We start from the raw sequence: 70203 nt of genomic DNA on the forward strand, positions 1-70203 counted from the left end.
TGCCTCTTCCCCATTTTATATCCCACTTCCAGCTCTGAGATTGTGCACAGAACATGACCAGGAAACCCGTCATCCCTCCACTGCACTGCTGATGGGAAATACAGATTAACAAATGCCTGTCCTCCTACCGAAAATGTTGGTACTCCGACTGCAACACGGCAGATAAGACCGTTTTCTGCAGAACCGTTTGAATAACAAGAATAAATTGAAGAAAATTCAATCTTGATGAAACAAAGATGGTCGTGTGCTCATCAAGCTGCAGTTTAGAAACTTAGAAATAATCTGAGCTGCAACAGACAGGATGTGGTGAATGTGTCGCGCGTTCATGTTTATTATGTACAATGATTTTGAGGCCTTCTTGACTCACACGAAGCACCATCTCACTGACGACGGCTATGTTCTCCAAATACAGTAAACTATAAAGACACGAAATATAAAATCAACCAAATGTTCACATGAAGCCATACACGACCACTTTGGTTTTCTGTGTAAAATTTCAGCGTGAGTTTGAGGGAAATTGCCAGCGTTTGCTGTGAGGGGCCTAAAAAGAGAATTTGGGTTTGTTATAATTGGGCCTGTTTTTGTTTTCATTGCAACTCATAAAACAATTGACACTCTATTGTTTCCTCATCATGAAAGACAAACGATGAGCAAAGGAAAAACTTGAGCATAACTGGGCAGCGATTGAAAAAAAGAGAAAAAAGAGGACTAATATCTGGCACTACTGGTGATGTACCAATATTAATGGCTCATCCCTTAATTAAGGTTAGAGGGTCAGAAAGTCAGGAGGCAGTTGGAATTGGATTTATTCACTTAATTATTTATTATCTTTTTGAATTAATCAAACAACAAAGCGACAGAATGTGACTAGACACTCGCGAACTCAGGGACAAACATAGCAACTAACCATCTAAATAAGACCCAACCGAAGAGAACAGGGGACAAAGAATGACGCTAAAACAAAACTAAAATAGAAACTAATTACACACTGAAAAACGTGTGAGAGAATATGAGGACAGGGAAAGCGCTGATTGGGTAAGAAACAATAGGAACTGAGGCTGTCGCTGACAAGGACTGATTAACAATGCACAGCTGAGCATAAGAACAGAAAGGAAGTATGTCACAATAAGGCACAGGAGGGAACAGCATTTCAAAATAAAACAGGAAGAAGCGAACTCAAACTAGAAAAAAAAACAATTTGACAGCAAGAAAGTTAAACACCAAAAGTCATAAACTAAAAATCCACAACCCCAACAGAAAAATAGATTATACATATTACATCATTTACATGGAACACGAGCAGCTGTGCCCGTTGGGCTGTTTTATATTAGACCCGTACCTAAGTACTCTCTGTAGCAACCTCAAAAGATTTATAGCCATCCTAATCTTCCTGAAGCAGCGACTCTGCAGCCTCGGTGTAGCAACAAGGGTCAGCAATGTTGTACTGGAAGAGGAGATCTGCTGTACTCAGAGCTGAATACCTTCCTGTCAGTCTCTCCCTGGTAACATGGCACTAACCAGGGCTTTTTACACACACACACACACACACACACACACACACACACACACACACACACACACATGCCGGGGTATCAACATTCTTCACATAGCAAATACACAGAGGCTAAACAAGGGAGCCAGAGGCCCCAAGAGGAGCAACACATGGTTTTGCTGCAGAAATACTTCATAAGCTGGCACGAAATGAGCAGCAGTGCATTGCATGATGGGGACTGGACGCGTTTTAAAGCTGCCTTCTCGTGATAAGCCTTTTATTGGCCCTGAATGACAACGTTAATAACAAAACTTATTGGTTTGCTCGTACACATTTGAGCAGAGATTGGATGTTTCTCTACTCGGGGTCATTAGCCAACCCTGAGTGTCCTGCTCTGGACCTGAAATCACTGGCCCATGTTGTTTGTGAGGGGATGAGGAGAGCAACAACATGGAGAGATGACAGCAGTGCAGGGAGAGAACAAGGCCATTATCACAGTACAACAATGAAATTGAATGTGTTTGATTTGATGGTACAGTGACCCTATAGAATCCCTTTTCCTTTATTTGTTTTATACTTTATAACTGTAACTGTCCTTCATGCACCCTATCCAAGTCTGTTGTCAATTAAGACCTGATGAGGTGTTGACATCCATTTCGGTGTTATCTTTTGATATAAAGGTACATAAACAAAGAAGAATACCCTACTTTTGGTTTTTATTTTCATGCTTTTAAAGTTTTAGCAGACGTTATCAATGCTATCAAGTCTTTGTTGTTGTTGTTGTTGTTGTTGTTTAGAAAGCTGTCAGAATTCTGGAGGTTATTTACAAAAAACAAACATAGTTTTGTTTTTTTTCTGCCTAAATTGGTTAAAGCAAATGTAATGCTACCAGGAACCCACATTACACAGAGTGCATCACTGATACTGTCATAATAAACATATACACACAAAAATACTACTGTACGTGATGAAATCTGGTTTTATTCCAATTTTGATGTCAACGACAGTGTACGTATGTCACTGAAAATGTTCATTGAGATACCACGAAATCCTCACATAAGCTCATGCAGGTTTTTCTCTTGATGATCAATAAAGTTATCTTATTTCCCCAAACTCTCAGCCTGAAATATGAAATAAATCAGGCTTCAAAAAGCCAAACGAGTTTGTTCCATCCATCCATCATCTTCTTCTGTCACAAAAGAATAAGTGGACAAAGGTGCCCGAGGTCCTCCATGATCTGTGAGGATCTGGGAATGCTGGGAACAGGAGTCTGAGTCTTACTCTGACCCTCTCTACTTCTTTTTTGTTTACCCTTTTTCCTGTCTTTAATTCTTAAAAGATTTCTGTCTAAAAAAGTATAACAGCAACAATGTGTTTTTGTAGAAAGTCTGTGCGCAGGCGCTGTGTATCTCTATATAGTCTCCTTCTTTCCATGCATAGGAAGTTTATTTTTTGATTACGCCGCTCATATGATCTATGCTTCTCAAAGCTACTAAATGAATCAAACAAAAAAAAGAATGAGTGACTAAAGAGAGGGCAGGAGGGGAGGAATAACTGGCAGGTGACCACCAACCAATCTGCAGAAGAAGTGTAAACTACGAGCGAGGGCCAAGCACGAGTACACAGCAGGCCAGCAGAGAGGTTCAGGACTTCACAAGGAGAAGCCGCTCTGTGCTGCACAAACGGAAGGTAACCAAGCCTCGTGTGTGCTGCGCTGCTGCGGACAGACGGGAACAGGCTTCTATTCAGATATGAGAAAAGCTTTACAGGTTTCAAGTGACATCTATTGTGAGGGCTCCATGTTGCTGCGCAATTTGATATCCCCTCAGAATATTTACAGCAATAAATAAATTAATTAATTTAAAAAAGGCCGTCATGTTTACTGCATTATAAATATAAATAACACAAGGAGCACCGTGAGGATATTTTGTGTTACTCAGACTCATTCCGACCGTCTTGCTGTTGGAAATAAATAAATAAATAAAATCTGTCTTATTTATGGAGATTTCAACTGTAAATTCCCTGCCTTCTGTCCAAACCTCACACCTCACAGATTTACTGCTTCTTAAGTCTCTGTCGCTGCCTGGCTGGATGTTTAATCTGAGAGGATGCAAGAGAATGTTGAGACAAGCTCCTTTCCTGGCTGGCCGAAGGTAAATTTATCAATTTAATAATGTTAGTTGTAAGACCAATACAACACAGTGTTAGAGAGTAATTTAATTCAGTAAATGAAATGCTGCAGTGATTCAGTCTGTTATTTTTGCAGTCAGGGTAGTTGGAAAAGAATTATTGTTGTTTGTTATTATGAGCAGTCATGTTTTACACCTCAGTATCTGACAGCCGTGGAGGAATATTTCCCTTGCATGACTCTCTGCTAATTTCTCCTGATGATGATCATGTTTTGTTCACTTCAGCAGGCCATATGGGAACATGAGGGGGAGGATCGGTTGAACTCAGGAGGGTTTGGATGAGCTGGGAGCGCCTGCAGTCGTGAAACCTTCCTGTCCAATGCTGAGCCACGTCCATGTAGGTGCTCTGGCATTCACTCTCTCTGTTTGGCACTTCTTTGAGGGAAGCTACATGAATGAATTACATTCAATACATAAAGAGGTGTTTTGGCCTGTAAGAGCTTTCCACATACAAACAAATACGTCCATTTGCAGGAAAAAGTGTGACTTAATCAGGATTGCGGAGTTGAATGATGTGGCTGACAGTGATTGGTCCGCCCCCGTGGTGTGTCCACAGAGCTATAGCATTTGTCTTTTGATTAGTGATGCTGGAAACAATCCAGACATTTAACTGTGTCGTATTTAGCCAACATTTAGTTCTCTGGGCTGATCTCCTATAGCTGCATAATCTCCTTAGTGGTGTCCTGTGTCCGGGCATCTCTGGTATCCATCAACTAGGCCAAAACCTCAGTCGAAACAAAAAAAAGTGGAGTGTGTGAACCTGCAGTGAACAGCTGAACTATTTCAATACCTATTATTCTTTCAAACATGCGCGGATGGGGGAGCTTCCTATTGCTACTGCATCTGGATGTTGGACCCTCAGAGATGCCAGATAGTTATTTTCATATTTAACTCCTGTGGTGAAAATTTCAGCCTGATCAGCTTCAGTATTTATCCGTATAATAATGGCGGTATTGAGGGCATCGCAGCGGGGGCTACTCCTCCATGCAGGTGACTGGGAGGTCATCACTGTGCACGACCCTGGCAGACCCTTTCTCCAAAGAAATCTCATCAGTAATTCAGAAAAACATGGCTGTAATTCTAAGTTGTTACAAAAATGCATCTCCTGTCTCAGACTTGGTTTTCTCTCAGGTGTAATGGTTATCAAATATTAAGGTGTTTGTATTACCAATATTACGTTCTGCTTGACAGAGGATTATAAAACACATGTCAGATACACAAAAAAAAATGGGCACATAAAAACACAAGCAGAAGCCATAAAAAGAGATTTAAGTCATTTGGTTGGATGGGATTAAAAATAGTCAACGCGAACCTAGCTCTGCCGAAGGCCACTAAATCTGTTTGAACTTGTGGCACTCACTGAGGATGACACTTTATCTTACCAACCACTACAGTTTCAGCAGTACCGAGCTTTATTTACTGTAGTTGTTGATGTCCTTGTTTACCCCTGAGCCAACCTTGTTTGTTATTTGCAATGAGAGGAACCTCTGTGGCAATATATAGGATTACTAGACTGGAATAACCAGATGCCTTTACAAGAGCTATAAGATTACTAGGCTGGAATATCTAATCCCTGCTACTTGACATGCACTTTGAAATCCTGTCACCCCTAATGGATGAGCATATGGGCTTTTCAGATAGAATTACTTAGATCATGTGCACTAATTGAGTAGTGCAAAGCTTTTGTTACTCTGTCATTTCTAAACCAGCCGGGGACAAATTTGGTCATATATATTTGGCAATTATACGTGGAAAGCAAAAGTTCTGCCTCAGTAATTCTCTCAGTCAGGCATCAAGTAGAGCTCAGAAGGTGTTTACACCGGTGCAGAGTCAGTATGGTTCACACACAAGCGTCTGACGGAGAAACTGCTCTGTCAACACAGTCTGTTAACAGGTAAGGTGACAGTGTCATCGGGGAAGGGAGGCAGGGAGGCGAGGAGTGATGCATGATGGATCGAGGGCTGCGTGGAAAGGACAGACAGAGGGACGCTGTGCTCCTCGGTCAGGACTCTGCAGTACCTGAAGTCCACCTCCTTCTTATCTTACCTCCCCTTTCTAAATAGTTTTGCAGGGGAGCGAATGCTCTTGTCTGTCTCTCTTAAGTGTCACTTTATGGTCCTCAATGACACGTCCAGGACATTGCAGGATCGCACGAGAAAAACAGACTTGTGTGTCGATGTTGGGTCGGCTGAGTGATGCTTGCACGAGTCGGCATCCCTGCGCCCCTTTGGGCTTTGTCGTATGTGCACCCCTGTATGTCTCACACACACAAACATGTGAAGTTTATATCATGGGTGCACATGTGTAATGTTCCCATAAGGACACATAATGAGATTCCCAGAGGTGACACCGTGTGATGATGTACAGCAAAGCGTTGACTGTAAATTCTCCAAAATGTTTTCTATGACCTTGAAGCAATGTGCCCGAGGCTGCAGTGGTGCTGCTCACGCCGCAATGTTACAGGAGACCAGCAGACAGCCAACTCCTGGCTGCAGCAGAATGAGGGTGAGATGAGGGAATATTTTGTGACCGTAGGAAACAGGTTCTCTGTCAGGTAACACAATATTCCACCTATGTTGCCAAATTGGCCGCCCTTCTGAAAGAGTAAAAGATTAACTTTGATTAAAGTTTTTGCTCCTAAAGAGACTTTAGCAGAGCTAAAAAGGGAAACAGCTGTTCTGTAATTTAAATTTAACCTTTTCATTCGGTCTGTCCCATTTCTCTTTGCTACTTCATTAATATGGCAAACCTCAGACACTGGCAGGTTGCTTGACTTGGAAGGGGAAGTAAAAAACACACACACTTAGCAGCAGGAATTTCTTGGAAAAGGTTTTCCAAGAAGAGAGAGGGACACTCTCAACCCTATTAACCCTTGTAAAAATCTATAATTGTAGCCTCCAGGGGAGGTGTGCTGGAATAAATGAGCCCTGTGAAAAATTCAAATACTTATAAATGCAATTGATTCGAGTGCACTCCCTCATTGTTGTTTTTCCAGAGCAAACCTGGCATTTGTGTAATGGATTTGTGTCACAGCGCTGGAGATTTCAGGGTAGATTTGTAAAGCATTTGTGACAGTTTAAATATCACCAGACTTTTATAGAAAACTGACGCGTTACTAAATATCAGTTCATGTCAGCATTCACCAGTGAGGATGTAAACATGAAAGAGCTGACAGATGTGCTGCTCCAGGTATCGAGAGCTTTGACAGGTATTGTAAGGGGGGGGGGGGAGGGCTATAGAGAATAATCCCCAAGGTGAGGGTGGATTGGATGATCCTGCATCTGGATGCTTACTCTGCAGGAAAGGGGGAAGATTTGGTCCCCACTCTCCCTTCGCCACGTCAAGCAGCAACTGGCTCGTGCAGAGTCAATCTCCTATCACAGAGCTACCTTTACGTCATGTCATCCCGCTAACGGAGGAGGGGGGGCGGGGGGTGGAGAACAAAGCCAGGTGACCCCCACATTTAAAATACAATATTGTCAGTAGCCTGCATGTGTGTGTGTTTTCTCTGTGTGTGCACGTGTAAGCTTGTGAGTGTGTGTGTGTGTGTGTGTGTGGGGGGGGGGGGGTACGGCTGGCATCTCTGGTTTCGTATAGGGTATTAAATTACCCAATGGGAGCTTTAATAGAGCTAGAGACACTCTTGATTGTGAGTCTGGATGAAGGAGAGGGTGAAGGAAGGAAGGGGGGAGAAGAACGGAGCTGCCAGGCAGGGTAGAGAGGGCACGACAACTTCTGCAGAGCCGGGGACACGGGTGAGTTGCGCTCCGCACAGCTGGATTTAAGCTTTACACTTTTTTCTTTTTTTTTCTTTTTTTTAAATTTTACAAACAGTTAATCAGCCCGCGTTCGATGTTCTGCTCTGATCACGTCACTGGATTTATTGTGTCTTTCAATGTCAGCTCAGAGAGAGAAAGGGCAATTCAGATTTAAACAGCAAAAGATTATTAAATGTTGAGAATTGGCTTTCAGAAACAATTAAAAGTGTCTCCGGCTTCAACTGCCCTTTCTCTTGGACTCAGTAACCTCTCTTTGCTGACATGGCGCAATCAATACACCTATTTTTTGCATAAGCCCGATCATGTTGTCCTTACGTAAGATGATTGAATTCTATATCCTTGACAGTTACGTGCATGCTAAAATGCAAGTGGACGTGCAGCCAGATGAGATGCTGAGTGTGCAGGGCCCCAAGTGTCAAGTGGACACAGAGGTTGCAGCTTTAAAGTGCATCTTTTCGGTTTTACCAATTGGCGCCTTGTAAATATAGTGATGGGCGGTTAATTAGAGATTAAAAATGTGACGCTGATTGACTTCCCTGAACTGGACAAACCACAATAGACAATCCATAATATTCTAAAGAAGAATAGATATGTTCAGATGACTTTCTGATTTAATTCAGACACTTTGCATGAGACAATGAAGCATGTTTTTATAGCACATGATCAGCAATAATACCATCCATACCTCTTGTAAGCACTTTCACAGCCGAACTTGCCGAGTTTGTGTTTTCCTTTGCATCACGGGGGGTGGGGGGGGGGGGGTGAGAAAAACACCACTACAAGCAACGTATCAGATGGCAGGTTCTTTGCTGATGCTAACAAGGAGCTCTTTATCATCAATTAAACAGAACATAATACAACTTTGTCCCCCTCCCTCTCTTTTATAGATTAAACAGACGCCTGAATGGTAAAGAGGAGTCTAGCATCTTCAGCGTGGCGCTGGCTGTCTTGTTGCCTCCGTCTCCTGCACTCAGAGCTGTGGTGACTGACAAACGGTGATGGAGGTGCCGCTTGTGAATTTCGATAATATGGATGATGTCGGTATCAACCTGGGTGACCCGAATGACTCTGGGTACCCGACCTCACCCCCCTCAGAGGCCCCCGATCATAATCTTTTAAACCACCATCTGACATCCCCTCATCAGTCACCACACAGAGGACGACACAGGCATCAGTCGGGTCAGGAGGGGCTGTCAGCCTCCACTCCCCCGACCACCAAGGCTCATTCAAGCAGCGGCAGCTTGATTTCTAATCTAAAGCTCCTGATCAACAGCGAGTCTCCCACCGACAGCGTCTTCAGTAAAATGGCGAAGGATTGCTATGAGAATGAAGATTTGTTTGAAAAGCAATGCATGGAAGAAAAAGATGAGAAAGTTGTCATTAATGTTTCAGGCCTGATGTTTGAGACCCAGCTGAGCACCCTGAATAGGTTTCCCGACACACTGCTCGGTGACCCCATGAAGAGGATAAGCTACTTTGACCCGATGAAAAACGAGTACTTCTTCGACCGCAACCGCCCATCTTTTGATGGTATTCTGTATTACTATCAGTCAGGGGGGAGAATCCGCAGACCGGCCAATGTTCCCTTAGATGTTTTTGCTAATGAGATTGTTTTCTATGAGTTGGGTCATGAAGCGATGGAGCAGTTCCGTGAGGACGAAGGTTTTATCAAAGAGCCAGAAGTCCTTCTGCCCACAAATGAACTCCAGCGACAATTCTGGCTCCTGTTTGAATACCCAGAGAGCTCAAGCGCAGCCAAATCCGTAGCTCTGGTTTCTGTCTTTGTCATTGTTATTTCCATCTTCATCTTTTGCCTGGAGACTCTGCCAGAGTTCAGGGAGGACACTGACGTTTTGCCCGGTGTAACCCAAATCATAAATGGGACCCGAGATGTTTCTGCACCGCATCCCGCCACAAAAGACATTGTGGCGTATGTCACAGACCCCTTTTTCATTGTGGAGACTATTTGCATCATCTGGTTCTGCTTTGAGGTCTGTGTCCGTTTTGTGGTGTGCCCCAGCAAAAGTGATTTCTTCAATAACATCATGAATATCATTGACATTGTCTCTATCATCCCATATTTTGTAACCCTGGGAACAGAACTAGCTACGACCCCCGATGATGACATGAACTCTAGTCAGAACATGTCTCTGGCGATCCTCAGAATCATCCGTCTGGTGAGAGTTTTCAGAATTTTCAAACTGTCCCGACACTCCAAAGGGCTCCAGATCTTGGGGCAGACTTTAAAAGCCAGTATGAGGGAACTTGGGCTCCTCATATTCTTCCTTTTTATTGGAGTCATCTTATTCTCAAGTGCCATCTACTTTGCAGAAGTGGATGAGCCCCAGACACAGTTTGTTAGCATCCCTGACGGCTTCTGGTGGGCAGTGGTGACGATGACCACTGTGGGATACGGAGACATGTGTCCCATCACGATGGGAGGCAAAATGGTCGGCACTCTCTGTGCCATTGCTGGTGTCCTGACCATTGCTTTGCCAGTCCCTGTCATTGTCTCCAACTTTAACTATTTTTACCACCGCGAGACTGAGCAGGAGGAGAAACAGATGATGGATGCTGCAGCAGAGGCTGCTCAGAAGTTGTCAGCTGCAAACAAGTATGGAAGCACACCTTCGCTGAACAAAAGTAACGGCACCTGGCAGAATGAGAAAAATGGCATGCCCTGATAGCCATGCTATAGCACATGGACAGATCAAACATATCCAGTCGTGAGAGAAGTAGGTGATGTTTTCCAGGGTGATCGCGCAGAAAATACAAGATGATGTGACCACAACCTTTTCACGCGTACTGTGAGTAGGTGACAAGATGTGCAGTTAAAATGACATGGCTGCAGTGATAATGTGAAGCACTTAGGATACTCCCTGGTTCAATAATGTCACGTTGGGCCAGAGCTAACAAAATTAACCTAACAATTTTGTTTTCCAAACCTTAGCCAAGTGTTTGGTTGGGTTTTTTTTTTGTGGTTTGTTTTTGTTCGTAAACCTCACTCTGCAGTGGGAGGCACGTGTTCAAGTCCTGGTTACAGCAATGTATTTTGCAACATTAACTGCGCCAACATTTTGTTTTCCTTTCGTTTTTGTGCCTACACCTAAATAGACCATCATGAATCAGGATTCTCCAACGGTGAACATCATTTAAAGAAGCAAAAAAAGAAAAGAAAGAAGTTAGCTCAACTTCAAAATAAAGTAACCACTGCCTCGAGGACCGTGTTGTTGCGCCAAGGAATTTGCGTGTCCCTCGTGACCAAGGTTTCCTAATTAATCTTCAATTGGCATTGTTTTCACGGTGCTGGCAACCATCACCGCCGTGCATTGTTAAGAGTTTGTGGTCATTCTAAGCATTTCTATGAGATCAGGTTGCAGTTTTTCCCGCTATTTTGTACTTAAAAAAAAAACACAAAAAAAAAAACAACAAGGCAGCATTTGTGCACATTATTACAGTATTAGTAGGCACCGTGTGGTGAGAGGGCCTCTGCACAAGATGTCTGCTTTTGAATGTGTCAAAGTGCAATAAACACAACTCAGCAGCTCTTAAGTCAGTAAAGGAGAACTGATAGACCAAACAGAAAAACCTGGAAAATTGTGACATCAAAGTTGCGAATATGAACCAACTGCCCTTGACTTGATCCCTCCGAAGACAAAAGATAATCTTTGCATTTAAACAGGAAATACAATAAGAGTTCAGGTTACATCACCGCAACCGTTACACTTTGTCATATTCAGTGAAATCTAGAGCGATGGGACTTTCAAGGACGTGCGCGTGTGTCCAGTGTAAGACGAGGACAGCAGCGCTGTCTCATCAGCAAATCCATAGTTATGAACCCAGCAGCACTTCCACACAACACTGTGAAATAACAACAGAACGATAAATAACCTCAAAAAATGAAAAACGCTGACTTTAATCAAATTCATTTAAAATTAATCAATCTTAATTTCATCAGAGATTCAACCAAATGTGTATTAATCTAAATAAAAGCTGTTAATGACATCTAATGGATTAGAAACAAATATTTATTCTTCAAGATATGTACATTAGGTAAACTACAAATTAAAAAAAAAAAAACTCATTCACACCTGCCCTCAAACTTGTAGATAAGACACAAAATATAGATAAAATCAAGTTTGATGTTATATAACTTACAATAGTACATGCAGTAGCCGCATGCAGCAGTTTGGGTTTCCGAAAACGACAGGTTCTTTTTTTTTTTTTTCCCAACATGGTTTCAATTTTTTTTTTTCGTGTTTTTAAATTTCGCAGCAGATTTAGCTTTATGTGTAATCACCATCTAACATGTGAATTTACCCTTTAAAAACCATATCAATGAATTGCACTGAATGTTGTGTTTTTCCACGTCATAGAAGCACCTTTGAAGCGGCAGATGTTGGCGGGGAAAACGTATTTATGGGAGTGTACAAAGACGAGAGAGGGCAGATATATATATTTGTGATCCGACTGAGAGAAGGGAGTCAAAGAGAACTTTGCACTCTTGCATTTGAACATTTTTGCCTTTCTTCCATCATCTGTATTGCATGGCATAGTGAGCCCCAATGAGGTGAAACACCTCAGTACGTGAAACTTTGACATATTTATTGAAGCTAAATACAGTATGGAATTTTCATCATATAATGATTATAATTGTATTCCTTGTGATAGGCAATAAACTAATTTGAAATGATGATGACATGTAATGAAAATGCAAGAATTGGAACTATTTATATATATTTATGTGCATGCAACATTTCAGTCGAGAGAATGAACAGTATGTGAGATTATTATATATATTATATATGCACATATCAATACAGCTTGCGTAGAAATGGCGATTGAGGTAGTCAATCAATGCCTTTCTAATAACCCTACAATATGCAATAATGATGATACGTGGGTGCAAAACAAACATGTATTTTTTAAACTTGGAAAGAGCAATAACGAATTAATCTAAACGAAATGCAATAATAAGATGCAGAGTTAGTGACGTGGGTACTTGGCACTTTACCATGTTATGAGGCACTTGAGCACTGTTACTGTATGTAGACGGTGTCGTAAGTCATGATGTTTTATTTGTCCTGTAAGGAGTGCCTTTCATTAAACATGTATTCAAACTGTGTCAAGCCTCCCATTGTTGAACATGTTTGCATTCCCGGGATAGATGCTACGTGTCACGCCACCACTCGAGGTTAATTTCAAGTTTTTCCTCAGCAGTGACACTGAATTTTCACGGTATATTTTCAGGTCTGAACACACATCATCACCTCATGTTCGCAGTTATTAAGGTTTTCTCACTGCCGGTTCTTGCCGCTGACATCTCCCTCGCGCTGCCTCTCTCGGTCCAAACGTTCCCACCTGTGATTCCTGAATATGCGGCTTCACGGGACAGAAAAAGACTCCTACATGTGGTGTTATGCTGTTGTGACGCTGATGGCAGACCTCTCTGCTGTACTGAAACAAACAAATGAAATTAGCAGCTTAAATAGAAATAGATGGAAGGATCAGAAGGGAGCATTAAAGAAAGGGCAAAAGATACTGAGTAGAGGTTTTTGTTGTTGTTGTTGTCTATCAGAAAAAACTTAAAAAGAAAAAGTTGTGTTGCCTATCTATTCTCTACGAGTATTCTCCAGATGAGGAAATTCTAGTGCTGTGTACTTGACAATGCCTTTGACTGAGATCACTTCAAAAGCAAAGGCACCAAATTAAAAATGCAGACCAAATGAATCATTTAGGAGATTATCTATCTTGGCCTCCAAGGCTAAAAGCTAGCAGTTTCACTTGATGCCTGAGTGTTCCATCCTGTCAAGAGGTCGATGCAGAAGTTTGATCGCTTGTTTATATCCTACTTGGAATTTTTTTTTGGGGGGGGGGGGGGGTTCTGCCTCTATTATTAAGCATTGGCTGCTTATCATACCAACTTTTTTTGTGTTTGTATTCTTGTCATTGAGCAGATAGGTTAGCACGCTGCCCTTCTGATTGAGCAATGATATCCACCAAGATGAGCCATGACAGCATTTTAGCAGACAGGTGCAGGCTCTCACAAGGTCAAAGCCAAAGTGAGGCTGTCATTTATAATTCATCGGGTGTTCCACGAAGAGATCACATCCATCCTGCCTTTGATAACGCTTCACCCCAAGAAATCCATTGAAAAGACCAGCAGATGGGCCGATGAGTGTGACACAGCAGTCTGTGCAACAACCCTTTATGGATCTAAAAATATCACGCTTGCATGACTCTTCTCTTTACAAGTGACAAGCTGCGTCCCGCTGCTTTAAGGGAAACAATGGACGGGTCTCACACGAAAGCTCAGACATTCAGTCTCATATCAGTGGATTGGGTTACTGTTTTGTCAGCAGACACGTTATGAGCCAATTTCAGAGCTGCACACACAGCAGGCTGCCTCCTTTTCAGAGGGCAAAGTCACTTGGACCTGGGAAGCTTGTGTTTGAGTTAAATCCTTTCAAAGTCTCCCGTTTCTTCCTCAGGATGCAGGACGGAGCACACGGAGGCGTCGACTTGTTTCCCCGCTGCAGTGACCTCGCCATCACTTTTTTGATCAAAGTCTAAGCAGCTTTAGATTGCAGCAGGTGTATTAAAGTTCAGCCGTAAAACAAAAAGCCAAGTAGATTCAATAAAAGGAAGGCAGCGCTACTACTTTTCGACGGCATATTCCTGGCATTCTGCTCTCCCTGCACTGACGAGGAGGAGGTGGACCAACCCTGAATCTTACTGGAGTGATGGAGGCATCCCGGCAGTTGGAACAGGTTTGGGAAACATGAACATTTTTAGATTCCTGGGTTTTCATCCCTGCTGGGAAAAAACCTGACGTAATCCCACATATTTAGTAGCAAACGGTCTTAAATTGCCACACATGAATTAACTTGAGTGTATGACAGAGAAAGGGCGTGTTCGCGGAAAACAAACTGACGACAGTTTAAGGATGAGACTGCAGCACATCTTTGGCTTTGCTGACCAGATGGGTAGGCAAAAACAGACACATACACAATCTGCGACATCAGAATTGAATTCTTTTTTTTTAGTTAATTGTCTGGTTATTTTGACTAAAACAGGAAATAATGACCTGAAAACATTCTGCTTTCAGAAATTATTTGATTCCACTGGCAAATACGGAGTACCAGAAGCCTGATGCGGCTCATTCCTCTGTGCGTTTATCAGAAATCACATCATCGAGCCACATTATTGCACTTTCCTGTCCATGTTCACAGTCACTGTAGTTTATTTTGATTTCATCCCTCATACACGGTCTTGCTTCCATAAATAATCACAAGAGAATCCTACCCAGAAATGAAAACAGACTCTAGAAATGCATAGAACAGTCCTGTTTGAGTAGCATCGGCTACATCAAAAAATACGGATGGTTTCACATTTGTTGTCAGACGATGCAAAACTATGTTCCACATTCATGATTCTCTATCCTCCTTTTCAGTGAGGTCACAAGAAGCTCACGTGGCCCTGACTGAGTTTAAGAGGGAAGGACAGAACATTTTTATCAAATAAGCCATTATATAACATATATGATGCTGAATCAATGAAGCATTTATGGTAAAGAGCCTTGAAATGACATCTGTATGATTTGGTGCGACATTAAATTAACTGAAAATTAAAAAAAAAAAAAAAAAGAATATACTGAATGCAGAGGTGATTAAAAGCTGTGGCTGTTCATGGTGCAATTATATTCTCCAGCGTGTGTCTGAATCAGCACTGTAACTTCTGTTAACTGCGACCCGCGTGCACTAATTCCCATCAATCATTCTGAGATTGGAAAGTGCCGTCCGAAGACAGAGAGTGCGAGTTAGCGATTCACGGGGATGAAGATTTATGACAGGTAAGTGCACAGTGACTGCTCCGCCACACCGCGCGAGCCCCTGAGGTCAATGGCCAGACCTTGCGGGACGAAACCTGAGACTCACATTTGTCCTGCTTAACACCCATGAAAAATGAAGAAGGTCACCCGGTGCCACCCAGAGAACCAGACGGAGGAGGATGGCGCGTTGCCTTCAGATGACCACAGGCTGCTTTTTACACCTGGGACAGCCAGGAAAGGTTTACAGTGGTGATGCATGATTGTGTGATGTTTACGAGTCAATAAACGGTAGCCTGATACAAAAGGAGATGATGATATTAACCTGGTCGCTCTACTGCACATTAGCTGCGACTGAAACTGACGCATGCCACAAAAATCTTTGTTATTCTGAAACTGCAGTTCTTGATCGTCTCTTTTATCTTGCTTTACGACAAAAAAAACAAAACAAAAAAAAACTCAAAAAACACTATTGGACCTCTTATCAGATTACACACAAAATACATGCAACTGCTCTGAATCGTGTTGTTTAGAAACCTCAGATTGAGCAGGACATCATGAACAAGGCGTTCCTATAATTTACAAAAATTCAAATACTGAAGTGAATCTGTCTGACACAGAAAACGGCCCAGGGTGCGACGCCACACCGTGTTACTGGACTGTCGTCATTAGTCGGTAAGTAACGGTTACAGTTGAAGCATGGTGGAGTTAATCTATGGGAGTCTATGGATGATGTTACATCACCAACGGGACCCATTTGATCATTTATGACCACAGGAGGGAATGTGTTTAACTGATGTGTAGGAGCAGAGGAAACGGAATGATTCAGAATGTTCGCGCGACACCTGCTGGCATCTTTGAGGTACTACACACGGGTGCCAATCAAAGGTTTGACCACACTTGGAAATGGTTTGATTAAAAAAAACAACAACAACAAACAAACTACTGTTTAAATGCTTCAAATGTGTTTTTGACAACAGTAAAACTGTCTATATAAAGTCTTTTTTTATCTTTATAATCCAGTTTGTTTTATTTGTTTCTTTATGATTAGATTTTTTTTTCTCTAAAAGTTAAGGAAAAAAGTGAAAGATGGGTCCAAAAGTTTGATGCATGCAAAACCTTCCCTTCAAATATCAATACTATACCTCGACTGTATCGAGAGGCTTTGACGTAAAAGTCTGAATGAATTACTTGGACTTCCTGTCTGAATATTTGAACGAATGAAACCAGGCATTTGCACTCAAGGTAAATGACGTCGTCTTTTCAACGTCTACCAGCAGGAACACAAAACTTGCGTGAAGTGAAATCATTTAAAAATCCTAAATTATAGAAAAATGCATCATCATTATGGTGGTGAGACAATTAGGACATGTTTTCTGGTCACAGGAAGTTTCATACTAAAGAAATTACTGTGTGGTGAAGTCTCCCCAGACAACGTGAGACCAACAGAACTAAGCTACTGTATGGAAGAAAAAACACAAAAACAGTTGCACCAGTAGCTTTGCTTTACCCACCAGTTTCAGGTAAAGTCTCAGGTTCCCAGTAACCAATAGGAAACAAAAGATTACTCAAGAAGTCAGACGGCCTGCTGACAAAATTCAACCTGCGTGTTTTGTTCATGATGGCCAACCACGACGATAGGGAGATCTGTTTGTGTGTGTGTCCCTCCTTCATTACCTGGACAGATGCTCCAGTAAATGTGCTGGCCGAGTCTACCGGTGGTTGATGGTTGTACTGGGACACCTCCTGGTGTGAATAATTTCCTGGGAAGACGGAACAACGAGGGTGTTTATTAAAAGAATAGCCCAGGCGAGACTTTCTGAGCCACCCTTCCTGGGAATCTTTGACATTTTCTCTTCAGACGGCATCGGTCCAGCTTGTGTTTTGAAAGAGAAACTGGAGATAAAGGAGGAGGCCGTTGCAAAGCCCGAGAGGGTGATGTCATCAGAGCTCAGCCAGTTTCTCAGCCTGCTTCCTTGAGTTAATGATTAAAAAAGTACTGTGTTGAGGTCTGCTTGTGGTACACGAATAAAGTACTTACTTTAAATACTCAGGTACACCTGCATCAGATACTCCGATTCTAGCTGAGAACTAGCGTGAGAGGACTTTTACTTTCGCCGGTGGGTCCTACTTCATCTGTATATCTACAATTTCTCAACCTTGTACTTCTTCTGCTTCTACTCTAATCGCACCACATGACTGCGTTACTTGCTTCCTGTAAAGCGAAGCCACACACCTGGAGGAAAACAACCTGACGTCTTTTTTTCCACAGGTAAAGCAGCAACGCAGGTGGTATTTCCCGCCTTCCTCCCACTCCGCCTGCGCTGACGATGACGTCGGGATGGCCGCAGGTAAGGAAGTGGAGCAGCGACGTGTCCCAACATGGGTGTGGAATGCGAGTCACGTAGATTGAGCGCTTTGGAGAGTCCCCAAACCCCTCCTTGAAAGAGGCGAGTTTTGACGCTGCTGCGGCATCGACAGTCACTCAGTTGACTACCTGAGTTTGACGTCCACAGCCGCCTGCTGCTGACAGGTGAGTCCACCGATAACTGGCGACACGGGAGACGGCGACTGTGTGCGTGGCGTCTATCACCGCTTCTGAAGACAGGTGTTTGCTGGTATCCGTCTCTTAGACTGGCGCCCAGTAGGAAAGCTGCTAAATGAACCACGGGTTCTTGCGCTCAGGACAGCCTGGTGTAACTCAGCGCTTCTGCCTCTCTCTTGTTAAACATTTAACTGTTTTATTCTGTTTTTTCGGCTTCTAGACTTTATTTTTTTCAGTCAAAACATGATGCGATGACGTCAGTGAGTTAAAGGCCCCCCCCCATTGCCAAACACTGGCCGGCGACCCACAGGGGTAGCGCAAGAGATTGTATTTGGGTCGTCAAGTTTTTGTTGAGCCTTAAAGTTGTTGATGTGAAAACCAGACTGCAGTTAATGTCTCGTTTATAAAGAGGCTGAAATGGGTTTATAGTCTGCTGATGAAAGGAAGTGGATGGATGGATAGATAGATAGATAGATGATAGATAGATAGCCTATCTATCTATCTATCAACTCCATCTAAATGCATTTATTTAATCTAACCTCATTTATAAGGCAGTTCCATCCATCCATTTTCTATACTGCCTATCTGTTAAGCATAGCAAGCAAGGTCACTGGGGGGGAGTCTATCAGGTGGGGTTCACCCTGGATGGGTCGCCAGTCCGTCACAGGTGCATCAGGAGCAATTAGGGGCTCAGTATCTTGCTCTAGGATACCTCGACATGGTCACTGGGGGAAGTGAGGATGGAACCAGCGACCCTTCGGTTGCCAGACAGCCAGTCTACCTCTGAGCCATGCCACCCACTTATAAAGCAGTTACGTTTTATTTACATGCAACATGTCTGTACAGCTATCCATGATTTATGGATAAAAAAATTATGAAATGGGTTGTTATTATTTGACATTTTGGATACAGTTTCATAATGGTGGGTCGTACAAAAAAGGACATTAGCAAGGACTCCTTTAGAAACATGCAAAAATGCAGGAAAAAGAATGTGTATATATCTATCAAACCAAATAAGAAATCATGATGTGTAAATAAAGGAACTGGAATTAGCCGAAGTTGAGGCCCTCAAGTTGCCTTCTTTTAAAAATTGAAAAGCTGCCCCTCACAGTTGTTTTAATTATTGATTTATCTGCGTGTTTTTCTTGATTAATCGCACCTTCTGACACAAAAGATATAGTGAAATAATGCAAAAAAGCTCAAACTGATGGCATGGAATTGTTTGTTTGTCTAGTTAACGTCACATTAGACAGCCAAAGCCTGAAAAAATGAGAAGATACACATGTTTTTGGAACTTTGCCCTTAACAAAATATTTAATCACAAGACTGGAAATGCCGGTCTCAGTGCTACAGGCTAATGTTGTATGTGTCTGATGTTCTTGTGTTCCTCTTCTTGTAGCCACTTGCCATGGAAACAGAGACAGAAAAGCGAAAGCCCTGTAATGGCCAGCTGATTTCTGTGGCTCACAAAGATACGATACGTCTGTTGGAGGTTTACGTCAAGCGAAGCCTGAGCCTGAATGATGGGACCCTGGGAGACAGGAGGGCTCCGAGGAAAGAAAAGTGGGTGACGATCCCAAGAAAGCATAGAAGACATTCCAGTGACCCTTCTCTTCACCTGGCTGAGATATTAAACGATGGGGAAATCGGGACGTTCACTGCAACTGAAGAAAGAAACCATCCAGATATTGTACCTGAGGAACCCGAGAAAGTGACGAAGAAATCCAAGAAGAGCAAAAAGCCCTCCTTGTGGAAAAGTTTTCTGGGTTTATTCTCTCGGAAGGGTAACGAGGACAAAGATGAAGAGCAGGAGAATCCCTCAGAGGTGCCCAACGCTGCTCCAGAAGAAGATAAGTCTGACTTGATGAGCCCCTGCCTGCCTGTCACAGCTCCCATCGCTGTTCAAAAGAGGAAGTCCGTGAGAAGAAAGTCTTTAAAAAGAAGATTAACTAAAAGACGGCGATCTCTGATTAAACTAAACAGGCAAGACTCTGGTAAAGAATTCAACCCATCTGACATCACGGGAGTTGAAGGTTCGTTGGAGGACAGGATGAAGCAATGACGCAAATGTTCGAATGTTTAGTCTCGCCGTGGGCTGTTTATGCAGAGCGCACATTTATTAAACATGGGTTGTTGTTTTGCAGCTGTTGTGAGCGTGGAACCAACGTACTCTTACTATGAGAAAGTGTCAGAGGAACTGGAGAAAATCCTCCACGAGGTCAAAGTAAAAGAGGAAGTGGAATCACTCACAGATGGTAAGAAACGGTTTCTCATAGTCAAGATGTGTTGCATTAATAAGTACACTGCAGTGTTGACGTGTTCGTGTTATTGGCTACACATTTAGTAGGAAAGGCAAACGCTCATTAGACATTATTCATGCCTAATTGCTGTGCATTATTTCACTCAAACAGTAAACTACGTTTGTTTTAGTTTGCGATGGTACTGCTTTGATGGTCACTGGGTTGGATGCAGTATGATTCTGATGCCTCTGCTTTGTTGTATTACAGAAGAAGTAATCAACAGGATCATTGCTCTGACAAAGGAGCAGGGTGATGCCATAGATGACAAGGTCAGTGTCATCTGAAACTCGGTGTTGCATTCAACATCTACAGGATAAATGCTGTCTTTTTTTTTGCCGCATTTACAAGAGCATGCATTCGGTTAATTACAAATACATTCGGCTCAAGATTACAGTACGGAACAACACACACAAGTTTGTGGTGAGGTTTTTCAGCAGCTGCAGTCGAAATCAAAAAGCAAATTAATGGATCATAAAAGGATTATAAAGTCAAGCTATTCCAGTTCCAAACTCCACCAGTCATGCGCAGGATCATCCATCCGTGATCGTCATCGCGTCAGAGTTTCTATGGTGCAGTATCGCTCCCTCCGCCTGCCCTCTTTTCCCCTCTTCATCAGTTACATATTCCTTATGTCTTAGTATTTATGGAAGCAGGGTGTGCAACCATGCTCATAATACCTCTCAGTAGAGAGGGCATGGGAGGAAAGGTTTCCATGAGCTGTAAATAGTCATGAGTTCTGCTTTGCATCATACAACGTGTCATGTGACTCCTCCACTGGAGCCTCTGTTGATCTGCTGCTATTTACAGAGGGTTTCAACCTCCGCTAAAGTAGCAATGTGATCACTGGCTTTAGTTTCACTTTTGGCAAGATAACAATTCAAGTTAAGGACCGACAAACTCCTCATCAGCTTCCTTGAGTCCACATGAAATGGGAGAGTGCAGAACGTTTAGACTTCTAGGGATCATCTTGATCATGTTCTGGATCTGAGACCTCGAAGAAATATTTTCAATATAATGGCTGGTATTTCCGTAAAATATTTGCTCTTTTTTTAAGCAAAATGTGTATTTATTATTATTATTATTATTATTATTATTATTATTATTATTATTATTATTAGGGCCTGAGCCAGAAGGTACTTCTTTATTGTTATTATTTAGAGCATAAAGTATAAAAGCTCCAGAAGATCCTTGGGATCGTGATTTGGTTTGGTGATCCAGAAGAGTCATTATTGCTTGTTGGGAAGAAAGTTTATGAATGAATTTTGATGATACTATTGCCACCAAATCGGGTCACTTTAATCATGTTTATAAGAGTAATCTGTAATAAGTAATCTGATGGCCCCACCCCATGTGGTATTCATGGCCTGTGGAGTTTTGCTGAGAGCTCATAATAGGACTTTTCATGTCAGAAGGACGACATCACAAGTTCCATTTGAAGGCAGCCAAAGTTCAAATTCTGTATCCTTGATGCGTCTTCGGCAGCGGAATGCACTCTTTCTACTCTCACCTGAGCACAGATTACAAAGAACATCATCCTGAAGATGAATTTAATGAGCAGCAATGCTTACAGATGCATAAATTGATGTAAGAACAATCTACAAATGTATCATAACCTTTTTATAACAGTTTGTTTTTGGGATATTCTCTCTGAATGTTGAGGAGCGGAGACATCACGTCCTGCTGCTGCTGCTGTTGTTGTTCATATCCCCCGTCTTCTTGTCTCCTCCAGATGAAAGATATCCCCGCCTTGAATAACTTCTTCCAGCGGATGTCCTACTCTTCCTTCCAGAAGTTGGCTGATGCGTATCTAGAGACAGAGGCCTCGCCGATCCGTACCACCCCGACTGTCCTACCGACAGCCCCCGAGCTGGTCAAGCTAGCCTTTACACTGGACTTCACAGCCAGGATCGTCGGGCTCTCCAGACAGAATATCGGTCATATTACCTGCCTTGGCAACCGTTATCTACAAGACCGGTTTGAATACAAGCAGGTGAGTAAGACCTGCAGAACAGGGGTCAAGCAGAAGGGAATGACTTATATTTCAAGTACTGTGTGATTGTGCAACGCATTGACAAGCAGAAGTGAAAAACAAGCGTTCAAATCTCTTCTGTTGTGTTTTGCAGGCATGTACAGACCATCCATGGTCCGACAGTGATGACTGACACAAAGGCAGTACAAACCACTACTGCAAGTGAAACCTTTTTCAAAGTTTTCTCTCTATCACATGCGGATGTGTCGCAACTCGACTTCCTCTTTACAAGAATGTCTTTTTGAAGACACAAGCGCCAATCAAACCCAGCTTTGAAAGCTTTAAAAAAAAGCACGGAGAAATTCTTGCTTTTATAAATTTCCAGTTCTACGAGTTTGTGGCCGACTTGCGTCAAACACTGTGTCGTAACAGTGTTTGACACAAACACACTTCAGTAGGAGTTAAATTTGAAATGTTGATTTAACACGTTTCAATTGGAAGATCTGAATAAGAGAGACCTTTGCAACAACTGTCTTTTTTAGAATTATTTCATCGCAATTGCTGTTGCTTGTTCAACTGGTGATGCTAACGTAATGTTTTTTTAATTTTATAAAATGTAACAGTCACTTTGCTACATTATGAACAGTTTTTAATTGTTGATGTAAATAAGCTGTAGGCGACAACTATGTGCAATATTTTTTTTACATTTCTAGGATTTAAAAATTAAGCAAATATATTTAAGATAAGCTGAAATGTGACATTTTCTGTGGATGCTGGCATTCATGTAATAAGATCAAATAAAATATTCAGATTTAATATGCAAACTTGTCATGTGATTTCAAGAAACCCACCTTTCCTCTTCAACAAATAGACCGCGTGTGATTTCCATCGAGAACAGTCAGCTTGCGGCTAATGCTAGAGTAGCTCGGAGTTATGTCACAGCTAATGCCGATGCTGACGCTATTTACTGCAATTCAATAGGTGTTCTCATCTACAAACTGCAATAAGTTGGAAGTGGAAAGAGGGGTGAACGCTCAAGACTCTGCCACATCTCTGTAGTCTCACTTCACACCTCTTGGCCTGTACAAACAACATCCTCCTGCATTCTGAACATTTTTAAACATCATCGTTCCTGCAGAAATGAAATTAACACATCATGGGAATATCTGCTGCGAGTGCATGAAGAGAGAGAAATGTCAGATCAGTCGGAACAAGTTCTTATTGGCACAAATGCCGAAAAGGAAATATTAAAAACAAAAACAAGTGTTACATCATTAGCAGCTTTGAGGTGGAGGCTGGTGGAAACTTTCCTAGGTAGGGCTGTGCCCCTTCTTGTACGTCCCAGCCAACCTCCTGGTATTAATCATCACCAAAATACGTGACTAGGAAACAAAGCGTTAAATGATGCCATGAGAAACGCCATCTTTTTGTTTCACCTGTCCTTTCGAATTCAGTAGAATATTGATGATGTAATAGAAATGTCGTGTTATTAACCCGCCCCTATGGGCCTTAACGGGGTGGTAAGGACCAGAAGTACACAAGTGCGGCTTGGCTGAACGGTGGGAGTCAAGTGTTCTGAGGTGTAGCTCAGCCAGAGAGAAGAGGTAATAAAGGGACTTAAAAACTTGATGCACACTGACGGGGAGCAAGAAGGTTGCTCAAGCCTTTATTTCACAACTTTTGATGATTGATGGCAATAGATGATATTGCCTGTTGCGGGCTCAATATGAGGACAGTGATGGGGCAGATCTTTATGTCCGGCTTTTGTAATAAGCAGATGTCTGCGCTGTTGCACAGAACCTGGTTGCCGAAGTGAGAGAACATAAAGGAACAACAGATTTTTGGTGACTGTCAAACATATTTTATTATGAAAAATATGTACATGTTATGCCATATAAGATTATCATCTCAAGAATAAAGACAGTGGTACTATAGTGCCCTCCATTGGTGAAGCGCTTCTGCATGTTGCAGGACACAAGGAACATTGTAAGGAAAACAACTGCAGCAGGGTCCCAGCCAGGAGTCCTGTTAGGATACTACTGCACCTTGACAGGGGCCCTCAAAGCATATTAGTCACTGATGAGGGACAATAAAAATGTTTTCATGAAGCCCAAAATTTCTAGCAACACCCTGTTTCAGCAAATATGCTGGCAGGTAACACTGATAGAATGTGACAGCCTGTCAATTGCATGGTTGAAGCGTGTAGTGATGGGTCTCACCTGTAGAACAGGTTCCCCCGCCGGCAGGAGACCTTTCCAACAAAGAAGGAGTGCCTTACTATCCTGCCAGCACTGCTGGGTTCACAGGGGATCTGTGTGCATCCTGCACGGCGCTCCACAATGTACCTGCTCACACGCAGAGGGAAGAGGACGCAGAGGCAACTGCAGGAAATGATCCCGCTCAGTGATCAGAGTAGGCCGGGGAGGACTGACCGGTCCTGACACGTTGCCATGTGACGCAGACCAACCTAAATACACTGGTGATTAGTTTGTTTGGTGTGTTCCAACAAGCAAAATCCAACAGGCTGATAGTCGCTACTTCTGCTGCTGGGCAACATCACCTGAGACCAGACAGAAGACATGGCATTCAGGGGCAGAGCTGCTTAGCAGCCAAAGACAGAATTTGGCCTTGTTCATCTCCTGGACTTGTTTCTTACTTTATGGCCTCTGTGTACTGCGTTTTTTTGTTGTTGTTGTTGTTTGTTTTTAAATCAGGATGAGTAAAGTAGTTTGGTGAATACATTTTCAGGATGACTTCTGGTTAAACCCCGTCCTGCTGGGAAATGTCAGTTGTGAAACTGAAAACAAAATCTATCATTGTTCATTTTGTTCATAATCCTTAAGGGCATTTGTCAGGTTTTCCTGGTCTCTGACAATGCATTTACACGGCTGCACACTTTCGAAGTACATTTTCACAACCGGGCACGAAGGGTCACACCCTCCAAATTCTATCATGCAATACGTAAATCGATACAAATTCAAATCAGTTTTAATCAGAAGAGATTTCTCTCTGTGAGTCTATAATATACAGGTAATCCTGTAAGTACTTTTTCTAAAAATTTCTGGCTTTATTATTTGAAAAAAAAATTCTAGGCATGGAAATTGCTGTGGTCCAATTCCATGACTTTTCCAGGTTTTTCATGAGCTTATGAACCCTGATTTTTTTTTTTTGGGGGGGGGGGTTGTTTTTTTATCACATACATAAGTGACAAAGAGTCAAACTTTCTTTCCTGCACTTGACGCAGTTTCAGGTCTTTCAGGTTTTCAGCGTGTATGAATAAACCTTGAGCTGGAAAGAAAACAAGCTGCAGAGAAATAAAAGCCACACTGAATTTGATTACTGTGCAACAATCCGGGCGAGCACAGCGATGATTAATAAACTATCACACAATTAAAGGTGAAAAAGAAAACACAACGTCGATTGCGATCCGACAGATGACTCAGACGTCTGCACCAGGGAGTTGTGGCAGTACGACTGTTGTCATCGGACACTTTGATGACTCAACACAGCCGAGGTGTCCCTGCGTGAACGAAAGGCCGCTGCATGTTTCGCAACGTAAACCGTCTGATCAACAAGATCTCTCAGTCTTTGATTATCATTGAAGGATTTTTATTACAGTCAACGTGTTCCTGGAGTTGGCAGCAAAACGCAGGGTTCACCCTGGACAGATCACCAGTCCATCACAGGGCCAACACATATGGACAGACAACCTTTCACACTCACAGCCACACCTACAGTCAATTTAGAGTATCAATCAGCCTCGTCCCCTCTTGATGTCTTTGGACTGTGGGAGGAAGCTGGAGTACCAGAGAGAACCCACACAGGAACAGGGAGAACATGCAGACTCCACACAGAGCGATCCCATGCCCGAGTCCTTTTCTCTACTGGCCACAAATTACAGCTACCCCCCCCCCCCCAATCCCTGTTCACAAACATGTTTATACACGACATAACGTGATCTGACAATAGCTCCTAAATCCGGTGCTGAGTGGTTGAGTGGCTGCTTCATCGGTGGATCATGGCTCGTCTTTAACGTGGCTTCAGCTAACTGCCCACCAGCACGACCCCCGACCACACGCCAGTCTAGATTTCCTAACAGCTTCCTTACTCAGCTGTCTAGTTGGCAACAAAATATTGCAACATCACGCCAGACAATTTGTCCACGCTTAATCTTTGCACAACAGGTTTTCTAAAATTCTCATTTTAAACTACTGAAATATGAAAGGAGTCAACACTTTCTGTGTAAACCTTTTACATTTTTATTGCTTTTTTTTAAGTGTGAAGAAGGCAGATTAATCAAAGAGTCCGAAGCCCATGTCTTCATCAGATTCTTCTGATTCCTCTTTCTTCTCTTCCTTTTTCTCTTCCGCTGGAAATGAAAGAGTTAAAAAAAAAGTCAATGCCACAGACGAGATGTCAGCGGGAATCTTTTCCGGTGCTGATGTCCAGAGTAAGTCAAATTCTTTAACAGCTACTGGGGACTACACACATTCACCTGATGACGCTACTCAGAAGCTGACAGAATTATAAAATAAAATTTAAAAAAACAACAACAAAAAAAACCATCAATCTGAGTGTAGAATGAAGGTTGTGGACGTACCAGCAGCAGGTGCAGCCCCAGCGCCAGCAGCCCCACCTGCAGCAGCGGCAGGAGCCGCCACAGCACCACCTGACGGTACGGAGGCTAGTTTGGAAAGGCCTGGGGGGGGGGGGGGGGGGGGTGTATGATTAGATTAGTCACCTTAAAAGTCAACAACCATTATTTCTTCAGTTGTGGTCTTTGCACAGACTTTACCTGAGTTCATGACTTCATTGATGTCTTTGCCATTCAGCTCACTAATGACCTAAAGAGAAAAAAATCATTACACCTCAGTTACGAAATATCTTCAGCTGAGGTTAAACTCTCTCTACTTTTGATAACGGATGTTAACCTCATACCTTGTTTAGGCGTTCGTCATCAGCCTCAATGCCCACACTGCCCAAGATGGCCTTGATGTCCTTGGCAGAGGGGCTGGTGTTCCCACCGAGCACAGCCAGGAGGTAAGCGGCCACGTAACGCATTCTGCATACGGAACAAAGAAGAGGCGAATGGTTCTGTTACGCCATGTTACCACCAAGTCTACTCAAGAGAATGGACAGAATACTTTACATCTCAACCAGACAGTACTTTGAAGGTCACGGCACCCAATTTGACAGGCTAGTATTTTGATGACTGGCTGTTGTGGGAAACAACTTTTTCTGAAACTTTGGTCAAGATTGTTCGGTTTTATCAGACTTTTATCAGAGACACAAATGATTCAGACATCAACGCTGACATTATAATCCCGACTGTCACACAATCACACTGAATATACTGCTTTGCAAACCATTACTGACAGATCATGCAGTTTTATTTACTGTAAAAACAAGTATCTTCTCTAATGTTAAAACACAGGAAAACTTTAATGCAATTTCTGCTCATTTATACTAGGCTGGATCACATTCACGCAGTTGGTTAAAACACAATGTGGATAAATTGCCATTCATCATTTCAAATAATCTACATTCTTAATTATTACCATTGTCAAATTGTAATACATTTGTTTTGTCTTACCAAACACCTTCCTGAGATCGATTTTATTTTATTGAACATGTAAAAAAATTAAATTAAATGCTTGAATAAAATGCTTAATTGCAGTGTGACTTTGTTACTCATGTTACACAGACACAAGCCTGATGTCACATTATTTTCTGCACTACTCTTTATCACTACTACGTCACGGTGTTGTCGCATCCTCTGTTCGGTACTTTCAATCGCCACAAGAGGGCTACCTTCCTCGTCTCATCCATAATTTACACTATGCAATGTACTACACTGTAAAAAGAAAAAAATATATGTAGTAATATCTTAAATAAATCACTGGGCCTTCAACAGTTCAACTCAAACTTCTTGGGCTGTGTGTAATTTTGCAATGAATGACAAACGAGGAAGGGAGGACCGCCATTTAGCTGACATTTAGCATTTCCCGTTTGTTTTATATTACACTGAACGCCAAGGAGACCACGCCAACAGCCTGTGTTCAAATTATTTCACTGTCTAGAGCTCCAACAACCGCTCCGGTAGGAACCATGTAGCTGTATTTTAAGGTTCGGAGAAAAACTCCTGACAGCGGCAGCATGGCGGCGGCCTGTGTTTCTGTCAGACCACCATTTGTGACAGAGCACGAGCCTGTTTACATCTCCGGCAAACCCCCGTATGTTGGTAACTACAGGCAACGAACGGTTGAATGTTGTGTTTAACAAACGAACCGCCGACTACCAGACACACACACACGATCTCGACGAAGAGAAATTTAACTTACTTTAAGTCTAAACAGACACGAAACGTCGGTCACGCTCGGAAATCCGAAAGAGAGAAGGAGGCGTGCACCGGAAGCCGGGAAGTGAGAAATACGATGATTTGATTGGTCCATTCGAGTGGCGGACTTGATTACGTCAACATTTCTTCCGGACAGCCGAACAGAAGATGCGAAGAAAAAAAGGTACTGACTCCAAACCCAGCTTTCAACACTTTTGAGATGAACTGAAGTAATACTGCACGGCAATTAATGGATTTAAGAGCAAGAAGGCTCTGAAAACAGACTCTGTTTTGGATATGTATGATAAAGAGTGATGTCTGTTTGCGCAATGTATGTCTTCATTTTCTTTCTTCTTGTCTTCTAGTTATTTATTCATTTCTGTAGTCTGGAGGTAGCGATGTTATGGTTTGTTTCTTAGATGTTTTTGTTGTTTGTTACGTTTCTTCTTTTTCTCAAATGCTGTGGCTTGAGTAGTGTTAACTTCAGCTTGGAAATGCCATCCATTTTCTCCTGCTTATCCTGTTAAGGGTCGCCGGGGGGGGGGGGGGGGGCTGCGTTCACCCTGAACAGGTTACCAGTCCATCGCAGGGCCAACACATAGAGACAGACAACCATTCAACTCACAGCCATGCCCACCGTCAGTTTAGAGTATCAATCAGCCTCGTCCCCTCTTGATGTCTTTGGACTGTGGGAGGAAGCTGGAGTACCAGAGAGAACCCACACAGGCACAGGGAGAACATGCAGGCTCACACAGAAAGATCCCGTGCCTGAGCCGGGACTCAAACCCAGAACCTTCTTGCTATGAGGCAACAGTGCTAACCACTGCACCACCGTGCCACCCCAGCTTGGAACTTTAAAAAAAAAAAAAAAAAAAAAGAAGAAGAAGATGCGAGTCCATTTGACCCAGATCTAAAGCCTTGGTATTAACCTTAATATTAGCTTGGAAAATAGCCCAAAGTAGTTGCAGATGCAGTAAACTAAAGGATCTAGTGACACATCTTATAATTCATTGAATAATATATGTTAAAAATTGAAAAAACAAGTTTATTGTGTGTATATTAAATTTTAACTTTTATTTACTTCTATTATTCTAATAGTAATGCCACTGTGCAGTCACAGAAACATGTACTTCACCTACATTCTGTATTTATTGTTAAATTCTTCTCGTTTGACCAACATGGCAACCTGGCTGCTTAAATTATACATATATTTCTGTCAGAAATCTAGAATGAATGATGATGAGAGTACAGTTTGTTAAAAACATATGCTTCCTCCAAAAGTGAGACGTAGAGCTGTGAAACTCATGCGAACTAAGACCAAGTTGTGCATTCACAATTTTTAAAGTGGATAATAATTGCAGTGTGGTGTACAATCGTGGGAAAGCACAATGTCAGTTTTTTGTTGTTGTTTATATTATTTATTTCAATCAAATCACAGAAATAAAGTTCATCATTTATTAAATTAACTTTGGTTACGATGTGAACGTAAATCCATTTGCACATTTAGTGACATGCCTGAAACTATACAGAAAAACGAAATGATCAACCCACAATACCGAACGTATGAACAGCGGATGTATCGAGAGACTACAACTCAGCCAGCTCTTCCTGTCTCTCCTGACTGAAGAGCCAGTCGAACAGCAAGAGAAGCGAGCCTGTCACAGAATCTGCAATCTTCCTCATGTTTGTCACATACCACACTTTATATGCAAATTCTCCCATCAACACGATGAAGAGAATGACCAGGAACCCAATAAAGATACGGTCCATGAAGTAGCTCGCCTTTTCTCTGAAGGTCCACTGATCCCATGGAAGTGCATTTCGGGCTTCTCTGTACTTAGCAAAATGCAACAAGGCAGCTTCATCTTCATCCATCTCTTCCTCCGGTGCCTCTACTTCCTGGTCAACCTCAGGTCCATCTGTGTCCCCCATGTTATTGAGGCGTGGAGCTGTTTTATTTCGTTGACTGAAAGCATATTTAAAATGTGTTTGAAAACCTGAATTACAAAGAGATTTTCCTTGACGATCTCAAATCTCTGAACACGGGGAGCCTTACCTCAAAGTAGGAAAGTCTTTTGTAGACGTGGCGCACATACAAAACCGTGTCTCCGGGCTTTTACTCTCCTCACCTACATCATAATTGTGCCCCTCAGCATTGGGTAGGCCGCTGGCCCACGGAAGAGCGGTGTGAAGGCAGCAAATGGCAGCCTGGTAATGCTGCACCTACCTCACTAAGACGAAGGCAGGGGATTAGATCACACTCAGCAGTTTCAAATCCCTCAACGAGGATGAAGGTGACAGATGGTAAAATGTGTTTGTTGGGCCAAGACAGGCGTAGACAAAGAGATAAAATTGACGATTCCAGACTGTAGCATGTCCCAGTATTCAACCTTGGAAGTCTTAATATGAACGAGTGTAAATCATAAATATTTTCCTGGAGCTCAGAGTCAAATAAAATCCTGGGGAAAATGACAAAAAACATATTCTAAACCTGATTAAAGCCTGTCCTGTGTATTAACTGTGTGACTGATATCAGACTACAGTCAAACAAAGCGTAACTGACACAGCTTTAAGTTAAATCATCACTTCAAGACTTTGCAGCAGGTGATTTACTCCAGCGCGCCTGAGCATTTCTTTTATATCCCGCCACAGCTTCTGAAATACGACTTAAAGAGCTGAATTAGCTGAAGAGGTGCTTGTCTTCCGTGATAAAGGCTGAAGTGCATTGGTGTCACCGGAGTTTAGCTTCATTTGCTTTAGTGAGCTAGTTTTCCAGCAATACCTTTTAAGTTCAGTGTACATTTTATGGTTTTCTGTGAAACATAAAATTTCAGAACAGACTGTCCTCTTTATCGATCGCACCGAATAAATCTCCTTTTGTGATCACTTATAGGCCGTATGGAAGCAGATTCTGCATGCCAGGTTCCCCGTCAGTTGGGACATTGATCAAAATCGAATCACAGCGAATGCGCAACAAGAACAGCGATGGTGAGCTCAGGGTGAAGCTGTGCACGTTTATTTGAAGAATTCATCAACAAGCTTGAAACTGAAACATTCGTTGTACTTATTACAATTCAATATGAATCAATTGAATAATCAATGAGTTTGAAAAAGAAATAAAACAGAATGATAGGAATATATAGAGTGGTGTCGGAATGAGTCCTTAAACCCAGCGCTGTCGCAAAGTCAACGGGATTTTCAAACAAGCGTTTGGTTAAATACCTAAAATTGGGTCAGTGGTGTTCACTAATAAAAGATACCAGTAAACACTGTTTATGTGATTTTTTATTTTAAGTGTTTATGCATCTTCACCATGGCAGTTGCTAATGTTAGCTGTGTTGTGTAGAAAAGCACTGTGCAACACTGGACTTGAGCCCTCCCAGCATAGGAGGTGTAAATGCGAGCTAACCAGGAGGCTAAAACCCATGGACTCTAACTGATGCCAGTGTGTTATTTCAGGTGTCAGGTGGGGACGTTTACTCTCTGTGCAGCAGTACCCACTGGTCACTGTTACACTGACAAGTTCCTGAACAAAACTACAAACATCAGCATGCCGAGAGCAAAAGAAGCACAAAGCTAGTCGTGGTGACGCTGAAGATGTGTGTGCGCTGCGTCGTTCAATCATAGCATCACGTTACCTTTGAACTTCTAACAACTGCAAAACTGGCGTTCTTTTATGAAGATGATCACGATGAACAAAATGTGTAAGTCTCAAAAACCTTTCATTAACCCCAGAGCTTATTTTCTGCAGTAATCCAAAATTCGATGTAAAAAAAACCCCAAAACATCTCATTGACTTTTTGCTGTAGGGGCCCATGGTAACGCTAACGTCTACACTGACCTTTAAAAATACATCATCCTTGTTCTTCCCTGATTGCAGGCACATACTCAACATCCAACTTGCTTCAAAAGAAAAAAAAATGACTCAAAAATAAACTTTTCATGACTCAATGACACACTTTGCGGTTAATATTTTAAACAATTCTCTGAGAATCACAATTGCAGCATCTCATTTGGCCAGGACATGGGCTTGCTGCAGTCCTTGTGGCGGGTTTATGCCCACCGTCTTCTGGGCCGGTGTGCTGGTGCGATACAAGGTAGGGTCTGTAATTTTACACAACATGCAACGACGGGCGATCTGGATCAGCGTGACGCGCAACCGCTTTATCCTGAATGCATACACCATCGGATTAAGAGCAGAGTTCACGTGAGACATAAAAATACCAACATATATGGCGACTTTGGGTATGGAACAATCCGGGCAGAAGAAGTCAATGCAGTTCATGATGTGTATGGGCAGCCAGCACACAGCAAAAAGAAAGACCACCAAGGCCAGTGATTTGGCCAGCTTCAGCTCCTTACGATAATATCTGTCTCCATCACAAGTGGCTTCAGCTCGGCGGTTAAGCTGCTGCCGGATCACCCTAAAGATCTCCCCGTAGAGAGCTATCATTATGGTCAGTGGTACCATCACCCAGCCAAAGAAATTGAAGTACACCATGTAGTCCATCCTTATGACGGCAGTAAATTCACAGACAATATTGCTGGTGTCACTGAGGTTCCCTAAAACATCACGGTTATTCCAACCAGTCATTGGAACCAATCCAGTGACGAAGGACAGGATCCAGCACAGGAAAACCGCCACATACGCCCTCCCTTGGGTCACTATGGTGTTGTACCTGAACAGGGATATTGAAAAAGAGAGGGAGGCAGGTTTTTAATCACCTAAAAGCACATGAATACGACAGGAATTCGATTTCTTTGCGCAAACATAAATTCTGAAGCATTTGACTCAAATGCTTGCATTTGAGTTTAGATCCAGCAGATAAACAAAAATGGGAAACTGCCAGTCCCTACACAGACCATACCTAAGTCAGTTATTAAGGCAGACATTTTCATTTGCTTAAAAGCTTTTGTTGTCCAGGCCCATTGATTTGCATTCAACCAGGCAAGGATATATGAAGCCATGTGAGCATTCAGCACAAGAAACTTCCTCCTCTTGATTGATTCACTGAGGTTGAAGAGAACTCTGAAATATTTCCAAATACAATGTGCTGTTAGGTTTTAGAATACTCCTTGACCAACTAACTGCAGTGATGTGATTTATAATGAAACTAAGTGAGTTTGCTGTTAAGGAAATGCAATTTTGGTAAATGTTTTCAGTTCTGCTTTAAATCTAAGGTTAAAAAAGAAGGTTTATGTGTTTTGGAAAGATCCATATTCATACAATATATGTGGAGTGGAGAGAGGAATCCATGAATTCAACCTGATGAATAGACAAATATAGATATTGGCCAGCCTGCAATGGACTGGAACACAACCAGGCTTGAGGAACGATATAGACATCTACTCATGAATATTTTATCCCTCTTAACATAATTGCAATTACTGTACTGATGCTGCAATACAGCAACCGAGACTTCTTTAAAAACAAGATTTATTTTCTTCTTACTCAGGCATAATGAACTTCACATTTCAATAGACCAATTGTTTCTGCTTTCTCACCTGGTGGGTATCTTGACTCGCAGATATCGGTCGATGGCGATAGCAAGCAGGGAGAGGATGGAGCTCTGGGTGATAATCAGCAGCAGGCAGGACAGGAACAGGCAAGTGTAGAACTGAGTATCGAATCCCAGACTAATAATGATGGCCAAAGGGATGACTAAAACACCCACAGCGATATCAGCCACCGCTAACGACACAATGAAGCAGAAGGTGGTGTTGCGGAGATCCCGGTCTACACACACGGCCAGCACCACCAGCACATTCCCAAGAACAGAGGCCAGAGCGATAGCTGTCTCTATGGAGATGTACACCATGTCCACATGCTCCTGGAGCTTGACACCAGGAGAGGACGACATTTTCACCATTCAGAGGTCTTGCTTACCTTTGCTCAAATTCTTAAAAACAAACTTCTTGCCTCCCCTTTGCTTCGGCACAGTACCACCTTTCATTATGTGCTGTGCTAATATCAAGAACTTCTGAGAGAACTCTACATTTTCTATGAGTCATAGTTACACATTTTGGGACGAGTGGCTGTTGAATCCAAGGCATGCTCCTCAGGCTCTGCGTAAGACTGGATGCGAGTGCATGGCCTCTCTTCTACATCCTCACTCTCTCTCCCACTCACTCACTCACTGTAGTCTGAAGTCATAAAAGCACAGGGAGGGACTTTGATTTCTGCAGCTCTCTGCAGCAATATAGTGCTCAAATTACAGCTGTGTGGGATTTTTGTGTGGACCTGTGGTCTTTGTGTGCTAACTGGAAGCAGACATTTTAGTGAGGGTTTTGGTTCTAATGACCTTTACTGTAGATGGGTTCATTAGAGCTGATTTGATCTCACCACAAATCACTCTCATCATATGAATAGAGGAAAGTGCAATGCCAAAGACATGTTTGAGAAATAGGCTCACCTTTATTGTTCATCAAATGATTGTTCATTCAACAGCATGGACAAAAAAAAAAATACATGACAGGGTATCTCAGAGGGGCTGGAATTTTTGCCCCTTTCCCAGTTTGATATCGTTACTTTGATGTTGTATTTGCCAACGTCAGCATGTATCTATGAGCACAAACCCCCTGGACTTGTGTCCAGAGCCCCCCCTGAGGAGGCTGCTCTGTTAATGACCGGGCAGCTGCGTCACCTGGCTTCACCTCCCCGAGGCAGCCTGAAATGAGAGGAATCTCGTGAGCAGAGCGCATCAAGAAAGAAGTTTGCTACAATTCCGATGAGGCCTCGTGTGGCGCGTTGAGGTGTATCAAATCTGAACGGCTTTTGTTTCACAGTTTGTGTGATCGGGAGAACATCAGACACCCAAATATACATGCACAGGGAAATTTTCATAATATTACCCTTTTAACTCTACAGCAAACAAATCTGAAGAATCAATATCAGAAACTTTTTCTCTACTTTCTACTAAACACTCTCGATAAAGCAACACTACAAGAAAAAAAAGACTGTGTCAGTAATTATTTTTTTTGTGTTCATTAAAAAAGGCTCAACATCAATTTTTAAGGTTACATTCAAACACTCCATGAGTTAAATGACATTGATTGAAGGCAGTTGTACTGCACACACTGATGACAAAGAGATTTTATTGTGGTAATGAATGCCCCAGCTCTTCAGCTTTAACATCACGAGGTTGGATAATTGTACATCATTTTGAATATGACTGTATTCCGGTCATGTCTCAGGGATTAAAACGCCCACTCACATCAATGCCTGACACATCGGGTTAATTGGAGTTATCATTATATATATATGTATATATATATATATAGTCAAGTCTTTTACCTTTACAGTTACATGTTTGCTTTTAATTTTCATGGGACCTTTTTTAGCCACATTAGCCCGTAGACATTATGATATGTTGTTCTCCTTTGAATGCGCATTAAACCCAAAGACTCTGCTGATTAAATGCCAAGTAGTTATTAAATCCAAAAGTTTAATTAATTAATACAACCTAATGTGATTGTCTAGCTGAGGATGGAAAGACTTTGGCAGGACATATCACTGAGCAAGCAATCACTGAGATGGTCTCCATTTGCTTAAGAAAGCAGATTTAACATCTGCCTGTAAATACATTCAGTCTCCTTTTTATTTTTTCATTTTTAAAGAGGCCATGACTCAGGATGTTGCTTTGGGACTCTGCAGCCGATCTCAGGTTCTGGTCTTTGCATTAGACATAATGCAGCCACTTAAGCTGTTTTACAGGACTCTGGTCTACATATGATCCCTTCTAGGGGTTGCAGTTACTGCAAATGTCAAATATGACAAAAATATAATACCGCAGTTTGTTTCAAGTATCAGTAAAGGACAGCATTTATTACCTAATATTTTTTGTGGCTTTTATTTTGAAGTCATAGTGAAAAACATTACTCCAGCCAACTTTTCCCCCCTTTTTTATGATCCAGCAAAGTAAAAAAGAAAAAAAGTTATTATGCTGGTATGGTTGCAAATGAACAATTACTGTAGAATTACAGAGAGATTATTGGTCATTGTCTGACTCATCACTCAGGCGTTCTAATTTGTTTCCCCAAATTTCTACAACTCTCTTTAGTCTCACCACAGGACAATATCATTATCTATAAAGAGGAGTCATTAATTTGATTAAGGTCTTGCAGGGATCCGCTCCTCCTATTTGCCACAGGGATCACATTTCCAGTTCCAGTTAGCACAATTATTCCCAACATCCTCACCAAGCTTTATAGAGAAATACTGAGTTCATTGCACCTTAATGAATCCAGCAACTGTGCTGCTTCTTGGTGGGTTTTTATTAATCAGTCAGCATCTCTCTCCAAAATTAGATGAATATTGAAATTAAGAAATGCATCAAACAAGAATCAGCTCTGAACATGATGTGCCTTGCAGCAGTTATGGCTTCAGCACAGGATACAGCAGGGTTGCCTCTTTGCTCCATTTGAAGGGCATTTATTGTGTTTTTGTGTCAGCATGTCGTCTGGTCCCTGAGCTCTTTTATGTGTTCCAAACAGGAAGTGATTTCTATTGTGTCTCATGCACTAGAAATGATTTGTGTTGCTTTGACAGACACTTGTAAATTTTATGCAAAGTAGCAAACAAAAACTGTTTAGCTTGTTCTTGAACTGTGACGAGTTCAGCCTCAGTACCAATTCATAAAACCAAGAGCTGCTAAAGTGAAGACGCACAACAACTCCTATTAGAATCAAGCTGAGCGCTCCTGATTGTGTTCATGAAGCCCGGCAGATGTCAGAACTACCTCAGTGACTCCAGCAGTTCTCATCTTGATACGCACCACAGCATGACAGAATTTTTTAGCTGCGCCACCGCCAGTGAAGCAAATGTTTGTATTGTGGAAGTGGTTGTGGTCGGCTTCTATCATGGTGACACATCTGTGGTGAATAATGAATCCTCAGTTCTGTTAGTTCAAAATTAGACACAGCTAAAGCTGCCTCTTTACAAGTAGAGGAAAGTGTCTATCTGTAAATATGTCTCATTTCTTGATTGGAAAATAGTTCCTTTTCCCTCTCATAGAATTAAAATGCAAGCTCTACATGATTTTTATTTTCCATCAACCGTTCAGTGAAGCAAGCTACAACTTGATTTTTTTTATGGCAAACCTAGAAAAAACATTTTAAACAAATGCTAACAGCAGCAGATGAAACCACAGGAAGTTGACATGTTTAGAAAAAAGGGGGGGCTGAGGACTTCCTCAATGATTTCACAAGACTGCGATGAATGATACAGACTGCAGGCTAGCACATTCCAGTCATCCTACATTCGCTACATAGGACACACGATGGATGCAGGTGGAGTGACCTACATGTTGTTTGAGGTGATCATTGCTGTCAGCTGCTGTCTGGGAAATTTTATGGTTGTTTTGGCCCTAAGGACCAGTAAACACATCCAGCAGCCCACCTTCTGCCTTATTGGCTCCCTGGCTGTGGCTGACTTTATGGTGGGCTGTGTGGCCATACCAATTGCCATGTTGGTGGACGGACAGATGCGCACTTCATTCAACGCCTGCCTCTTCTTCAGCTGTGTGGTGATCTTGCTGACCTTCGTCTCAGTTTTGTCACTTGTAGCTATTGCAGTGGATCGCTTTCTCCGCGTGTTTATCCCTCTCAGGTAAACTATGTCATTTACTACATATCTCTTGAGGAATTAAATGCTAATTCTACTGTGCATTTATGGCAGAATGATTTGATGAAACCTGTTATTATTACTTTTCTTCAGGTACAAAAGGACTGTCGCTCAGAGGTATTCTTGGCTTTTTGTGGCAGCATGTTGGTTTACTGCAATACCACTGAGTTTTACACCCATGCTTGGATGGGATAAACAAGAAACTCTGACCACATCCGTCAACTCCACCATCGTCTGCAAGTTCATAGATGTGATCCCCATGTCATATCTGGTTTACTTTAACTTTTTCCTTTGCACCATGATACCTCTGTTGGTCATGGTTCTATTATACATCTACATCTTCAGTATCATTCAAGGAAAACTTCGAGAGAGACCGGGCAACAGTACCCAAATAAAATCTCAAAAATATCTGAAGAAAGAGAAGCAGCTGGCAGGATCTTTGTCTCTGGTCTTGGGCCTGTTTGCCCTTTCCTGGCTGCCGCTTCACATAATGAACTGCATTGTTTACTTTAGAATATCAACAGTTCCAGTCTCAGCCTTCTATGTCGGCATCGTGCTATCTCATGCAAACTCAGCTGTCAACCCGATTGTGTATGCATTCAAAATACAGGCCATCAAGACAGCGTACCTGAAGATCTGGAGAGAGTACCTGCTATGCGGAGAGGAAAATCAAGGGTCTCAGTCTAACCAGACAACAGACAATAATGTCAGCAGCAACAGTGAGGCCGGACACGTGTGAAGGCCGATTTTTGGACCTCTTTGCTCTTGGACCAAGTTTGATAGGTGAAATGACTCTTGAGGATATTTAAATGTTGGAGTAAATGAAGCGCAAGGCTATGTTGGCTTATTTTTACCCAGTACATCATTTTTAGGTCCCATGCAATGTTTCTTATCTGTTACATTTAGGAATGTGTGTCTTTATATGGTTGCACTTGATTTTGTGACTGCTTTTGCAACGTGGGTACTTTTGTAGAGGAGGAGGTTGACTTCCCCCTTGTCTTTTCCCATTTCTTGTTTTGTATGTCATCTGTTTCTGTTACAGTTCTCCTTGTTAAGCTCAATTGTAAGTGCGAAGCATCTGGAGTTAAAACGTTAAAAATTGACAGAGGAGTTGATAAAGAGGCATGAGAAATAAATCCAACCAAATCCATCATAGTAACATAAACATCAAATGAGCAGAAGGCAGTCTCTAAACCACTTCTGATATGTTTTATGATCTAAATTGTTTATAATGTAAAGAATCACAATATGGGAGACATAGTTGTTGTGCAGTGAACCCACTGTCCAGGGATTCAATTAATTATATAATATATAATATATAATAAAAAAAAACACAAACAGATCTGAAATTGTAGACTCATCCAATTTCAGAACAATCACTTGATCATGATAACAACTTTTCTTTGACCCTTTAGGGTTCACGTTATTCTGCTTTCATGTCGTTTTATGTTCCGCACAAATCCAAGAAATTCATTTCCTCCTGTTGTCAATGGTTATTTCCAAATGTGCTCTTAGTTATTTGTTGATCACTAAGCCTTTTTCTGTTCCCTACATTTTAGAATCAGTGTTGATCAGTGCAGCCACCCCCTCCAGTGTTGGAGGGGGTGGCTGCACTCTGGGGAAGTGGAAAAAAGTCATGAAGCCCATCCATTTTCTATACCGTCTACCTGTTAAAGGTTGCTGGGGGGGCTGGAGTCAATCCCAGCTGATATTGGGCGGGAGGTGGGGTTCACCCTGGAGCAGTTAGGGGTTCAGTATCTTGTTCAGAGACACTTTGACGTGGTCACCGGGGGACCCTACGGTTGCTAGACGGCCCCTCTATGTCTGTCTATGTCTGATATATGCCGCCCAAGGCACAAAGCCAATACTGACAAATCGTCCCCATTGACACTCTTACTTTGTTGGTTCTTTATTTACATAAATATATGAACATTCTTTGAAACTTCAAGTATTCAAAAGCTTTAACAATACAATAAAACGTGATCATGCTGTTGCAAGGGTTGTGTGGTGCAGCCGACACTCTTTAAATCATGACAGTATTAACATTTATTTATAACATTAGCAATGTTTTAAAACACCAAATACACACAAATTTCAGGGGCCCAAAATGTTCTCTCTTTTGGCCACAAGATGGAAGCAAAGCGTTTCCTTCACCGCTCCACCCGCGAGTGTGTGAGTGAGCGTCATTCCCAGCACTCACTGAACCCCTCAAGGAAGGTAATAGACTGTATAGTTATCACCTGAGCAGGATTCACTCCATCCCACGAACTATACAACCTACTACCTCACCTTGCTAGGCTCAACCTCCACCACAGGACACTAACCTCAACAAGTACTACAACTTAACCATGTTTTCAGAAGACCAGTTCTGCTTCGAGGTGAGGGATGGGTCGCTCTGAAAAATGCACTACTTGGTCCGTGAGTTCTTCTATCCTTGACTCGTTGCATCACAGCAGATCAATCTGTCTCCTCAGGAAAGACAGTAGATTGTATAGTTATCTCAGAGGGAGGACACAAACCCCACAACTATTCAATCTACTACCTCAGCCTCGGGGACAGATACTTTGCCCGGAGCAGATGAAACTTGTCTGTTGATCTGTGTGACACAAAAAAAAAAAAAAAAGGAAAATCACACAGATAAGTTAGTTAAAGATTGTCTATATATACTTTTATTAGAGACCAACATGGGTGAGTTTTAACGCATCTGGAAAAAAATTACATGTAAGTTTTCATTATTAACCCTCTCAGGCCAGTCTAATACAAGATTTCTCAAATGCGATGGCAGTATTCATGATGACATCCTCTACCACAATGAGGTGGTCGCTATTTCTAATTTCTCTCTAGTCTTGCCAAATGTCTTTGTTCTGTTGTGAAATCAACAACAGTGACAAAAGCACACATACTATTACAGTATAAATATGGATACTCATGTAAAACGGTGTCTGGAAAAGTTTTGGCTTTGGCAAAAAGCTAACTGACCTCACACAATATACTGTAATACTAACTTCAAGTCTAACGAAGCCTGACTTAAGGCTTTAGATGTGGGGTGTAATACCAACTTCAGGTCTAACGAAGCCTGACTTAAGGCTTTAGATGTGGGGTGTAATACTAACTTCAGGTCTAACGAAGCCTGACTTAAGGCTTTAGATGCGGGGTGTAATACCAACTTCAGGTCTAACGAAGCCTGACTTAAGGCTTTAGCTGTGTACAGAACACACCAATGGACACCAAAGCATCGTCTTTTCTGTGTGTTATTGTACTGTCCTTTTTATAAATTAAAAAAAAAAAATTGCTGTTACACAAATGCACCATTATCCAAAATAACAATATTGGAAAGCTCTGACCAAGTTCACAACAAACTTAAGTAACAAGCCTACTAAGAAAATGTTTGGGTAGAAAGTACATATGTTTGCATTAAAATGTGGGCGGTTAAAGTTCAGAGTAAAACTCTCCAGTACAGTGACAAAGTATTTGTAGATTGTTGTTTCCAACCTCAAGGTCAAATCAAATCTAACCTAAGTTTGGTTCAACAGGCTTTCAGTGTCACACGGCAAACCGAGAATAACAGATGACGCACTCAAAAAGTGCAAAAGAAATAATACCTTCTTGTTTTCAAGTGTGAGTTTTACCTCTATTTTGCGGTGTAACAGCTAAAAGCACTGATCATAATAAATCGGATAGCATGAGAGAAAGCTGTTACAAGATGTGCCAGGAATTAGTGCCTGATTAACTTTAAAAGTTGACCGTGTTCTTTTCAGCTCAACCTCCATTGCTCAATCGGAGCACGTCTTCACAGTGAGATCCCTAACACCCCAACAACAAGAAGGTAATGCAAAGCAAAAGAAGAGAAATGCAAAATGGCAGCACCTCGGCCATTTTAGGGAGTTGTTTGGCACCCAAACACAACATCTGTAGTGCAACCTGTTAACTTCTGCCTCCACCCCTTGTTTTTCCCCTCATAATGGCAGAGAGAAGATTAGCTTAAGGACTTCAGCTCATTTTCATAGTTGCTTTTTATTGATTCACAGGCCATACTTAGAAATAATGCAAAGAAAAACTGCATCGTGATTTTTGTTTTGTTTTGTTTTGTGTTGTTTTGTTTTGTTTAAAATGTTTGAATGGAGAAGCTGATGGTTTGACTGAAGAAAATTGCCTCTTTGGCTCAATGTGAAAGTCACTTCAAGTCTATTGAAAAGGAGTCTGTTTACGGTGCCAGCTGGAGTCGGAGACACTAGGTGGGCAGAGCTGTCTGGGCCCTGACAGAGCGCTACTGGCTGAACTGACTGAACAGACACTGTTATGGTAGACGCTGGTCAATCCATGCAAGTGTTAGGACTCTTTGCATAAATTAGCATGTGAACCATAGTTGCTGAAAGGCGCCTGGGCACTTCATTATCATTCTGAATTCCTCTTTGGCCTAATTAATGGCGACAGTGATTGAAATGTTTTGGCTGTGTGGCGGTGGTGCCATGGCATGCTCGTTGAGGGAGAATGAAATGGCACAAGGGCATCAGAGACAGGAAGGCCTTAATTGAGATGTTGCATTAATTAGAAGGTAAATGGTTTAAAGCACCTAAATGGCTGGCCTGTAAAGAGATGATGGAGCGAAAGCAGCAGTACACACAAGTTTGTTGTAGGGGTTATTTATAGTGTTGTGATAAGTGGTCATAACCATGGGTTTACACCACAATAAGAGCATAAATAAATGTTCAATTATTATTTCAAGAAATCTCTGTTTGTCCCTCGGCCTTTCTGCCTGTCTTTTGCACAGCTACCTCAACAACAAATCATACAATCGACCCTCAAAAATCTTTGTTGGCCCCTCGAGGAAGTGCAGCGCAGAGTTTGCAGTCTGAGGTCTGAGATCACAGTCAGGATCCTTGATAGCTTCTGAGATGACAGGGAAGCTTTTGAGATACAAAATCAGAAGCTCTGATGCTGTTCAGGCCACAGACGGGACAGCTTTAACCACGCCCGTCCTCATGTGTGCATGAATGTGATGTGATGAATTGTGACCGGCACTGACTGAGAGGACTAAGATCAAAGTCAGAGATTAAAGTCAGACCCTGAGATCCAAATCAGAGATTATCATGGAGGTTTTGGATCATGACGCTACCCCTCTAACAATGGCACTGTGATAGATAGGGGGGCAGAACATGGAGTAGTGGCACCACATTTTGACTGGACGGCTTTTATGTTTTGTGACGTCACACACTCCCCTTCCCCAAATAACAGGGTCTGCTCTAACACAACTACAATTTTTATTTTTTTTCATTTCATTCCCATTGCTTTTAAAGTCAGAAGAACTGAAATCAACATGTTGTGGCTTGCTTCTCTGTTTCTCAGAATAATGTCAGTTGCAGTTACTTCAGTTTCTGTGACAGATATCACAATTTATGAGCCAGTAAGATGCACATTTTCATTCATTCTTTTACTTCTTCTTACCTCGCAAAACATATCAAATTGTCCTTTTTCTGCTCATTAACCTACCCCAAGCTGCCAATGGGGGGGTTGACCAAGACAACTCTCTCTCTCTCTCTCTCTCTCTCTCTCTCTCTCTCGCTTACAACCGGAAGTGGTGATTTGACTTTCACAGTGTATCCCCAAGATGCCAATGACAGGCAGATGGCTGCTTTGTTGCTGAGTATAATGAACCAGAGCTGTTTAGAACCCCCTAATCTTTATCTAATCGGAGTAAATCACTAACAGTAATCCACACACCAATGAAATATCAATACCATTGTCATTCACTGTTGGAGATGCCCACCGCAGGTCTCCCTGTCACAGAGATAAATATACAACTTATGACAGAAATCCATGCCGTCAAATCTGCTAAGATTTGCCGAGCAAACTGAGTATCTAGTAAACAAACGCACAAGAAATACCCAATCCAAGTTGGCGTTGGTCCACGATGATCGCCGGAAAACGAGGACGACTGTGGGGGGAAAAAGGTTGGTTCTCTAATGCTGCTCCCTCCAATATTTACTGCCAAGAAATGGGCATTGTCTGCGTGCCAAGCTGAATCTCAATGAGACAAAAAGGGGGTGATGTCGTGGATGCAGTATGGCAGAACCCACCACAAAGGAGGGAGGAGAGTATTGGCAGCCAAGCAATAAGAGGATGCCATGTCATGAAAGGGGTGATGATACCACACAAGGAGGTACGGTGGCGAAGCTTGCTGCCAGATGCTCAGTGCACTGGCTGCGCTACGTGAAATATGCGCTCACACTTCGAGAGAAAGGTCCCTTGTTCCATAAGCAGACTTTGTCCATTTCATAGACAAGTGTTTGGTACAAGTCTGAGCTTTTGAATCTCATCATCTGGTCTACAGAAGTTTACAATTCGTACACAAGGCAGACCGCTTCAGCCTGCTGTACAGCTTCACTCGCTGTCAGCGAAAACCTGTTCTGGTGTCAAAAGAGAAGAGATGTCAGTGGTAGATTCTGTTGGTGGGTTCTTGTTGTTCTGTTGTTGTTCTAATGCTGTCTTTTTTTTTCTTTTTTTTTTCTTTTTGGAGTTCCCTTAGGCAGCTTGCCACAGGGGATTACAGATGTGCCACAAAAAAAATATTTCTTCAGTTTTAAAGCGACTTTACGCTGCATGGTTTTACTTTCTGGTGACCTGGGATGACCAGGCATGCAATACTGCTGTGCTGCTTACAATTATGAGAAGGCTGAAGGTGTGTATTTTAGAAAGCTCTATGGATCTTTACTTTGCTTTGTCCTTTTATTAAAGTGCAAGATACATTTTTATTGTGTTTTGATTTGTGGATGTTAGGCCGGCCCATCAAATTCTTAGCACTTGGTGAGCTATGACAGATGTTCTCTACTCCCTCAAACGTCCCTGCAAGAAGAAAAAGACAAAACAAAAACACATTTCATCCTCACGTCTTTTTTTTTTTTTTTTTTTAAAGTAAAAGTTATTTACTCAATGTCAAACTACAGTGAGGGCCTGGGTTTTGGAATATTATCCTCAACCCTGTCATGGTAAACCTCCAAATGGGTTAAGATGAGTGTTCAGACATTAGTAAAACATCTGGACCATCCAGATGTTATTTTCAAGATGGATTTTATATCAAGTGAAATTTGTGACATCTGGTAATTGGTTGCTCCTTTCTAGAGTTTCTGGTGTGGTCTGTGTGATCAAATGCTGTTTGTAGCTCATAAATCAGTTGTACTAACAAACAGGAAGAGCAGCGTATGTGGAGTGTGTACATGGAATAAGTCCCGGCAAAAGAAACCACCAAAAAAAGAGAGACCTTGATCCTGAGAGCTGCACACTTACTCGTATAGAAGAGCGAATAACGCAGGATATTAGTCTCTAAACAAAACGCCATCAAGCAGTGTGGCCAGTTCATTTGAGGATCTTGGGGGGTGGGGGGAGGGGGGGGGAAGAAACCAGTTAACTTTCTCTTCATCCTCCCTCGGCTCTTCTTCATTCCCCCCCCCCCCCCCCCCGTCTTTTCCGCACAGTAAAATATGCAACGATCCATCTTCATCACACAAACACAAAAACTAAAAGCTGGCTACAAAGAAAAAGGAAACACAAATGCAGAGCGAGGGCCAACATGCTTACGTGGTCACAATAAATATTATTCACGCAACAGTTATATCTGTAAAGAGGAGGGTTGTGTTTATCAACAGAATTCATGTCTATGTTTCGGGGGTTCTTTTTTTATATACATATTAATGACACACTGGGAAAAAAAAAAAAAAAGAGGCATGACTGACACAGAGACCCTTCAATCTTACAAGACAAGCCCCAAGAACAATGCTGTCTGCTTCTTTCCGGATCTGGTTCATACTGGTTTTGTGAGCAGGTCTTTCAAACGGCATTGACGAAAACTTCAGGAATCATTCAAGTTGCCTGTATTATACGATAACTGCTTATTTTTCAAGCCGACACATATCCATTAAGGATACTTTTTTTGTGGTGAAATACGTGACAAACTGTAGCCATGTCTGACTGAAAGTTGTCCCCCCCCCCCCCCTCCATGTGGGTAGCCAGCTGCAACACTTCAACCAATATAATAAAAAGGCAAATTGTCTTTTACACCAGTTTCCTGTTTGAAATCCAGAAGTAACAAGCACATTTGATGATGAGGTGAAGTTTTCCTGTCTCCTTGCTGCTTTGACTCGCTGTAAATTTGACCTAAACATTGCCATTTATTGCAGTCCTTTACTTTAATGAGCAGAAACACATTTATTTCTTACTTCCAGCATGTGTTTTCAGGGCTTTATAATCAGACTAGTCATTACAGTAACCGTAAACAAATATTTCTGAATGCATTTAAGCCGACACAATCCCGATGTGTCTCAGTTCAACAGAAATGCTGGAGATTGAGACATCGTGTTGAGTGCAAGCAAAGCAGACACGTACAGTGTGGAAGTAAAAGAAGTGTAAAAGTGCAACAGAAATCACCAAAGGGAGATGTATGTATACAAAGAGGAATATCAAGGCCAAAAACAGAAGCAGAATCAAAAATCAGAAATACCTGGAGTGAGTTTTTTTGTACAGGCCAGGCTACTGTTCACCCACAGAAAATTAGGCCACGGTGGAGCCGAAAAAAAAAAAAAGGCGGGTTAGAAAGGAGACAAGAATGCATTTCCACATCCCTCTCTTTTGCCTGCAAGACGAGGGAAAGGCTGAGTAGTGTAACAGCAAGCAACCCCACTCGAACAGGGGCTGGGGCTTGAGAACAGTTTCTGGGCCATGCCCTCCTCTCTCCCTGCCCACTTTTGCCAAGCTGCCAAGAGGCAGATACATGCGAGGAGAAAGCAGGGCGAGGGGGGGGGGAGAGAGAGAGAGAGGAAAAAAAAATAAAGTAACAAAATATTGCTAACGTGCTCCGTTTAACGATGTGATCATTCATGCAGGATATGCAGGCAGCAAAACGAAAACTGCCTTCCAGTTAGAATCCCTGGGCTAATTTATTAGCAGTCTCACCAAGTGATAATGTGTCATCATAAAGACATCTTATTTGACTGTTAACAGGGAGGGGAGAGAGAGAGAGAGAGAGAGAGAGAGCGAGAGACAGAGAAATGAGCTCAGGTAGAGGAATCAGAAGTGACTACTTACATGCTGTCTTGTAACAGGTTTGACAGATTTATCTAATGTTGGCCAAACAATTCAGAGCCAGATATTCCTGAAGCATTTCAGAGCAAATGAGTTAAAGGCTTCTCTCAGAGCCGTGCAGTAAAGCCTTTTGTCAGCACTTGGCATCATTCCCAGGTAGTACATGCCTCACAGTTCCCATTTTTGGTATTCACTCCGGACGTCTTTAGTTGTTCTGCACCTGCCTGTGTTTTTATTTGGATTTCTTGCTGAGTCAATGGTAACTGCTGAGGTTCTCATTTGATTCGAATGCGGTAATGAATGAAAAACTAGTGATTACAATTGAGAGAGCAGATGAAACAGGACGTCAGGGATCATTACCACAATGCGCCCGCAAGAAACAAGCGAGGCTCAGAGAGGAAAATAAAGGCAATGGGAAGGGTTAACCTTTGAGTCCAAAGTTTCACATCCCCAAGTAATAAAAGAAAAAAAAAAATCATCGAAATAATCCGAAGCAGGAGTCCTGAATACTTTCATTTGCAGTGTGTCCACCCCAGAGTGCCACAGACACTCCTCAGTATCTTTCCTCAGGCAATATCCAAGACAGCTTCCTGTGTGACGTCACTGACTCTTCATTTTTTACATAAAAATCCTCGCTCTCCTCACGTTGTCCAGTTTTGTAAAAGAATTTGCTCTTTCAATTAACAAAGACAACAAATATGTGTCAGTTTGCTGACTTTTCAAACAGGTCCTCCCATCCCACCCCCCCCCCCCAAAAAAAAAGAGAGAGAAAAGCAGAAGAGTAGAAGAGCTAAACAACAACAACAAAAATCCTTTTACAAGTTTGTGTCTTTCTCTTCCTGCTCGCGAGCTTGTAAAAGTTCTGCTGTGAGGGCTTGAGCCAGCCTCCATTGGCATGGTATCAAAAGAACACTGCTTGGTTCAGGGGGGAAAAAAAAAACAAAAAAACAGTGGGGACAAGTCTGCGAGGGGAGAGCTGGCTCTTTGCACTGTCTCTCTGGGACTCAGGGTAGTGTCCACTCTCAGGACTTTTACTCTCTGCTCCAGGGTGTACGAAGTGCGCCAGCTGTGACATATGTTGAGGGATGCACGGCCGTCTGGATCGCTCGAGAGAGGCTGCTCTCTTTCACAGACACCCAGAGAGGGAAATGCAAGCTACAGCTCAGTTTCCTGAATACTTTGTTTCAGATGTGTGTCGAGCTCTCATGAGGCTCTGCGCTGCTTGTGTTTCATTTCTCACACAGTTCTGGCTGCTTGACCTTTATTTCTGCTCTGAGGGATTCTCAGCTGACCTTCCACGTTGCATGATAGTTGATATATTAACTCTACTATTACTCTCTTGTTTTACTTTTGCTGTAGTAGTTTTGATGATTGATGCGTCGTAGCAAAGCCTGCGCAAAATAAGATTATAAAAGTCTCAGAAATATATTTTCCTTGAGCTGTTTACGCATGCCTGAACGTAAAACCTCTCCACGCAGGTGTCACAGGAAGGACATGGTTGCTGGCTTTGAGAGTGGGCAAAATGGAGAACTTAAAAAAAAATAAAAATAAAAATTTGGCAGCAGTTGTATGTTTGTCTTACCCCTATGAACCCAGAAATTAAACAATAACAGGAGTACTCGCACACTTCCACACACACACAGACTGATTTCAGAGGAGTTCATCGATTGTGCAATTTCCCCTGCTGAACTCAAAGTTGTGATTGCGTGTTCCAGGTGAACTTTCACAGCGCCATGTGCAAATCGCAAACCTTTTTTTTTTTTTTAAATTATATAAGCTAAAAAGAGCAAACGGTCTACCTCCTCTCTGTGCTTTAAAATAAACAACAACAACACAGTTGTCCTTTCAAATTTATACCACGCCTGCAGCTAAATAAAAACATTTCATAATCCGCAAAAAAACAGGTCCCTCCAGTGCAACAAACTCTGACTTTGTGCTCAATTTTCAACATAGATATTCTAAACAGTCTTATCATAAGATATATAGTGTGTGGTTCTGCCTTATTTTTTTGCATTGATGCACCATCTGCTTCGCATCTGCTTCACACATGCGCAAGTGGCTCCGACATCTCGGACAACTTACGTGTGGCGAAACCAATTTAGATTGGGTTTGACAGCCTGATCCTCCCATGGCCACTCGCTAACGGCTAACCATTCGCATGTGATGTTTCCATTGTAGATAAAGTAGTTTTATTTTATCGCCCCGTCATTCAGCTCTTGCAACCGTCCAAAGCAAGCAATGATTAGTAATTACACTTAGTAGCATTTCATGGCAATTCCATGACTAAATTGCTATTCAAACATCCGAGCTGTTCGCCAGCGCCCACAGACAGGACGATCGGGCGACAGAGACGACTATCTGTGAATCACAGATCATATGCTAACGGTTAGCTGTTCGCCAGCGCCCCCAGGAAAAACAGGGCAACAAAGGCAACTATCTATAAATCAAACATAATTTCCTAACAGTCAAGCCGTTCACCAGTGCCCACAGGATTACGAGCAACAAAGATGAGTTTATCCTCAAATAAAACATCACATGCTAGCAGTTAGCCATCAGCCAGCAATCACAGAACGAGTGTGAAGCAAATAGCGTCAGAGTTTCATATCGTTCAACCCTGCCACCAGCGTTTGTGTAAAACATTTAAAATATAGATTCATATTTTGACTAAAGCTCTATTCCTCCATTTGCCAACCATATACAAATGGGTTTTGTGGTTCGTTAAAACCATGTCAGTCACAAAGGGCCGCGATTTAGTCAGTTCCTTTTTCTGTGTAACCTCATATACCCTGGCTGAGGTAGCACTCCAAGTTTGGGCAATGAAACAGAATGTGACTTTGTTGAATAAACAGTGTGAGTTTTATTTCATCTGAAGCTCCAGAGATTATATTTGCTCTTACATAGCATCCTATATCATTTACAGTGAGCAGACAAGACCTGCCATTGTCTTCTTTTCTGCCCCTCCACCCTCCTAGAACAATCCCTCCTGAGGGGATAGATACATTTAATCCAGATTTTCCTGTTTGGTCTTTATTGTTTATCCTTCCTGAGATATGGACCCTCTCTGAGTTGATGATTCACCAGTGACACCAGGTTCATCTCGGTTCACATCCTCACTAATGTGCTATTTCAGCACTAAAACCAATGGGTGTGCTGAAATATCATCATCACCCCCACCCCTCAACTCAAACATAGGTCACTGCCACTGGAAGCTCCACCTTTATGTATTTAACATAATTCTTCCTGTTTGTGCAAACACTTTGAATGGTCCCTGTTCCACCATAACTTTGATTCATGTGTTTTCCTCTCACTCAGGCGTGTTGTTCCAGTTGTGGGTACAGTAAGAGCTGGTTTCACAGCCCCTCTTGCGTCGACTCGCATTGCTTCAACAATGTTTACCATCTCGCTTGCGGCAATAAAACACAACAGACGCGAACACGAAGGGAAAGACAGAGATTGGTGCGAATCCCACCGCCGTTTCTGTCTCTTTAAGATTTTGATGGCCCTCTCCGCTGCTCCCCTGAGGTTGTCGGCCCGCCTTAGGCCGCCTGCCAACTGCCATGTTACTGTCAAGTGTTTGCTGAAATGCCAGCAAATCCATTAGTCTAGACCCATCTCACCAGTCCGCAGACGGGACGGTGATGCAGGTGGAGTAAGGACACACGATGCACAGCGCTTCCCCCTCTTTCGTCTTGTATCTGTTGTTGTTATTATTCACCTCACCTCCTGCTCCGACTCTCGCTTCCATTTTAGGCAACAGAAAACCACACTTAACATCTTTTATTAATTATTACGCTAAAGTCCGCCATCTTTAAAGAGCAAATTACATCACAAGACACCCCTTCCCCACCCCACCCACTCCATATGTTTCATGGTGGCCTACCACTGCTTTTCTTTTCTTTTCTTTCTTTCTTTCTTTTTTATTTTGAGGCCACAGCAGCATCTGGTGGTTCAAACAAGAAATCACACTTTGTCTTGAATGTATTGACACTTTTCCGGATCAGGCGGTAGACTGAAGGAATTGTTTTTGACGTATATTTGCCCTAATTTGTAAAATCCTTTTTTCACGCTTCAGCTTAAAAAAAAAAAAAGCAGCTGCTCCTTCATCCAATTTAAAACTAAAGTGCCCAGAAAATAAACGTCTTGACCTGTGACACCATTTTAAATATGCTCCTAAACGCTGAGCTCTCCCTGAGAAACGTGATAGAATTATAATCAGTCCTACTGTTCATTAAAAAAAAAAAAAATCTAATTTGTATTGTAAACATCACATCAATACTTTTAGCATGCAAAAAAAGTCACGTCAATTTTTTAAACATTATTAAACGCATCAAATGTTGAAAGTAGGAGGTAAGAATGTTTCTTTTTTTTTTTAAATGATTCCAACCTCTTGCCAATCTATCAAGTTTAACCCTGGTAGTCTTGCTCCAGTTTACCACCACTCAACTCAACTTTCCTCCGGCAAAGTTTTACATGCACATTTTTCTTGACAACCTTCACGTATTTTCTATGAAAATCTAGAAGATGCTCACAGATGGCGAGTAGCCGATTAGAGTAATCCCTGCCGAAGGTTGAAGGCAACCTGTTTGTGTGGTGTATGATGGTGGGACCTATTGGTTAAAAAAAAAAAAAAAGAAAGAAAAAAAAATCCTCTTAGAATTCAGGTCATGTGACCTCTGTGGGCTACACGATGTGTTGGGAGCCCTGCGTCTTAGTGCAACTGGTGAGAAGGTGTGTGATTGGTCATATTTTCTACTCGGATACGCCTCTGTAAACTGGCTTGAATGGAGTGAGTCACATTTCAAGTCTCCCTGTTGATATTTTATGATAAAAATCTGGATCCTCCAACACCCGCCATGCCTCTCCACAATCCTACTGTGAGAGAGGCCTGGACACAGGACAGGTATGTCAACACCACCGCACAGCAATACGGATGTGTGCTGTATTTTTAGTCATGTGAGGGTATATAAGTATTAGGGGACCCCCCCTGCCCCCATGCCTCCCTGTAGTCCTACCTGAGGCCTTGAGGTTTTCTCAATGGTTGTTCCCACACACCCTTCACCCGCCCGCCCCCCTTCCAATGGGACCAGCCAAGTGGTGCTAAACCAATAAGTGTCAGGGGAGAGCTTTACTTGTTGCTGTCAGGAAGACCTACTTACAGTAGCCTGCTTGACCTGCTCATGTAAGAGTGACACAAGTCTTTTCTTACATGACCACCACGCACCAAACTCTGGCTTAGACCACAACTGCGATCGCCTCCGATTTTCTACCATGAAAGCCAGCTGACTCGGCTAAGTTTAAGTGATATATACAGTATATGAAGTGATATACACTACAAGGAAATTAAAAAGCCCCCCTTGCAAAATCCTGGTAAATGGGAGTTTTTTTGGGGGGGGGGCAGCTTGAGCCTGTAGTTTGGTGGGTCCTGGAACAGAAGTCTTTTTTACCAATATAAAACAAGAGTTAGTAGCAGGTAACATCTGTTGCATGAGGATGAGCACAACAGATCTGTGAACACATTGTGCACCTCTGTGTGTGATTCCATTTAAAAAAAAAAAAAACAGACAAACATCACCAAAACCATGAGCTTCACGGGAGGAGGAATAACTAATCATTGCAGCATGTTCATAATGTGTGTTTCTCATTATCTTTGCCACAGAGTTGAGGAGGATGAGGAGGATGAGGAGGATGAGGAGCCTGATCCTGTTCCGCAGCGGCAAGTTAAGGTAAATGTAAAGAACCAGAATGAAACCTTGCTATGCTACGTGCCGCCTGTGGGGGGGTTGTGACAGAAGCGGTGATGCTGACGTGTGGATCCAAACCACGAGAACACACATTGGGTTTTCAACATTTGATAAGTCTGGGCTTTAGCACTCCAGATAGTGGACACATCTGATAAACAAGCCTTCTCCCTCCCTGAGAGCGCCGGTTGGTTTCTCCCGTTGACGTGTTCCTACAGAGCAGATGGCTTTACACATAAATCCTATTAACAACTTTCTGCTGATGGAGACGCAGTGAGTACAGGCCTTTCTCCCTCTTTCATTATCACCACGGAGAAGTCGTTTTTTTTTTCTCCTCTCCGTCTTCATTTTCTAACTTCTACAAAGAAACCGTGGTTGGGCTCCAGTCAGAGACCACACCATGTCTGCAGAGAAGGTAAAAGGGTGGGGTTGAGGTTTTTGTTTTTAGTTACTTTCACATGTGCTGCTTAATGATGACATTTGATGATATGTGAACAGTTAACACCTAACGGGATCAAAAATAAAAGGACTGTCAGAGGATTCAAATGCAATCGTCTGCTCCCAAAATCAGAATTCATAGTAATTTGTCTGGGACTGGGGTTCATTTATGTCACCATTTTAAATCTGTTGCCTCTGAAATTTCTGTTTGTGCAAAAGAATACTTGAATTATTTGGATTTAAAACATTCAGAAGAGTTATAACGCAAACAATAACCCCTGGCCCATGTGTGTGGTAATTGCTCTCTACACAAACACCAGTATAGGAAGTACTTTATCAAAGCTAGACAGTTTATCCAGCAGTATTCAGACATGACTTCAAGACTGGAAATGATTCCTGTGGACAGCTACATCACGGATCACCCTCACATCTGTTGCATTTTAAAAGATATTTGTGGAGATCATCTGCCAAAAATCTGCAAAAACATGCACGAGGGGCTGAACCCTGTCAGTTCTCCAACCACTGGGGTGCGACTGAGGTGACATCAAAACAAGCGTTTCACTCCTCAAGCCATTATCATGACCTCATCTCTCAATAATTCAGTAAAATTTCTTTTATATTAGTACGTTGTGTGAAAAAAAAAGATCAAAATCTCTTTTTTTTTCCACTTGCGTTTTGCTGTTTATCAACGTGATCAACATTTCTATACATCCATTAATTCTAACCAAACGGGAGGACTTGTTTTTACAAGTTTAACCCGCTTTCCATTCATAAATCCACACCTATCAGTGAATTGTAATCAGGAAGCTTCTTTTTACAGCATAGCAAAGGAGCAGATGTCGAAATACATACATTTAAAAGATGTTCTTCCATTAAAGGGATATCTTCAAATGCTGTGGGAAGTTCAAACAAAGGTTATTTGTTGTTGTTGTTGTTCAATATACACAGCAAAAAGACTTGCCAAGGATACATTCAGTGAAAAAAACAACAACAAAAACCCCAAAACACATTCTAATACACTTTAAAAGACAGAACTGCTTAACAAGGAGTGTTTTGTCACGATAAAGTGACTTGTTTTTAAGTAAGTAGACAAGTAAATCTTGCCCGATGCTTTGGCACTGCACCCTGTTGGGTGTCTGGTTTTGCTTGTAGGAGGCAGTTTGTGTCATCGTCCAAGAGGTCCTTGGGAAAGTCACAGCAGCCCCTAAAACTGCTACTTTGACACACAAACATTTCTTTTCTAAGCATATTATATTCTTATGTATAATGAGTATATTCATCATCTTTAAAACAGCTAAGTTAGATAAATGGCGACATTTTAAAAGGACATGATAAATGTGCCGCCTTTACACGCAGCGAGGGACACAAATAGGCCTCCGTGGACGCTGGCTCTGCTTCTAATAGGATTACCTTTACTGTCTCCGCTGGCTGCAATCACACTGACCTCCTTCTCCGTGAAGTGACACCTCGCTGTCATACCACAGCACCTCAGATTTAAAAAGAGGCCAGAACTACGTCTTTAAAAAAAAAAAAAACACAAGAAAAAACAAAACACCGTTTTTATTTGAGATTATTGTAAAATCATCAAACTGTAGGAACATAATAACCAGGAGGCTGCGATGAGGGACGACTGAAGGTCAGGGGTTTGGCCTCTCTTTGGAGTTTTAACCTAAGCTTGTGTCTAGACCACCTCGACATTAGCTCAGAATAAAGGAAACAAAAAGCAGAAACTCTGACTTAACCTTGTACTTCCTAAACCTCACTATTCACACATCTTCTCCTACACTTTCTATATCGCTTGTAAACTCACTCGGCAACCCAGCAGGTCTGACCGCTGTTGAGTCAGTGATTTCATGTGAATGACTTCCTCCACTGTGTCCTCGAGTACATGTGATGTAACCTGCTTGTGCTCTACTGTAATCGCAGTGCTTTTCTCCTAAGTTTCGTCCCGCTCAGTCGGAGGCCTGAGCAAGTTACGTGAACTAGTTCATTCATGACTTTGTCCTCTCGTTTTTTGGACGTTGTGGAGCTGTGGAATCAGATGTAATCGTAGTCCACTCGTCCCTTGAAAATGACAGTTATCGCTTCATTGCTTCATGCCCTGTTTCCTCAGTCACTTCCTGTGACTTAATCTGAAATCTGGAGTCTATTTCTTGTTCATAAATACAAGCTATTATTAGTAACTTCAAAGCATGCATGTCTGTATCATTGCATTTACCACAGTAACATTTCTTTCTGCATTCATGTCAATATACCGTGAGGCTGTAAATAGCACATTATGGCTGAACAGTTGGGCCTATTGTTGATGTTCTTAGTACTCAGGCGCTGTTTTAAATCAGAGTTTTGCCGTGATTTGAGAGGAACAGATTCAGAGACGCGTTTCTGTTAGAGGTGTTCACTTGTGGAATAGCCGTGACAAGGAATTTTAAAAAAATAAGGCATTTCCCTTTTCCTCACTTAAAAACATCTACAAAACTAAGGCTCTTCAAAAAAGAAAAAAAAAAAGGTATAAAGAAGAAGAATAGTGGACTTACCAGTACTGAAAACTTGTTTGGATCATTGTTATGGAGGTCTATTCATTTATGAATCAGACATGAAGAATAATAATGGTGAGATACACAAACTTTTGGTTGGATTATTGTTATAGAAGTCTATTTATTTGCTTCTCTAAGATTTTTGAAAGTTTCTTTTGCTCTTAAATCTCATGACGTAACTTAGCTGCCTTGCTGAAGTTGTTTCTTTTTTCAGCCTAAACCCTTTTGATGAGCTCCGTCCCGTGTATATTGTATTATAATTTGAAGTGAACATTTCTTTCTGTATTTCGTCGGGAAATTGAATGCTAATCAGTACAATCAAATCAAAAAATGTGTTCATTTTTATAGAAGCAGAACTAACTCACCTTTTTGTTTTCATACCTCTCGCTTCCCTCCACGTTTCACTTTCTAACGGTAAGTTCCGAAAAGGTCTTTCGACGCTGCTGTGCTCCGTCTTCTCTTTCTCGTTCCCACATTTCATTTTGCTGCCATTTTTTTTTCTTTCCACAACTCTCATCTCTAATTTGTTTGATATCATTTAAGAAAATCCCCAGAAGCCCAAAAAGAAGAAAGAGGAGGCCAACAGCACAGCAGAAGCCAAGCTGAATGGAACAGAGGCCAAGCCCAAAAAAACTAAAACCAAAAAGAATGAAGATGCATCGGAGGAGGACAGTCCCGCCATGCAAAGTGAGGAGAGAAATGTCTTTAAGTATTTTCCATAAGCAGATGATAAACTGTGATCGTTTGAGTGTTTCCCCATCGGCGTGATCTAACCCTCTGCTGCTCAATATTACAGATGGAAAGAAGGTGAAGAAAAAGAAACCAGAAAAGAGTAAAGAAGAACCTGAAAAGGAGAAGGAAAAGGAGCCAAAGAAGAAAGTCAAAAACATTCCAAAGAAGAAGAAAGGTAACTCCATCATTACTTCCCCTCAGAAAATATGAATCCCGTACAAATGAATATAAAGTTCCAATATATATGTGGATGATGTTGTTCGCTACGTTTACAGGTTCAGGCACCGATGACGATGACGACGATGAAGACGATACCCCCAAAAAGAAGACAAAGAAGAAGACGACAAAAGACAGTTCACCGTCCGCCAGTTCTGCCAAAGAGAAGAAATCCAAATCCAAAGGTGGGGTCACAGAGGCTTAAGCCACGCTCTTCAAACTACAGTTGTAAAATCAGATTAATGTTGCTAAGAGGATTAGTTGATTTTATTGGGTAATGGCGACGGAATGGCAGCACAAACACAGCAATGACATCATCCTCAAACACTGTAATTAAAATATTGCCGTAGTCCAATTCGGGACGATTAGCTTTTTGTTTATTACACAATAAATTCACAATAAACAATGAATGTCACTTGCGCAAAAGATTCTGCTCATATAACCGTAACTTGATTGGCCCGACAAGTTTCCAGACTCACAAATTTTGTAAATGCTAGACGATTCTGACTCGTGAGGTTTTGCTTCTCGTCTCACGTAGCCAGATGTGTCTCCGTTGAACTTTGCCAGCGAGGGAGAAACGTCTGGCTCAAATCATTCTGCTATAGTAGAAAAAAAACACTCTGGTTTGTTTGTATTTCTGTAAGCCAATCGTCATCGGTGACGGCCCTGACCCCGCATTCGATTGTAAGTTGAATGTTGATTATTTTCTGACCTCCAATCAGAATCCAGTGCATCTGCTCAGGAGAACTACAAATCGCCCGCGGCAACCCGATGTTTATTTATCAAGGCTTACAGTGAGGATGGCTGATTCCACACACACACACACACACACACACACACACACACACGGGTAAAAAAAAAAAAAGAGAGACGCGGAGGCTGGGCTTGTAACATTACCGCACTGAAGGGGTTTATGAGTCTGGACTTTTACTCCACTGAACTTCAAAGGAAATATTGTTCTTTTTACTCTCCAACTTTTATCTGAATTCATCGGTTTCGAAGAGAAAGCTAGCGCATGGAAAACATGGCAAAACCTGATGAACTTTCAAATTTGAAGCCTGCAAAGTTCAAGGGGAAACAACCAGAGCAGTAAAACCAGAACACATACACTTTTAACGTGACATTTAAAGGTCAGTGGTTTGATGATCCAAGGATCAGAAGCACTGAAATATCTCACAAATATCAGCAGAATCTGTACTTGTACGTCTGATACACAATTAACATCATAAACACGACATCAAATACTTCTCTACTTCACAATGGAATCTTTTACCTGAGTAATATTTGGTGTGGATATTTCTGCTATTATTCTTTTCACCGATCCATCAATCACAGATCAACTGAATGGAAATTGAAACAGAAATGGCAACAGGACTTAAAACAACACAAAGTAAACATTTATGGGAAAAAAATCTGCTCTCTCTTCACTGCGTGGGTTTGCCACGCCACATTTGCTGTTTTGTTTTTTTTTACTTTTGATGCGATTCCATGTGAGCTGTCGATCATTACGGGAATACCTGCCCTAACTTGTGACTCTCTGCTCCACATTTAGGAAGGGCGGGGGCTAAGTTTGACGTACCGATGGGAATCAATCACACAAAAATCTTCTGTATGTTTTTCAGTGTGTTTCAGTAGCAAAAGACATGTCAGATATCGCTCACGAAAGATCGCAGTTTTATTCAGGACTTTTATGCTTTTATGATCCTAAACATTGCAAGCAGATACACAGGTTGTGTGTGACAAATATTCTATAAGCAACATCGACAAAAAGCAGAGGGATTTACAGTAGCCGTGGCTCGTCATGGCATCTGTCTTCTGACTATCACAACGCAGCAAAGAGACGATGGATGCATTCATTACACTACTCTTACCAGGAAATGGACAGATGGTGAGCGTTGCTGTCAGATGTTGTTCACGGTTTGCTGATTCAGTCGTTTCAAAAAGCAGCCTAGACAAAGACCAGCAGCAAGGCCAGGAATCAGAGGAGAGTTTACAACTGTCCCTAGCCATCTTGTCGCCTGACTGTCAGATGGGTTTTTTTATGACTGGACAACATGAACAAAGAGTTTCTAGGTTTCTTTTGTGTTAAAATGTAATTCAAAATTCATTTTGGGTGACAAACTCACCATCTGTCATGTAAAACAGCCCCTATAAAAGTTTAAAGGACATAGACTCAATAGAATTGATAAGAAAATTGTTTACTAAGACCACAAACCCCCGCAGCGGCGTGGCTCAGAGGTAGCGTGGCCGTCTAGCAAGCGAAGGGTCGCTGGTTCGATCCTCTCTGCTACGATGAAGTATCCTTGAGCAAGATACTGCTGCTCCTGATGGCCCTGCGATGGACTGGTGACCCGTCCAGGGTGAACCTTGCCTCTTGCCCAATGGCAGCTGGCATAGGCTCCAGTCCCCCACAAGCCTTAACGGATAAGCAGCATAGAAAATGGATGGTAGTAAATCACCTCCTGCTGGTCAATGGGAAGAATGCAGCTTTGGAGCGCCTTAGTAGTCTTCACTTTACGCACCAGGAGGCTAAAGAGTTTTTAATGAAAACAAGACTGAAAAACCTACAATCTGTAAAAACCGTAATTAGCTCTATATTTACAATTAGCAATAAAACAACTGCAGAAATATACCTTAATAATATTGCATCCATACTGTAAATTGTCATCGCAGCCATTTTAATGATTTATTTTTTGCTTTGTAAGACTTCCATGATAGATTCTCACTCTTTACTGTTAACTCTTTAAGTGCCGTTTTGTAAATATGACTCAGATAACAGCAAGGAAATGAAAGATTGTTTCTGATAACTGTCTGACTGAATTTGAAGATGCGTAAAAGCAGACGAAGCAGGATTTCACATAAATATGAAACACATGTCCTCTGACGTTTGTCCTCCCACGGAAACACACAGCATTTTCCAAAAATACTGTTGAGTGCTGTAATTTAAAACATTAGAATACTGTGAAGGGCCTTCATACTTTTACTTGTACAACTGTACTCATCTCCCTACAGTGCAATGCTAACAACAGTGCAACACCGTATTTACATAATTTCAGGTAATTAGTGTTGAAAACGTCTGTAAATGAGCAGCGATTGTTTACATCGTCCACTTCTTTTGTGGGGTAAACGATGTAGATGCCATCGTTTTTTTGTTTCTGGTTGCAGCCACACCATTTTAATAATTCAGTATTCACTACAGTAACTGCGTGTTTTAAAGCCTTTGACTACTCAGTATGTATAAATGACGGATGAAGAAATAAACAGTATAACGGGTTGACTAACACGCTAAAGGGAGGAGAAACTAGACATTTATTCTTATTCTTAAAAAGTTAATGAATGCCAAAAGTGCTGATGGAGCACTTTGAGGTTCAGGGTAGTAAATCAGCGAGATAAGATATGAGAGCATGTTTGGGCAGATTCATCATGTGGAACAAATCTGGAGTGTATTGAAGTATCGAAAGTGTAATTGAGGTTTTCAGGACACTTGTGGCACTCCGTCAGAGCAACGATAATTCTGCCACATTGCTTAAGTGTGGATCTGAAAGCAGAGCAAATATCTGCAAGTAATATCAGTGCTTGTGCTTCATAAGCTTTTTCCTCGGTCTAAAATGCTTTGGCTGAAGAAAATATGACCTTGACAACCTAGTAGACAGATGTGGGCGAATCCTTGTGAAGCCCTCTCACATTCTCAAGTGCTAGGGATCTGAAAAAAACAGCTGGAAGAAACATCAAGAGCAGAGTTTATACTGTGCACGCTCAAAATCAGGATCGCACGCTCTAAATGTGTTCTGCTCTTACAAAACTGCTCAGTCTCAAGTCCTGACTAGAAGTTGTTGTTTTTTTTCTCAGTCTTTTGCTCCTGTTTAATGTTGCAAAGTTAGATTTAAAAAAAAAAAAAAAAAAAAGTTATATATGGTAAATTCCTAAGAGTGTGCCCACAGACATTCTCCACATTCAAGGACAGATAACATTTTTTAAATTTTTTTTTCAAATTTCACAGAGGACAAAGATTCTGAAGGAAAAGAAAAAAAGTCCAAGTCTAAAGAGAAGGATAAGAAGAAGGAGCCGGCCTCAATGTTCCAGATAAATGGTGACAAAGACTCCAAAAGCAAGAAGAAAGGTGATTGTTGGTTCACACGAGGGGTCACAAGCCAGTTAGCCTTTTCTTTTAAACCGTCTGTACTGTAAATGAGGCCCTGCATCTCAGGTGACTCTCCAACTCAGCTTGATGCTTCAATAATCATGTCTAGATTCATTTGAATTTCAAATGATTTCAACCACTCCAGTAGCCCAATACAAGCCATTTCAAACTGATGACGTGGAAAACATTTCATCCTTTTTCTTGTGCAGCTGCCAAATCAGACAGCGACGACAGTGAAGAAGAGACCAAGTCGACCAAGTCAAAGAAGAAATCCACCGCCGGCTCCATGTTCCAAGCCTCAGGAGACAAAGACAAAGACAAGAAGACTAAAAAGAAAGGCAAGTTTCCATGGACTTGTTCTTCTTTTTATATCACTGCCAAGAATTTAACAAAGCTGTTGTCTTTCTCAGGGAAAGCAGAAGGGAGTGATGATTCTGAATCTGAAAAGGAAGAAAAATCCAAAAAGAAAAAGGGCAAAGGGAAGAAGAAAAAGGTACTTCAAATCCTCCACGAATCAATAGTGACATTTTGCATAAACAAAGAATAATGATGATCAGAATCAGGAATCTTTCTGCTGTGTGATCAGGAGAGACCTCCATCACCTGAGATTGAGTTTGACGACTTGGAGAAGTTTGTGTTGGATCCGGCGCCGCAGGGCGTGACAGTCAAATGCAGAGTGACCCGGGACCAGAGGGGGATGGATAAGAGCCTCTACCCGATTTATTACCTTCATCTTGACAATGAAAAAAAGGTCAGAGTTTCAGCCTCATGTAGAGTTTTCCCATTTATGACAGAGAATCAGCCAGCAACAGATGGAATTATCACATGACTTGAATTAGATCATAGGCAGCCGTAGTTTCAGAGCAGCGAACTGAACAACAGAGGTTTAACGAGTCAGAGAGCGCACACTTCCACCAGAACCATCCCACTGACACAGTCAGATCACCATCACTTCCGATAATGCCATCAACTGCTCCTCAACCGGACGTTCTAGCACCAAAATCCATCCACAACTTTCTGAGTTCTCCTGCTAACAGAAAAAAATCAACGCCTGTGTGATCAAGTGACCTCCTAAGCAGAAGAAAGTGAATTTGATGCACATTCCAAATGCAATCCGTTGGTAGAGTCTGGTTTTACCCCCAGCCCCTGATGCCTTTACCATCAGTGTCTTAAAGTGTTTGCACCCTGCAAAGCCCTCAAAGTGCTGGATAAACATTAGATGAAACACTTTCTTCAATTCCACAACTTACATTTTTATCTTTTATTTGTTATAGACATTCCTGTTAGCTGGCAGGAAAAGAAAGAAAAGCACAACCTCCAATTATCTCATTTCCATCGATGCCACCGATTTATCGAGGGGTGGAGAGAATTTCGTTGGAAAGCTACGGTGCGTCACACTTCACGATGCATTCATTTCTTTAAAAGAAGCTTTTGAAATGTGTTATGATATCGAAGTATGGCTTTGTGGGGAGTTTTAAATGTGGCCTTTACTTTTACACGCCGTCCAGGTCAAACTTAATGGGGACTAAGTTCACAGTATTTGACAATGCTCTAAATCCAGATAGAGCTCTTCCAGACTTGTCGAATGCTCGTCAGGAGTTAGCTGGCATCATCTATGTAAGTAAACAGAAAATGTCATTGGTCATATGAATTATTCTTATAATTTGTTTGCCATACAAAATAAATGTAACTGCTCTTCAATCTCATGTCAGGAAACAAACGTGCTGGGGATGAAGGGGCCCAGAAGGATGACGGTCATCATCCCAGGAATGGACAAGGACAACGAGCGAGTGCCGCTGAGACCAAGAAATGTAAGCAAAGCTTTTTAAAAGTTGACATTAACTCTTACCATAGCATTTCGTGAGCAGCTCACACAACAACCCAACAAAGACACAGTCACCGGTGTAAACGGCAGTGTGTTCCGTCAGATGTTCACCTGCCAAAATTCTGTTTGGCCCATAAACAAAGATTCTTCATTGTGTCAAGTAATTCCAGTCGTGCACATCAAGGCCAAGTATCTCCGCTCACCACATGTCGGCCAAAACATGACAATATCAAACACGTGGTCTGATTTTTGATAATTCCGCCATTTGTTTATCAGTTACCCAACATAAAATGTCTTGAATTCTTTGAGATTGTTTTTTTTCCCCTGCACGACCCCTCGATCAAGAACAGTTCTTGTCCCTTGCTTCAGTTTTTGAGTAGTTTTTGAAGATTAATGACAAAAAATACAAAATGTCATTATACAAACACACCAATCTATTAAACAATAGTGTGTAAGTCTCCTTTATCCAGTTGTATGCTCAATACTCCAGAAACACTCCAGTTTGAGCAGAAAAACTACTTCATGACAACAGTAGCAGCACTGAAATATACAGCGTGAGTGTGACTTTGCACGTTTTAGGTGGGTTCATCCTGCCTGCCAGCTCGGGAAGCTACGCTGCGCATCACGCAGTCATCCAGCAGCAAAGTCTGAATTATCCTGGATGATGAGTTTAAGAGTTTGTGCACGAATGTTTCACATAGTTTTGCCTTCATTCTCCAATGGCTTCCAACGACAAGTAGCTTTTTCTGAATTCTAGACTCACCAAGATGTGGTGAAGGGGGAAAAAGTAAAACTTCTTAATGATGTAAAGACATTGAATGGGGAAGAACTTAAAAACAAATTATATTTTTTAGGTAAAATTTCACCATAGGGCTTCTTAACTGCCATAACTGAAAATATGGATGTGTTGTGTTGATGTGACATCATAAGGCAGTCAACGCCAACCCTGGTTGTCTTGACTTGCTGATTCGTGTGTGCAAAACCATCAGATGACTCAAAAGCAAAACCGGGCCCCCAGAATCTGCAGCTATGGTTTGCAAGAACCAGATGCGGCCAATGTGCAAAATCTCTCTCTTTGTTGGTGTTCTCCTGATTGATCCTTTGCCAATCCCTTCCAGGATTGTGACGGCTTGCTGATAAGGCACCAGAATAGAAGGGTTGAGAATATGATTGAGCTCCACAACAAAACGCCAGTGTGGAACGAAGAAACGGCGTCTCATGTGCTCAACTTCAACGGCAGGGTCACCCAGGCCTCCATCAAAAACTTCCAGATCGTCCACAACAAAGACTGTGAGTATCTATCTATCTATCTATCTATCTATCTATCTATCTATCTATCTATCTATCTATCTATCTATCTATCTATCTATCTATCTATCTATCCATCTATCTATCTATCTATCTATCTATCTATCTATCTATCTATCTATCTATCTATCTATCTATCTATCCATCTATCTATCTATCTATCTATCTATCTATCTATCTATCTATCTATCTATCTATCTATCTATCTATCTATCTACCTATCTATCTACCTATCTAACTGTCTATCTATCTATCAATCTACCTATCTAACTGTCTATCTATCTATCAGTCTATCTATCTATCTATCTATCTATCTATCTATCTATCTATCTATCTATCCATCCATCTATCTAAACCATGTTTTGTCTTTCAGTGGACTACATTGTGATGCAGTTCGGACGAATAGCTGATGATATTTTCACGCTGGACTACAACTACCCACTGTGTGCCGTGCAGGCCTTCGCCATCGCACTCTCTAGCTTCGATGGGAAAATCGCCTGTGAATAACAGAAAGATCCTCAGTTGTCAACACGTGTGAGTACAGCACACCCCGATCAGACAACTCCTTTGATGCGTCACTTCCTGCGATGCGGCGGCGCTGATAACGACCGATAGTTCTATGAATGTGACACTACCTGCTGCTGTCATCACCTATATGGGTGTGCTTCCCCCCAGCAGCAAAGAAACAAAGCTGGTCCCACGTTGTCATCTGATCTTGTTTGGCAGCTTTATTTTCAGTGATCAGATTAAATTCACTTTCATTGGAAAGAGCGGAGCGGGGCAATGGCACAACTTGGCAAGAGAGGCATTGATTTTTTATTATTACCATCACTGAGGGATGTCAAGCCGTTGTTTTGCCTTTGTTGTGCTGCATTTGAATGTGTTGCACTTTGAAGAGCCGACTCAGAATTTAAAGAGCTACTGACAGTGGGCCATCAACAACACAACGCACAGTTTCTTTCACAAAAAAAAGGTAGTTTTAAAAAACCTTCAACAGCTGGAAAACATATTTTAATAGAATTTGAACATCAGTTCCAGGTATCCGTCATTGCTATTCTAAAACATGTAATATAGTCTTTTGGTGTTCTTTGTGTCTATGAATAACCTGTTACGTTGTATTCATCTTATATGTTTCATGCTGCTGTAGATTTTTCTATCTGTGTTTTTTTGGTTTTTTTTGGTTTTGTTTTGGGTTTTTTTGCTCCAGCATTTTTTTAAAAAATTGATGTTTTTTTTAACGCTGGCTTTGTTTCATTTCTAGGCTTATTGCAGTAATGCTGTTTATTAAAGCATGGGAAATAAATGTTCTTCGTGTCAGTATTTATTTGTGTATCACTTATACTCACGTGTTTGCTCAACATGGAACAGCGCCACACAGTGAAGGTAACAGAAGAGAGGCAGTGAACAATGAAAAGAATCTCCACTTTTTTTTTTTTTATTAAAGCCATAGGATTTGGTGATACATAAAATATGTTTTATGATCATGTATTTTCTGTTATGAGCACGCTGTTGGCAGGTAATCAGACTGATTCATTCCAGTTGCTGGTTTTGCCTGACATGTTCAGGGGAGCTTCTCTCTGAAGGAAAAACCTGTTTGAGCTGACGGCTTGAAGAGTAAGTGAGAGAGGTGTGTATTCTGCCTCAACCTGCTCAGGCAGTTGTCCAAACTCGCAGATTAAATGAAGCCTAAAGCTGGCAGCTCCTCAGGACGGATGCAGGAAGGTGAGGTCTTCCTCCATTGTCTTCTTCTATTACAAGTCTCCCAGCTAAGATTGTTGGTCCGAATCATTTTCAAACCATCTGTGCAGGAGCTCTGCTTTTATGCCCCAGATGTGCATGAACACACGCAGAGTTGCAATCATGTTGATGACCAACAGAAGGAGCTGTTGAGAGCGGAGAGGTGATTTCTCCTTTTTCCACACTGATGAAAGCCTGCACCTTCGCTAATACTGCTGATTAACTTGACAAGAATAAAAGTGGTAAGACTGGCCTTTAATTGATCAGTGTTTATCTGCTTGAGAGACCTGACCTGACCTGTGTATAAGCACAATGTTTCATTTTAATTTATGAAATCATGAGTCAGATCCACTGCCAGAAATATATCACTCTGTGAGCAGGTGAGAGGAAAATTCTGCATTGCTGGCCGCTGGGTTTGAAGGGTGTGTGTGTGTGTGTGTGTGTGTGTGTGTGTGTGTGTGTGTGTGTGTGTGTGTGTGTGTGTGTGTGTGTGTGTGTGTGTGTGTGTGTGTGTGTGCGTGTGTGTTCGCGCGCGCATAATTCCAAAAACACTCACACAAACTAATTGCATGATAACAAATCCACAATAGTTTGTATTTGTCTGAAGTGCCTCAGATTAATGATGGTTAGCTTTTGCTCCATTGTTATTATCGTTGATAGCATATTGGATATAATGCAGGAATTATCACAATACCTTTGCCCTGCAATGGAGAGGGATGGATATCTTGTATATTATATTATTCTGTTACTGCCAAAATAATATTTGCTACATTGAGAGTTCATACGAAGAAACTTCATGATGTGACTTGCAGATGATCTCAGTCCAGTGGGAGCAGTGAGAATAGGATACCTACTACTTGAATGTGCTGTATCAGCCCAGTCACTAGAATAAAACGTCTGTATTATACGTTTCTGCAAACTGCATTTCATGTCAACGTTCATGTGCACGACAGGAGGCCGGACATTTTGCAGCGTGTTTCAACTGCGGTTATCAGGGCTTTAACCCATGCCACCATATTTACCGAACCCTCAAAGAAACGCTCCTATTTTTTGGGGGGGTGGGGGGGGATGTGCTTGTTTTCCATCTTTTTTCAAAGCCAGACGAGCAGATGAATATGCTTCTATCCTCTATGCATGCATGAGGGAGCTCAAGACACCCCACCCCCCCACCCCCCACCACCACCACTGGTTAGCTTAGCACCATGAATAGCAGTGGGTGGGATGTGGGAGCAAACTGTCAAAAGTCATCAAATACACTTCTCTCCAAAACAGTCTTTTCTTGCATTAATGGAACGGCTGGTGTGTTCCTTTAACCCTGAAGTTACACCACGACTTAAAATAAATCATGAAACCTTTATTCTAAAGAGTGAGTGTGTGCTCATTCAGGGTGAGAAAAAATACTGTGTTGGTTGCCAGTCACAAGTCAACCACTGTAAATAGATTTAATTATGTAAGTCCTTGTTAAGTAATAAAATGCTATTTTCTTTCATTTCCACACAAATAAACTGTAGCTGTTTAGGGCTGTTAGACAATAACTGAACAGTCTCTTTGATAAATCTGATACTCCAATAAATATTTCAGCTTGCTGAATCACAAAAACCTGCATGACTTTCTGATACTCCACTCAACTTACTGTACCTGGCTTTTACCGACTGTGTCTGTCCTCCCCCTGTTTGAAACAGGAGCATTAGCATCAAGCTAACTGAGTCACAAAGACAGGTTTACAGTGGGGCGACTTTATCACCTGCAGCAGCTGAGAGATGATAATGCAGGGATGCGTCACTGCCACTGAAGCCTGACTGTCAAAGTCAGCTCCTAACTCCACCCAGCTCTGCCCACTCATGGTTGTGTGTCTCCAACTCCACCAGTGTGCACCACATCGTCTCGTTAGACTTTGCGAAGATATTATTCGTTATAGCGGGTTTTTAAAACCTGGTCTTAAAACGTACTGTGCAACAAAATCTTTACAACTCAAGTCATCACCAGGAGAATATTTCAAGGGTAACCATGGGGAAAAGTTTATCACCAGCAGTGAGCGCCACTGACGGTAACGTTAATAAATGTGTCAGACAGCTGCAGCTCAGGTCCTCGCTCGCTAAGACCACATCATACTATGGATCCTGGTGTCCTACACTGGTCTTCCTGTTTGTCTGGGTGATCCATTCATGCTTTCAACTTCTGAAATGTCATGAACCATCTTGAGTTCAGTCCCTCTCCATCTCTGTCTTTCTGCCCCTGTCCTTCTTTCTCTCTTTCTCTTGCCCCCACCCAGCACCCCGCACCACCCCTTCACCCCAGCAGGTCACAGCAGATGACCGCCCACACTGAGCCTGGGTCTTCTTGACGTTCCTGCAGGTTAAAAAGCAAACTTGTGTCTTAGCTGTCATTGCGGGACATCTGTTAGGCCTCTTTTAACTAACAGAACTGTAGTGTTAGACATGCTCTGATAAATAATTGTAATGAAATAATTATTGAAAGAGACGACTTGACTCATCTGTCTGCAGGTATCCTGCACCTCTCCAGTCCTTTGAACCTTTTTGTTTTATCAATGCCTTTTATTAAATCAAATTTGAAGCCTTTAATTGATACTTTGCACAGCGCTGCAACTTTAATCTGGTTTATTCTATTCCAGCTTCTTTGTATTCTCTGTTGTTGTGTGGTGTCTCTTGTTGGCCTTACATGTGTTGTGAAGCGCTTTGCACTGCCTCACAAATAAACTAACCTTTACGGGTAAAAGATGCATGGAGTAAACTATCCTTTCCTAACTGCGCTGAGATATGTTTTGATATTTCCTAACTCTGACATGGGCATGTTTTATGTGTGTCAGGGAGGACAGCTGCTCTCCAGTTTGCAGTTTGGAAGGGGCGGGGCTCTAAGTCTCCGCCCACACGCTTGTTGATTGACGCTCACCACTGGCTCCTCCTTGAACGTCTTTTCTCCCTCCCCCCTCGTTTTCCAGTGTAGTGCGTTGATTTCATACCAAAGTCATACTTAACATTCCACTTATACTGTCAAACCTCTGAGAAATATTACGGAAAACAACAAGGCGCCAAATTATAACAAAGTTACTAAATTGGCCAGTTGTTCTCCCCGAGAAGAGGAAGGTAACTGGCAGGGTTGGGAAAGGTAAGTTCTCCACTTATGTTCTTTCTGCTCTTTTCTGGGGAGTTTTTTCATGCCGCTTGTCTCGGTGAAGTTTTCAGATCATTGTCATTTTTTACATTTTTCCTCGGAGCTCCCTGCGTTGGGAGGGAAGAAAACATTCGCAGATTGATAGACTATTGTGTTGGACTTTGGCAGTGTGCAGGGATATCTTTGACGAGCTCCATACACTTAATATTTCCACCGGTAGCCCGCTCATTGCCTCTCACTATTTAAGAAAAAAAGGAAAAGAGAGAAAAGCGTCTGATATGACAGCAAACAGGCGAGCCAATATGTGTGTTATCTGTCCCGCACAGTTCATACCTGGATCCGACACTTCCAGCCTTGTTCCGCGGAGCAGTTATACCCACAGGCACAAACCGAAACGATTTGGAGGAATACACAACTTCAGTCTGGTTTGGAGCCGTGCATCACAAAGGTAAGACGAGCTCCAAATATACAAGCACTCTTACGGTTCAGACAGCAAGACAGTTGCGTGTTTGCACCGGTGTACAGTTACAAAAGAAAGCAATATTTGTGAAATAATAATTCCCGATTGATGAACTCCATTTACTTTCTTTTTACACGTTTTTGACATCAGTCAAACATGACTTTAACTTAAGATATAGTAGACTCAAACTGAGAGTTTTACATAGAAAACATACGTTCACACACACACACATATATATATACACTATATATATATATATATATATATTTACATATGAACAAATCTGTAACACTTCTGTTCATCAAAATTGATTTCTTTCACTGACTTTTTATTGAATACATTTTTTTTTAAAGTTTATTAACAGATCACAAAATACCTGTGAAAGCAGTTTGCTAAGTGTAATCATGAATGTGTCACTGCTGTTCGAGTTACATTTAGGTACTTTCATTTTTGACACTCGTCATACTTTAATTTCGAGATATGGCTGAAACTTTGACATCTTATCTCTCCATCCATCTGTTTATCTCTCCATCAATCTGTTTATCCATCCGTCTAATCCTAATTGAATATGCAGCAATGGTCTTTTATTCTCTCTAACAAGTGTGTGGTGATACTCTGTAAAGTCTGACTAAGTACATAATTCATAGGTGCAGATCTGAGATGCAAAGATACCTATCGTAGGCTAATTGTATAATGAGGAGCGCCACCCCAGGCTACACCCCCCCCCCCCCCCCCGTCTAACTTCAGTCTGGCTCAAAAATAATTTCCTTTTGTCACCAACCAAACCTGATAAGACATTTTGAAAA

The 70203-nt window shown here is 41.8% G+C and overlaps 6 protein-coding genes and 1 long non-coding RNA gene across 14 annotated transcripts; 4 read left to right on the forward strand and 3 right to left on the reverse strand.

Moving 5' to 3' along the window:
- The first annotated feature begins 7250 nt into the window (after positions 1–7250).
- Positions 7251–11001, forward strand: LOC147268412 (potassium voltage-gated channel subfamily A member 10-like). The gene is made up of 2 exons (XM_086199961.1): positions 7251–7436; positions 8348–11001. Exon 2 carries the CDS (start codon positions 8459–8461, stop codon positions 10142–10144), a length of 1686 nt encoding a protein of 561 aa, XP_086056087.1. The 5' UTR covers positions 7251–7436; positions 8348–8458; the 3' UTR covers positions 10145–11001.
- Positions 11002–11165: 164 nt separating this feature from the next.
- On the reverse strand, positions 11166–17988 carry LOC147268413 (uncharacterized). Its single transcript, XR_015112140.1, has 3 exons — positions 17330–17988; positions 16966–17051; positions 11166–12917 (listed from the first exon to the last, which is right to left on the reverse strand). It is a non-coding gene; the product is annotated as an uncharacterized LOC147268413 (long non-coding RNA).
- LOC147268414 (uncharacterized) lies at positions 16943–22891 on the forward strand. Of its 3 annotated transcripts, XM_086199962.1 has the most exons (7): positions 16943–17408; positions 17561–17639; positions 19233–19866; positions 19978–20088; positions 20341–20402; positions 21863–22123; positions 22257–22891. In XM_086199962.1, the coding sequence occupies exons 2-7, from the start codon at positions 17619–17621 to the stop codon at positions 22293–22295; spliced, it is 1128 nt and encodes a 375-aa protein (XP_086056088.1). In that variant the 5' UTR covers positions 16943–17408; positions 17561–17618; the 3' UTR covers positions 22296–22891. The 3 variants fall into 3 exon arrangements, with proteins under 3 accessions (XP_086056088.1, XP_086056089.1, XP_086056091.1); XM_086199963.1 differs by lacking the exon at positions 16943–17408 and having other exon boundaries at positions 17558–17639; XM_086199965.1 differs by lacking the exon at positions 16943–17408 and having other exon boundaries at positions 17572–17821.
- A 3456-nt stretch (positions 22892–26347) lies between these two features.
- On the reverse strand, positions 26348–28571 carry rplp2a (ribosomal protein, large P2a). The gene is made up of 5 exons (XM_086200845.1): positions 28444–28571; positions 27041–27164; positions 26898–26946; positions 26703–26801; positions 26348–26471 (listed from the first exon to the last, which is right to left on the reverse strand). Exons 2-5 carry the CDS (start codon positions 27161–27163, stop codon positions 26395–26397), a joined length of 348 nt encoding a protein of 115 aa, XP_086056971.1. The 5' UTR covers position 27164; positions 28444–28571; the 3' UTR covers positions 26348–26394.
- Positions 28572–31586: 3015 nt separating this feature from the next.
- Positions 31587–34300, reverse strand: LOC147268416 (adenosine receptor A1). Its single transcript, XM_086200846.1, has 2 exons — positions 33945–34300; positions 31587–33118 (listed from the first exon to the last, which is right to left on the reverse strand). Exons 1-2 carry the CDS (start codon positions 34298–34300, stop codon positions 32449–32451), a joined length of 1026 nt encoding a protein of 341 aa, XP_086056972.1. The 3' UTR covers positions 31587–32448.
- Positions 34301–37660: 3360 nt separating this feature from the next.
- On the forward strand, positions 37661–39622 carry adora3a.2 (adenosine A3 receptor a.2). The gene is made up of 2 exons (XM_086200847.1): positions 37661–38046; positions 38155–39622. The coding sequence occupies exons 1-2, from the start codon at positions 37718–37720 to the stop codon at positions 38798–38800; spliced, it is 975 nt and encodes a 324-aa protein (XP_086056973.1). The 5' UTR covers positions 37661–37717; the 3' UTR covers positions 38801–39622.
- A 12235-nt stretch (positions 39623–51857) lies between these two features.
- LOC147268418 (tubby-related protein 1-like) lies at positions 51858–65374 on the forward strand. 6 transcript variants are annotated; one of them, XM_086199967.1, is made up of 13 exons: positions 51858–52036; positions 52793–52859; positions 56401–56533; positions 56643–56753; positions 56854–56979; positions 60795–60914; positions 61145–61428; positions 61522–61686; positions 62210–62322; positions 62444–62552; positions 62648–62746; positions 63879–64050; positions 64442–65374. In XM_086199967.1, exons 1-13 carry the CDS (start codon positions 51990–51992, stop codon positions 64573–64575), a joined length of 1680 nt encoding a protein of 559 aa, XP_086056093.1. In that variant the 5' UTR covers positions 51858–51989; the 3' UTR covers positions 64576–65374. The 6 variants fall into 6 exon arrangements, with proteins under 6 accessions (XP_086056093.1, XP_086056097.1, XP_086056095.1 ...); XM_086199971.1 differs by lacking the exon at positions 51858–52036 and having other exon boundaries at positions 52809–52859; positions 56390–56533; positions 61145–61273; positions 61346–61428; positions 64442–65371; XM_086199970.1 differs by lacking the exons at positions 51858–52036; positions 52793–52859 and adding an exon at positions 53123–53289 and having other exon boundaries at positions 61145–61273; positions 61346–61428; positions 64442–65367.
- Positions 65375–70203: the final 4829 nt, after the last annotated feature.

This window comes from Aulostomus chinensis, chromosome 3 (assembly GCF_037954235.1).
Source record: "Aulostomus chinensis isolate RoL2024-O1b breed Wild chromosome 3, RoL_Achi_v1.0, whole genome shotgun sequence".
Taxonomy (NCBI): Eukaryota; Metazoa; Chordata; class Actinopteri; order Syngnathiformes; family Aulostomidae; genus Aulostomus; species Aulostomus chinensis.

Coding starts and splice junctions, on each gene's coding strand:
- LOC147268412 (XM_086199961.1), top strand. CDS start 8,459: ATGGAGGTGCCGCTTGTGAATTTCGATAATATGGATGATGTCGGTATC.
- LOC147268414 (XM_086199962.1), top strand. CDS start 17,619: ATGACGTCGGGATGGCCGCAG. Junction 19,867..19,977: donor TGACATCACGGGAGTTGAAG/GTTCGTTGGAGG, acceptor GTTGTTTTGCAG/CTGTTGTGAGCGTGGAACCA. Junction 20,089..20,340: donor AGTGGAATCACTCACAGATG/GTAAGAAACGGT, acceptor GTTGTATTACAG/AAGAAGTAATCAACAGGATC.
- rplp2a (XM_086200845.1), bottom strand. CDS start 27,163: ATGCGTTACGTGGCCGCTTACCTCCTGGCTGTGCTCGGTGGGAACACC. Junction 26,947..27,040: donor ATGACGAACGCCTAAACAAG/GTATGAGGTTAA, acceptor TTTTCTCTTTAG/GTCATTAGTGAGCTGAATGG. Junction 26,472..26,702: donor TGGGGCTGCACCTGCTGCTG/GTACGTCCACAA, acceptor TTTCATTTCCAG/CGGAAGAGAAAAAGGAAGAG.
- LOC147268416 (XM_086200846.1), bottom strand. CDS start 34,300: ATGTCGTCCTCTCCTGGTGTCAAGCTCCAGGAGCATGTGGACATGGTG. Junction 33,119..33,944: donor CGAGTCAAGATACCCACCAG/GTGAGAAAGCAG, acceptor ATCCCTGTTCAG/GTACAACACCATAGTGACCC.
- adora3a.2 (XM_086200847.1), top strand. CDS start 37,718: ATGGATGCAGGTGGAGTGACCTACATGTTGTTTGAGGTGATCATTGCT. Junction 38,047..38,154: donor CGCGTGTTTATCCCTCTCAG/GTAAACTATGTC, acceptor ACTTTTCTTCAG/GTACAAAAGGACTGTCGCTC.
- LOC147268418 (XM_086199966.1), top strand. CDS start 56,149: ATGCTAATCAGTACAATCAAATCAAAAAATGTGTTCATTTTTATAGAA. Junction 56,261..56,389: donor CCACGTTTCACTTTCTAACG/GTAAGTTCCGAA, acceptor ATATCATTTAAG/AAAATCCCCAGAAGCCCAAA. Junction 61,687..62,209: donor ATCTTGACAATGAAAAAAAG/GTCAGAGTTTCA, acceptor TATTTGTTATAG/ACATTCCTGTTAGCTGGCAG.